Here is a 72089-nt window from a genome sequence, read left to right on the forward strand (position 1 = left end):
AAACCCAGTGCCTCACACATGCTAGGCAAGTACTCTACCACTGAGCTACAACTGCAGCCCTCACAAAGCATTTTGAAAACTATCAGATAAACCTTTTAAAATGTATATTTAAGTGATCAAAAAAATAATATATTTTTATCAAACAAGTTCATCAGTTCCAGTGATGGGTTCTTAGCCCATTGCAGATACTCAAAAATTGTCTGATATAAAATAAAATGATAATTATACAGTATAATTATTTCTATATGTGTCTACCATATTTTCTGCTTAGTAATTCCTTTTATTATATATATTTATAGAAATTTATTATATTGTTATATAATTTTAATTATTAGACATTTTATATTTCATAATTTGTGTATTTCAATGGCTCTGTTTCTTTTCATATTTGCATGTCCATACAAATATTCCATTCATGTCAATCAATATAACCTAGTTTGAACAGAATATTATTATAGGAATACATTTGATTATCTGTCTTTTCCTAACTATGAAAAGCCCTTGCTCTGTCTTTTAACCCAGCATTTTAAAAATGAAGAGCAAATAGACAAGTTTTCCGAAGTTTATATCTGCTCGTGCAGAAAGTAAGCTATTAATATTACACATATTTAAACTAATCACAATTTATGAAATTAACTGTAAATGAAACCATGTAGAATGACATTTCATGCCTTTGATTTCTTGTGATTTGAAAGGGAGATGCTTTTCTCCAAAAGATTACAGAGGATTTGGTAGCAACTTTCCATTCCTCCAGTTTAAGTTGAAATTTCTTTAAGTGATAAACAGAAGGAGACTGAACCTTGATTAAGTAACTTTTTATACCCAACAATCTGAAACCAGAGATTTGAAACAATTATTTAGGTAATTTAAATTCAAAGCAATAGCTCATTTTTATAGATAATTCTATCATTATGCTCACAAAGAGAACACTTTGAATGATATATACACATTTATATTCTGAAATGAACAATGTGCAAAACTTATCATACATGACTTTGCCTATCTTCCTGAAGCTTACTGTTTTGATATGCTTAACCACAACAAATTTTGTGATGGGTAGAGTAAATAGGAATCCATTGAAAACAAGAAACATATATTAACTCATAATTTGGTGAGTTAGGAATCTAGACAGGCTTTTGCAGGGACTTCCCACTCAGAGGCACTCACAGGCTGCTGGCAGGGTATGTGCTGGGGCTGCATCATCGCCATCAGCTACAAAAGGACCACTTTCCATGCTCACTCATGAGGCTCTTATCTACCATCAGGTTCTTGATGGCTAATGTCCAGAGAGAGCATCAGCATCTTTCCACCTGAGAGTCTGCCTGGTCAGCTCAACATGAGGCAGGCTCCAAGCTCCCTCAGAGACTAGAGAGACAAAGCCAGAGAAATAAATGCCAGGTCTAATTTTAGGAATGACATCACTTTTCTTTTGCTATATTCTGTTTTGAAACACATCCTTAAGTCCAGACTACAATCAAAATGAGGGGATTCCAAAAGGATATAAAAACTTTCGTACAAGAAAAACTGGGGATCATTTTAGAGGTTGCCTACAACCACCAGCTATTAATAATTCCTTTGTTCCTAAACATAGAATTTTTCTCTCCTTTTTGTGCTTATGTCTGTCTACCATGTAGTCCTATTTTTTTTCCTTTTGCCGCATCTCTTTTTCCATATTGTGAAAGTTTTATAATCATGTCTTCTCATTCATCTTAAAGTGAGACTTAGTAAATACATTCATTTGTTGAAATCCATTCTCTTGGCCATGTGCAAAGAAGTGTTGTATTATGAAATGTCATGGTTGTGTTGCGGTTGTACTTTAAATGAATTAAGGAAATTAATAAGTAAAATTCGCCCATGACATTATATTATTCCCCAAACTCACACAAAAGTAATGCCTGCTGAGATTTAAATGGAAGGTGATAATCTTGAGCAAGGCATTTTTAGAGATGGAAGGGAACAAGAAGTGATAGGAGAATATGGAGCAAATTAATGTATGTCAAACCCAAACCACTAAATGTAACAAGGGAGCATGTCCTCCTATGTGCTGCTGTCCTTGACTTGTAGAATGTAGTGATTATTATTTCTCACCACCTTCCATAAGTTTTAATTTCCCTTGATGAACCAGGATTTATTGTTCTCATAAAGTTTTCTTAATAAATGCAACGAGATTGGTAACTGCATCAATTAATTAGTCAAGTACATATATAAAATCCCTAGTGTTCATTTAATTTGATCTTTAAAAAAGAATCAAATACACATTTAAAGAGGGCTAATGTTCAGCAACTTTATTTGCTTTCAAATTCTTTTTTAAATGGAAATGGGTAAATGAGAATATTTTGTAATCAATACAAATGAGTGATATTCTATTAGCAAAACACTTAACAGAAGTAGAATAAATGTAGGCCAGGAGGCTACAAATTGTTTTTGTAAAAGTAATTTCTATATAAAGTTAGATCCTCCTAAAATTGCCTACTATTTATTTTAAAAATAACCTAAAGTTTCAATACATATTATGTTTTCTTTTAATCAAATGCCTTATTTTGATTAAACAGTAAGCAACTTACTTTTAAAATTAATACACACAGCTTGAAATACTTTTATATTAAATATAACCGTAGCAAACTTTTATTTAGTTTTAATTGTGGGTCAGAAAAAATTTAAGTGCTTTGCTAGTATTAATATGTATGTTCCTCAGTACAGTCTTTTGACATACTGTTATAATCCTCATTTTTCAGATATGAAAATTGAGATACACATGAGTTATATAATTTACCCAAAGCTAAGATTGTGATCCTGTAACATTTGTCCCAAGATTTGTTCTTGAAGTAGATGGCGATTTAATTAGAATAGTGCTGATGTTATCAACTCTGATTGAGAGCACCAGGAGAGGAGGAGCTTTGTCTGTGTTACCCTCGACTGTGCATTCACATATGGGCTGAATAAGCACACACACGCGACTGTGGATTAGTGTGCCATGAAACTCCCCAAACAACATGTCCTTATAGAATTCTGGAAGCCTAAAAGATGATCCAGTTTATTGAAATACCAGTCTTTACTGACATGGTTTTATTAGTTTGCAGGTACTTATTTTGAACTATTTTAAAACTTTTGATAGCTGGAAGACTTCACATGTAAAGTCACCACATTCATCTTATGGGAGAGCTACCTCTGAATACAGAGTAGTCAGATGGGGAAGATTTTTTTTTTTTTCTTAACCACATGAAGCTCAGTCTAATACTGTTGTCACCATGTCTCATGAACTCAGTTTTTCAGATAAAATGAAATTTTGCTTGTAAAATGATATATTTATTGACAATTTATAATAAATCATTCTCAGTAGGAAAAGGCATTACATTGTTTAGAAAGGAGGACAAAGATTAAAGGCCCATCAAATCAACTTTAGAATATACCAGAATGGTACAATTAGGAAAAACAGAATTTAATTTTCAAGTTCTGAAGTAATTCTTTGCTGGGAAATTCTAATGCTTCTTCCTCAACATTTAAATAAAAATCTTTTGTAATCCAATTACCTGGTAAGCACAGCACTCATCTACCTCTTTTGCTCAATAGTAGATTCCTATGCTTCATATTGATATTAATAAAAATGTTAGGCAAACACCACTTTTGTTTCTGTTTTTGTTTTTTCATTGCTGTTCTCGGGCATTCACAAGATCTCTCTGTCCCCTAGTCATCTCAAAGAGATCCTACCAAGTCCCTTGTATACACCTGTGCCTTGCAGCATGGCACCAAGGAGCCCAGAGAAGGGAGGAAATTTAGAGGTTTAAGTGTAAAAACATAGAGCAGAGGATTAAAATAAGTGTGTGAGTGTTATCAGAAGTAAAGATTACTGTGCAATATGAATAGTTGGAAGGATTTGTGAAGACATGACAATTTTGATTTTTATCATGCACTTAAAGAACCAAACTGACATGAAGCTGAAAATAGGTGTAACTGTAGAATTTAACTTACAATGGAGTTGATATTGGATAACAGAGAGATAAGACATGTATCTTATCTTTTTTTTTTATGAGGGTCTAAAAAGGATAAATTTATTTAGATGTGAGAGACAACAGAGAAACATTATAGGTTCTTTTAAGGTTGAAGCAGCATTTAAGGAGATTATTCTGGAAGGATAATACATGATGGATAATAGCAGGTTTAAAAATGCAGAGCAATCTAGACAGTGAGCTGCTTCAGCCATTCATGGTCAATGTAATGGGAGTTTGAGGTTCCAGAAGTCATGTTATGTCGCCCACGTCCTGCGCAGGTGATGTGATCAGGGTCACTCAGCATGAATTGGGCTGTCAACGAAAAGACCACACAAACACAAACTAACTTTTTGGGGGGGTCAGGGATGTCTCTGCAACCTCAGGGGTCAGCTCCTGTGCTGGAGGGCAAGAGGAGCAAGGGAGGCAAGAGAGCGAGCACACCAAAACTCCCCCTATTTATTGGGGAGAAGACATTATATTCCACCCAAATAAGGCAAGGGGTAGGGTTTCAAAGGGTGGAGTCTTGCTTGGTGATGTCATATGGTCAGTAGATTAATTGACATCTTGGCAAGTCACACCCATCTCAGGTGCTGTGTGGAATCACAGGCAGAGCAAGAGAAAAGGCACATTTGCATGGCACAGCCTAATCAGAGCGCATTGCCAGACCAGTGCCCTCATACACTCAAATGCACATAGCTCACACACACAGCCCATGGATGGCTCGTGACAATCTAAGTGTAAATAAAGAAGTGGAGCTGTATTTCCAAGGAATTCTGATATGGAAAAATAAGTCTTAAAATATAGGCTGTTCGTGGTTGATTTTTTTTATGGAATTCACTTGAATGAGTTATAGGACTCCATGTTCAATTTGCATAACTATAGGAAGAATGGCTGGGCATAGTAACACATGCCCACCTGCTTGGGAGGCTGAGGCTGGAGGGTCACAAGTTCAAGATCACTGTTGGCAAATTAGTGATACCCTGTCTCAAAATGGAAAGTTTAAAAAGGCTGGGGATATAGCTCAGTGGTACAGCGCCCCAGAGTTCAATCCATAATACTTAATTAAAAAAAACAAATAATAAAACTCCATATCTAGAAGAATGATATCAGGGGTATAATAGCTCATTGTTTTTATATTAAGTCTATCTTTAAACTACTGATGCTAGATTTTGAGCATCAGACCTGTCTAAAATTACAAAAGTTTCCCATGGGTGTCACTGTTTTCAACTATGAATTTATAATTTTCTCTAAAATCTGCTTCCTCTTAGATGACAGAAGTTACTTACGTATTTTTTTTCATTCCAGTATGTACATTAAATGATCAGATATTCCCATATTGCTACATTTTCCTTAAACACTCGAATCCTTGCTGCCTAACCCTCCATTTATAGCTGCTTTTCTTGTCTGGCCTCTCACTCTTACCTAGAATTACAGAGTTTTTCCTCACTCCAATGCATTTTCTAATTGCTATGAAGTTTCTTTCTACATCATAGATCTAATCACATTAGGTCCCAGTTTACAAATTTGTCACCCTGTTGTCCCCGGGGGGGGGGGGGGGGGGAGATTACCAATTCCCTTAAGACAGAAGGATCTTTCAATGCTTCCCACATTCAATATATTCCTGAAAATCTAAAATGTACCAAGTGCTGTCTTGGAGGGATCAAAGATAGCAAAATATTTGTTCTGGCCTTGTGGAATGTAAGGTCCAGTTGAGAAGACTGACACTATTCAAATAATTGCACCAAAAATGTTAAATTGCATCTGTGAAAGTGTTGCACCACAGTTTGTGAGATTGTACAGAGGGATTTGCAGAAAGAGGGGTTAGGGAAGACTCCCTAGTATAGTAGCTTATGAACTAGAGTCAGGAGGGTGAGTTGGTGAAAAAAGAGAAGAGTTATCATGAAGTAGAGTTCTAGGAGGAGGAAGTCCTTTTGCAAAGTCCTGTTGCATGGGCTAATATGCTTGGTAGGAGGAACCTAAATGTTTTCAATTGTTTTCCAATTCAAACATTTCTGATTGAAATGTTTCAACCAGAGCATGTGGGCTAGACCATCTCAAGACTCAAGAGAAGGAATACAACACACAGAGCATTTCAACTATTGTAGGCTAGTGAATACATTCTACAACCTTTGGAAATAAATGAGAAGTTTTATGTGGGAGGGTGGCATAATCAGAATGCATTTAGAAGAGAAGACAGATGGTAAATTGGCAGGGAATAAACAAGAAAATGAGATCTTGCTAGGATAGGTTTAACGATCATAGTAGTCTTAAAGATCTAAGAAGAGAGAAGTGCAGTTTAATGATTGAAAGCTATTAAATGTCTATATTTGACTATAAGGTCAATGAAGGAAGAATACAGATAAAGAATTGGAATGTATTCCTTCACATTACTACTACAAAATGCCTGGCACTGGCTACTCAAAAAGTAAAGAAAGATTTATGAGGCTCAAAGTTTGAGAGATTTAGAGTTTAAGATCAGGCCCCCTAGTAATCTGGTGAGGGCAGCAGATGGCAGCGCAAAGTGGAGAGAAGTCAAGTAGGAACAAATGATCACATCTCCAACGAGAGGAAGAGAAAGGATGATGGAGGCTACAGCATTTTAGAAGGCACATCCCAGTGACTTAAGGACCTCCTTCCTGTAAGATCCCACCTCTTAAATGTCCACAGCAACTTTCAGTAACACCACCCTGGGCCTTTATCAAAAGGGCATGAACAGTGAAACCATACTAAAACCACATAAGGAATAAAGATTTAAAAAATAAAGAGACAGAAGGTGAGTGGAAAGCTATGTCACCAAAAGAAAGGGGGCTATGTTGTTATGGGGAATTCTGAACGTTCACCCTTTAGAACCATCATGCTTGCTACCTAGGAAATGTTTTCTTAGTGGTTTTGTCAAGTAGCTCAAGAAGCTATGTGATCCTATTATTCCAGAAGATAGCACATCATATTTTCTATACCGGAATTGGATTTCTCAAATATAAGTGAAAATATCTTGGGAATTAGAGTTGGTTCTGCCTTTTTAACAAGTCCTACTTGAAGTCTTGATAGAATCGAAACATTGAGAAATAATGGGGGAAATTTTCAAATCACAGATTCATTGTCAAAGATGCTCAAATTACTGCACAAATAGAAATATCCTCATGCTTAAAACACATCAGGAGTCAACATGGAGTATTGAGAAAGCATTGCTTATACAAATAGACGTGGAATTCCAAATCAGAGTTGAACTACTTTTCTGGATGACATTCTATAAGTTCTTTAATTTCTGCAAATTCTAGTTAAAGACACTTATGTCTTGGGCTTTCTCAAGTCCCTTGCTTCTCGTTAGTCAAAATTGTGTCCTCTACACTACCTGCTGGGTTTTTATAACCCATCTGTGAGTAGTTGGGGGGGGAGGGGGATGGGGGATGTGGAATGAGAGGGAGATGCTCTCTGAATCACATCAGGTAAGGCCTAGTCACTCTGCAGCTTCTGTCTCAGCTACCTAAGCCATGGCCTTACCTAGGAGAGGCTGATACAGCTAGTGGCATTAGCTATCCTGCCTATTCTGGTAGCTTCTGTACTCAGAGAAAAATGTTGGTGCATGATCTGAGAAGTGCCTAGCAAGACGTAGTGCATAAAGCTTCATGAGCAAGGAAATTCTTTTGCTGTATTTTGCATGTATTTGTAAATTGTTAATTCCCACATAGGAATTCTTAGTCATTTTACAATAAGTGGCAGTACATATTTTACAATATTCATAAACCATCAAAACTAGCAATACACAATTTTGTTATTGGCTCAAAAAATGTCAGTAGAACTTAATTAAGACCATTTACTATAAAATTTTAGCTTGAGGTCAATAGTAGAGTTGGCTATCAATTTATATACATATTAAGGAAACTCACAAGTTATGTGCTTACTTACTTCTGGAGTCAGTTTTTTTTTTTTCTACTTGCAATAATAGATGTAGAGTTTTTTTTAAATGTATACAATAGGTAAAAGATAATTTCATCATCTATAATACTGTTCTATTTAATACTTGATAAAAAGTAATGAGTATGAAATAGTATCTTAATATAATGAAACAATTATCATTTTAAACATAGCCATTGCAATATTTGAAATGTAGTAAGGAATGTACCTGTTTTTATTTTTGAAATTAATAAAACACTTTCACCTAAGTCATCTTGAATACTATTCTCTGTATAAAAATTCAATCTGAAACTGACAGTTATGCACATGGCAAATCTTATGCTGGGTTAGAGTGTCCCCAGCAGGTGGTTTCTTATGATTAATGATTTACAATAGTTGAATATTAAGATTGGTAAATGTGCTGGATATTTTTAATTGCCAAACTCTTTTCTACCTCCAGCTTGCCTTATGACAGCTTGCCTTCATTTTAAACATGTTGTTATTGAATATGATTTAAAATGAGTGCCAAAAGTATGAGGTGGCTTCATGTGTTGACTGTTATGGGAAAACACCGCGTATGAGCTTTTCTTCTGTGCTAACAAAAATAAAAATAAATTATAGCTTTCTGGTAGCTTGCTCAATATATTCATATTTTAAAAAGGCAGTGACTGCTTGTTGCTTGGATCTGTTTCATCATAGTTTGACATGAGTTCTATCTCCAAGTATAATCAAATTCTTATCTTACAATCTATAAGAGGCTTATATTTTAAAGTTTAACTTCTCTGGAGAGTAATTCAATTTTAACAAATTTGGAAAAGCTAAGAGGATATAGGAGAGTTATAAAGAGGTTTTCAGATTTTTAATAATTGGTTTATTTATCCTAGGAAAGAAAAAGCAATGTGTTTCTATTTTGAAGTACAGGAAGGCTTGCTTTGGTTGAGGATGCACATAAAAATCTATAAGATAATGCAATTTGTGAGGATGCTATTTTTAGGAGACCTTGACACTATTAATTATCTTGTAGAAAAAAGTCATTTAAGTATCTCGAAGTTTTTGTTCATCAATCTGTACATTGCTGCTAAAAATGGCTGTCCTATATCACAAGGCTCTAGAATAATCAAATGACCCTATTTCTTACAAAGGGTAAGCAAGATGTAGCCAAGGACCATCCTGCTTTAATTCTCTTAGAGAAAATGGCACTTCCATATTTACTAATGAATGAATGACTCAAATTAGAATACTACAGTGAAATTTAAAAAATTTATATATATATATATATATTATATTATATATATAAAAAATATCTATATATAATATATATAGATATTTTTATATTTTATATTTATTAATATATAATATATATAGATATATAATATAGATAAATATTTTGTTAGTTTTAGTAAAGGAGGTTATTCTATTTGGCCTAGGAAAAACCCGTATATTTTAAGTTCACCATTGTCAATTGCCAATTATAGAAACTCTTACAAACTTAATTACCTAGCAACAATTTTGTTTTGTTTGTTTTTAATCTCAAAAAAGAAGGATCATATTATTAAGTGCCTATCATGTAGATGAAGCATTTATTTATTGAGTTACTGAAAAATGGACACAAATTTTATACTTACACAATTGTGTCTAGTTAAAAGTAAAGAAAAACAAGAACCCTGCTATGTAAATAGTTTTGTAATGACAGCTGTCAACTCACTGTGCAATGTCAGGTGGATGTGATAATCCAAATACACATCTTACAAAGTAGAAGAGGATGTAAGAAGAATTTGCATGTGTTTTTAAACAACACTTATTTAGTATATACTTTGTGTTACTTTGTATGACAGGAGGTTACACAAGTAGGCGAGGCTAGCATGGTGTTTGAGACAACACTTATATCTACATATTGTACGCCTTTTACAGATTAGCAATTGGAAGCTCAAGGAGGTTAGGTTTCATGTCCAAGGCCTTACAGGTAACTAGTTGGGATTCCATTCCAGGTAGGCTTGAGTTCACTATGCTATTTGTACTAGCTCACTTAGATACTGAAGTTGAACAAGTGTGTTTTAGAGACACTTGGATTCGGGGGATCCTGATATTCTTTATACACGATACAAGCCAGCTCAAGAGAATTACCTAATTCTGAGGTTTTAGTGTTCAACTGCATAATATCTGTTTATTTCAAATAGTGGTGCTGCTTTATTTTTTGTTCTAAGTGATGCCCCTACAAGTACATAGAATGTATTTTATGGTTAAATGTGTAATCTGATTTTGAGATTGTTTGCAGTGTGAAGAGCCAGTTGCTGCTCAAAATAGGTCTTAGATTCACCATCTGTGTGAAGTTTTTGTCTTCAAATCAGGTTTCATTGTTAATCACAAAGGTTTTCCCATAAATTCCTATCACTGCTTACCTCTGTAAATATTTCATGGTTTTCTTGGCTTGCTCTATTTAGTTACCCCAATGCAGCTAATGAGATGATTTATTTAACTCTGCTTCACTTTTATGTTTATTCTTTTTGGTATTGACATAGTGCTTTGAATGCAGTAGTCCTCAATACACATATATTAAAACAAATTGTTTCATTCACAGAACTTATGGTTTTATAATTATCATTCTCTTATTAGTGTTCATATTTAGAGAAGCAATGATATTCTAAAATACTCTAGCATTTTACATAAACATCTGTCATCTATCAGTTCATATTTTAAAATTATTGGTATAAAATTTTAGCAATATTAGAATGCTTTTTAGTAGTACTTTAAATGACATTTACTATTTTTAGTTACATTTGCTTGTATGAAAATATGTCTATCTGTGTCTGTTTACAACCCAATTTACCTTTCTTGTTTGCGCACCATAATTTGAGTAACATCGTTTTTATTTTTGAATTGAAATGATACTCCTTGATAAATATTATACTCTTGTTTAGTCATAAATCACACTATTAGTAACTTTTAGTTAACTTCATATGACACCATGTAGGAAATGTCATTTAATTTTCACAGGTGATTTTGCATTTTGGCTTTTAAAATAATTTAATATGATTCATATTTTAATTATACTCAAATAATAATAATATATATTTAATAAACATTTATACATGTTTAACTAAGAATAGTAAGCATTAATCACATCTATTATCTGTGAACCATGTAATTATCACTGTTAAATTTTCTTTCTACATTCTCTATGTTGTGATTGTTTTCTTTTCTGTTTCCTAGCCATGTACTTCTTGTTTATCATTGGCATTTTGTGTTTAAAATTGTACTTTTCTGTATCAAAGCATTTGAACATCAAATAATTTTAGGACATTCTAGCTTAAATATATTGATTTTCTTGTTCTTGACTGCATCGAGCCAAGTTCACATATTTTTCAACATTTGAGTTAAATGTTGTCTTCACCATTCTTTAATTGCTATGTGCTTAATTTTCCTTTACTGAAAGAAACCCAGCTATTTATAGGTTTAATTTCTATTAGACTTTTCCATCAGTTGATATTTACTGATCCATTACCATACATTGTCCTTTTATGACTCATGTTGTCTTACATTTGTTAGCACCAAGATACATTTGTTTTCTCCATGACTTTTTAAATAAAGACTTTAGTGTGCAAGAAATATCATAATATACATGAACAATTGATAGAAATAGCTACATATACTTATTATAATATATCTGGCTTATTATTTCTGTGATTTTTTTTCACAATGAATTATCAGTGTGGGAAGCAGGGTTCAGAACAGATATTCTGCATTAGTTCTCTTTCTCTCTCTCTCTCTGTCTCGTGTGTGTGTGTGCGTGTGTGTGTGTGTGTTTAAGAAAAAGAGAGAGAAAGAAAAAGGGAGGCATAAAAAAGGAATCAACAGAAATTAACAAAAATAATAATTTTCATTAGATATTTCAAGAGTTTATCTTGACTTATAAAGTTTATAAACTTTTAACACTAAATATAATTATACCCTTAAATTTACCTCAGTGTCTAAATTATGCATGTTCATGGCAAACATTTATTGAGTGCAGGTGAATTAAATTTACAAATATTTAGAAGATGTGATGGAAAAATTGAACCATAGCATGTTTTCTTATTAACATAGCACTACAGTTTTAATTGTTTTCATAAAATAAGAAGGTATATAAAATGTCTGATATCAAACTGATTATAATCAGGTAGGGGAACAAACTGGAGTCCAACAATTATAATTAATTTTGAGTCCAAGTTCATTCACACACACTCATACACACACACACAGAGACACACACATTGAAATTGTACTTTTGAAGATCATATGACTAATTCTGAAAGAATCAGTGAAATTGTGTAGAAGTCACCTTCAGCTGCTTCTTGAAAAATATATACCTATGATCTTGTATCTACCAAAAGTATAGGTGTCTTAGGCAGCTAAAATTGCATGATGCACATGTTCCTGTTGGATAAACTCTAAATAAATAACTGCAAGTAATACATGTTAAAATTAGAAGTATTTCTTTTTATGTCTTAAATGTTCTTTGGAGGATTAATTGAAAGCAAGAGCAGTGTAAAGATCAATGTGACTTTCTCTTCACTTTGAATTACATACAGTCTTAGGCAAATTTCTAATTTCTAGGAAAATGAGATTTTTCATAGCTAAAATAAATGTTAAAAAGACCCTCCTTGTAGTTTTATTGAGAAAAGCACATGAGATTATGGATATGAAAGAAGCATGGCTGGATTCATTAATATAAAGAACTATTATTTTCCCTTGGCCATTAAGTAAGTTTCTGGGAAAATATTCTCATTTATTCAGTTAGAAATAGTGTTTAATATTTACCAGAGACTGAAAACTACCAAGGGGTAGCTGGAGTGTACAATTTGGTGGGGAATGAAAGTCTACTCAGCAAAAAATACTTAGAAGTAAGGACAGATATGCAATTCATTCAGAATAGGTATGAGAGTACAGAGGTCATGAAAAGCCTTTTGGAAGTGATCAGTGGCCTTTATCCTATGTAATGAGATATGCAGTAACAATAAGCAGAACCCAGGTGATAAGCCAAATATGGAGATTGATGGAGTGAGGTCACATGAAACCTACACAATTAAAGAGGGTAAATGAGTGAGATTCAGATCAATTTTTCCATGGGGTGCAAACTTTTAAAATAAAATTTACAAACCCATGTTTAATGAACATGCAATTTTTTTTCTTACTTTTTTTTTAGGGGTGGGGGTGTTGGCACTGAAAATTCAATGCAGGTGCACTTTAACACAGAGCTATACCCGCAGCCCTTCTCACTTTTTTATTTTGAAACAATGTCTCATTAAGTTGCTGAAGTTTCCTCAGCCTCTCAAGTTGCTGATATCACAGGCACACACCACTATTCTTGACCCACAATGCAGATTCTTTAAATGTGAGGTCTTTTGGCAATTCTGGTAACTGAAATTTCTTAGCAAAAGAATATCTCTTTTAATGTTGAGTAATATTCCATTGTGTATATATATACCATAGTTTCTTTATCCATTCATCTATTGGAGAACATTGACATTGGTTCCAGAGTTTAGCTATTGTGAATTGTGCTGCTATAAACATTGATGTGGTTGTGTCACTGTAGTATGCTAATTTCAAGTCTTTTGGGGATAGTCTGAGTTGGATAGCTGGGTCAAATGGTGGTTCCATTCCAAGTTTTTAAAATAATCTTCATACTGATTTCCACAGTGGTTGCACCAATTTACAGTGCCACCAGCAATGTTTGAGTGTACTTTTCCCCCCACATCCTCATTAATACTTATTATTATTAATTATTATTATTGCTTGTATTCTTGATAATTGCATTCTGACTGGAGTGTGATAAAATCTTAAAGTAGTTTTGATTTGCATTTCTCTAATTTCTAGAGACTTTGAACATTTATTCATATATTTGTTGATCAATTCTATGTCTTCTTCTGAGAAATGTCTGTTCGGTTCCTTAGCCAATTTATTAATTGGGTTATTTATTTTTTTTTTTGGTGTTAAATTTTTTGCATTCTTTATATACCCTGTAAATACGTGCTCTATCTGATGTGTGTAGCAAAGTTGTTCTCCTACTCTATGGGCTCTCTCTTCACATTATGGATTGTTTCCTTTGCTGAGAAGAAGCCTTTTAGTTTGAATTTATCCCATTTATTAACTCTTGATTTTATTTCTTGTGCTTTAAGAGTCTCCTTAAGGAAGTCAGGACCTAACCCAACATGATAAAGATTTGGACCTACTTTTTCTTCTATTATGGCAGGTCTAATTCCTAGGTCCTTGATCCACTTTGAGTTTTGTACATGGTGAGAGATAGTGGTTTAATTTCATTTTGCTGCATTTGGATTTCCAGTTTTCCCAACACCATTTGTTGAAGATGCTATCTTTTCTCCAATGTATGTTTTTGGCTACTTTGTTTAGTATGAGATACCTGTACTTATGTGGGTTTGTGTCTGTGTCTTCTGCTCTGTACTATTGGTCTACATGTCTATTTCGGTGCCAATATCATGCCGTTTTGGAGTTGGAGAATATCATGTTAAGCAAAGTAAGCCAATCCCCAAAAACCAAAGCTGAATGTTTTCTCTGATAAGTGAATGCTGATTCATAATGGTAGATGAGGCATGGGAAGAATGGAGGAAGTTTGAGCAAAAGGAAGGAAGCCGAGGGGGAACTGGGGCAGGAAAGATGGTGGAATGAGATGGATATCATTATCCTAGGTACATGCATGACTGCACATATGGTGCTACTCTAAATCATGCACAGAGAAATGAAAAGTTGTGCTCTATTAGTGTACAATGAATTGAAATGCTTTCTGCTTCATATATACCTAATTAGAACAAATAAATAAAAAATCATTAACCATAAACAAAAATAATAACTCATTTATTTTAATTTATGCCTACTTTGAATCTAAGTATCTTGAAAAACTTATAAATTATTTAAATTATTATATATTTTCATTACTATAAGCACATATGCTCTAACTTACTTCACCTTAAATAATTAAATTGGATTTTTCTTATTAGTATCCCTGTGATGTTAATACATGCTTAGTTTTATTAGATATTAAATATTGTGAACATCATATGATTTTTTATTCTCCTGGTTGTTTTAAAAAATAATTTTGAAAGATTGTTCCAATCCAGCAAATGATTTACCCAAAATTCACATATTTTTCTAACATAGCACTTTTAAACTATAAATGTTTGACTATTAACATTAATTGTTGTTATTAGCTTTACCCAAGGAAATAGGTTCTAAGACATATTAAAATTAATATGAACTATTTACTCTTTTAAAAGGATACTATTCCTCTTTTTAATGGAAGGTTGTCAATAAAGTTTTTTATGATCCTTTGAAGACACGTTTTACCTATTTTTATTTAATAGCTGTCGTAATGGATAATCAGCAAAAGGATTGTCTTTGTGAAATTAAAATACTATAAGAAATTCCAAAACTCTCATTGAAATTCAACAATAAAATGTTTAAACAATTTGGTTTTGTAGAAATGAAAGTGATGGGTTCACTAGAATTGAAATGAACAAAAAGCTTTGTCTTGTGTGGTTAAATCATTATATGGTTAACAGCCATTTAAGTAAACCCTAAGTATTTTGCTTGTTTGTTTAAAACATTGTGTGCCTTATAAAATTTTGACCTTTTAAATCAGGTTTATGACATTCAATGTAAATGAGTTCACAAATATTTTAAGAAATTTTCCCAATGTGGTATCATCAAGACTTTTGTATTTTAAGTCAAACTGTTTTCCCCTGTCAAACTGTTTTATCTGTCACTCAGATTGGTTTTGTTTTGTTGTCGTAGATGATATTGCTTACTTTTTATTGATCTCACCTTCTTCAGCTGTCAAAGAAAACAAGGAAATATGCAATCGCTGAGTTCAAACATTGTATTATGAATGAAATATTAACTTGTCAAACACACCATAAAATCACAAAAGAAGAATTTACACTATTTTATAAACTGATGTATTTTTTTCTTCTACCTTTTCATGGTAAATTAGTAACTTTTTTTTTTAATTTCAGCTTTTCTTATTGTTCTTTTTATTTTAAAATTTCAATTTTATTTAATCTCATTCAAAAAATACTTTAATAGCATTTAAAATGCATTTTCTATTATTTGGCTTTAGTAATAGGGAAACTAAAAAGTTATCGAAATATTATATGATTAAAATAAAAATTTTATTAGAAATATTTTAAATAAATTTCATGATCATAATATTGGAAATGATTTGAGATTCAGTCACTCATTTTCTTGTCCTCCTTTAGGTAAACAATACTAAAAATCCTACAACAAAAAGATGTGAAAAAAGAGATTACAAGGCAGATTCAGTCACTTGTGAAAACAATACATTTACATATATGTGTATATACACATACAGATAGCAATAACAAATTATTTCAAAATTAGGAGGTTGTAGTCCATGTTTTAAAAATATTTTCATAAGCATATTTTAATTTAAAACATATAACTTTTCATCAGAATGATCTGTGATGGTTCATATTTCCTTTCTAAAAAGAAACAGTTTTTATATGAATGATAATAATCCAATCTGCTCCAAATATCTCAGGTATGGGTAAATAAATGAGCCATCCCTGATTATATTTCACCCCCTAAATATTTGTATTTATTTTTAGAGTTATTTCTGCTTTATATTTTTTGTAACCGACAATTCCTTTTCTGAGAGCTATAGTTTATTTAAGTGAAATATTATATTTTATTACAATTTTTATGACTGCTCAGAATTCTTGTCTTTCTATCAGCTGCCTTGGTTCTATGTTTCTTCCATGAAAAATCCTAAATCTTGTACTGATCTTTTAGCAGTGAACCCAAATTATAGAGGATACTCAAACATTCTTAGGAAAAGTAGTTTTATCTATTTGTTCAATGGCAAGACTGAAAAAAAAATAGTGAATATCGTTTTCAAAAGGTAAAAAGAAATAAAAACATTTAAGTTCAGTTAAGGGCATAAAACGAAGAAACTTTTTTCCAAGTTAGAAAATTACTTGTCATAACTATAATTTGAGTCTTATTCTATTTGACAGATATTTGGTCTATTATAGTTATTATAAGCACAGTTTGACAGGTTGACCAACTTTATCTCTGGGAAGGACTTTTTCTTTTTTTAATTAGGTCATAAGAAAATCCTCTTTTCTTCCTTTGTTTCCTCCCTCATGTTGTGTATTCCTGTTATATTAATAGTAATTATTGTCACCATCTATTACAGTTAGATACACATGTAATTCTTTAAGTAGACTATACGACCCTAGGAGGAGTAAAGACTATTTTTTCATCTTTGCCTCCTTGATAATACCAAGCACACAATGTATCACATATTGTGGATATTCAAACACTGAATAACAACTATACTGTCTTTCAAAGGCACTACATATTAGCATCTCAAAAAAAGAAAAGAGTGAATTGCCTTGTACCTTTTCTTCTAATGATTTTTTGCTTCTTTTGAACTTTTCTTCTATATATGACCTAAATTTTCCAGGGTCTATATCAATTCATGGATCTTACAAACCCAAATTTAATTTTATTATCCTTGGGATGCTTTGCACCCTTTATACTCTTTAATTCGAGGTTATTAGAAAAATTTGAGTGGACATTCAATGGTAAGTTTATACCAAAAGAATGACAATATTGGAACATGTGTGACTTAGTCAGATTTGTTGTAAGGAATAGCAGAGCAGTATTTAATAAATACCTACATAGAGAGGAAATGAAAGGAAATAGAAAAAATGCAAAGTTTTATTCACAAGGTGACCTGGGAAAAGAGAGTCAGTGAGGGTGAAGATTTTGCTGGTTTAGTAATAAGTAGATATACATAAATAATTAGTTTGTGACATTTTTAATGACAGCCCAGCCATGGGAGAAGATAAATCTACATATTGAAAGAAAGCAGTTAAAATGTTGACTTGCAGAATGACAGAGGTAAAGAGGATGCATTTAAGTGGAGACAGGCAGCTTGTCTAAATATGGCTAATATTAAATACAGGTGATTATAGCATTTGAAATTGAAATTAAAAATAATCTTGGATTCACTTATTTTAAAATTACCAAATCCCCTCAGCTGCATATTTCACCAGGTGCTGGTGCAGTTGGAACAACAAGCATATCCAATGATTTAAAAATAACATTCACGGGTGTCACCTGATGTCACTCCAGATAAGAAATGATGTTCCCAATCAGAGAGAACACTCTCTGGTATTCATCCTAACACCTCCAAACCTGTGCTACATATTTATATCATGAATTTTAAAATAATCTTTTGGAACTTGAACATATTAAATAGATTAGGCTTTCTGAAAGTCATAAACAGAAAAGGATCACTTTCATTTTGAAAATTGTATACAGAGTTCCTTTTAAATGATTGGGTTTAAAGAAAATAAAGATGCTTTGATTTTTTCTTATCCAAAATACTATAAACTGGGTCAAATATTTGAATAGTATTCATGACTTCTTGTTCTTCAAAAAGATATTTAATATCTACAATTTCAGGCTTCTCAAGTACATAGCTTCCTAAATATATTGGTTCAGAGTTAGGGAAAGAAAAAAACATTCATCAAGGCACTCAGGCAAGCATCGTACTGAGTGCTTTGTGTGCATTTACTTTTCCCAATTAAAGTTCTACAAGGAAAATATTTTATCTACTTCACAGAAAAGTAACTGAAATCTTAAAAGCTAAGTTGATTTCCCAAGATCTAGAAGAAACTCAAGTTCTCTAGTAGTTCAAGATTTTCTATTTACGTACCCAAATGTCTCTGTAAAGTTTATTTCTCAATCCTAATTTGGATAAAAGGAATGGAATAAATTTTAAAATGCATTGATATTACCCTCAATACCCTCCCCCACCATTTTACTGTATAATATGTAAATAAAGCATCAAGAATCATAGCTAGTTACTATGTATTACTACTGATAAATTTAAAGATGGGTTTTCTTCAGGCATCTCTACAAATAATAATGATAATAATAATAATAATAATAATAATAATAAAACTTCCTTGAAACATATTACACATTTTCTACTACATTCACCTCTCATTAATCTCTATATGAACTAATGACTTAATGTAGAGTTCTACTAACTTTGTATTACTCAAATCCTTTGAGTAGTTTATGTATAGGTACTCTAATGTTATTAGACAATTCTGGGTGAAAAAGATATAATTTATAGAATCATAACAGAGAAACATAAAACAGCAGGTAGTAGCTGAATAAACATGAGACATCCAGTAACATATCATATTTATTTTTATGATTTTAATAATTTTTTACCATCTCTTACTTTCAAAGTTCATGAAGTCTGGGAAGAAAAAAAAAGGAATTGAAATAAAATGGGTGATGGGAAAAGTCTATTATCTTATATTAGAGGAAAGTCTAGCATTCATAACATGATATTTGAGAAGATTTTGAAAAATGGGGAACTTTAGCTGTATTAAGTTACAAGAAGCACCCATAACTTCATTGCCATTTATGTGGATCATAATTTCAGTCTGTTGAATGCTGTGGACCTAGGCTTTGGTCTTGTGACATTTGGACCATCACCTCTGACATCATTTTTTTAATTGCTTTTATTTTTGAATACATGAGAGCAGAATGCATCATAATTCTTATTACACATATAGAACACAATTTTTCCTCTCTCTGTATATGAAGTATGTTCATACCAATTCATGTCTTCACACATGTACTTTGGATAATGATGTCCATCACATTCCATCCCTGCCCCCTGCCTTCCCCTCCCACCCCTCTGCCCTCTCTAGAGTTAGTCTATTCCTCCCATGCTCCCTCTCCCTACCCCACTAGGAGTCAGCCACCACATATCAGAGAAAACATTCAACATTTGTGTTTTGGGGGGACTGGCTAATTTCACTTAGCATTATCTTTTTCCAGCTGCATCAGTATACCTGCAAATGCCATGATTTTATTCTCTTTAATTGCTGAGTAATATTACATTATGTATATATGCCACATTTTTTAAATACATTCATCTAATGAAGGGCATCTAGTTTGGTTTCACAGTTTAGCTATTGTGAATTGTGCTGCTATAAACATTGATGTGGCTGAGTCCCTGTAGTATGCTGTTTTTAAATCCTTTAGGTATAGATGGAGGAGGAGGAGGGATAGCTGTGTCAAATGGTGGTTTGATTCCCAGTTTTCCAAAAAATCTCCATATTGCTTTCCATTTTGGCTGCACCAATTTGCAGTGCCACCAACAATATATGAGTGTGTCTTTTCCCCCACATCTTTGCCAACACTTATTATTGTTTGTCTTCATAATAGCTGCCATTCTGACTGGAGTGAGATGATATCATAGAGTAGATTTGATTTGCATTTCTCTGATTGCTAGAGATGATGAACATTTTTTCATATATTTGTTGATTGAATATTCTCTTTTAAGAAGTGTCTGTTCATGTCCTTGGCCCATTTATCGATTGGGTTATTTTTGGGTTTTTTTGGTATTTTGCTTTTTGAGTTCAGATAGAGCACTAATCTCCGTAGAGATTAGTGCTCTATCTGAAGTGTGAGGGGTAAAAATTTGCTTCTAAGATGTAGGCTCTCTATTCACCTTATAGATTGTTTCTTTTGCTGAGAAGAAATTTTTAGTTTGAGTCCATCCCATTTATTGATTCTTGGTTTTAATTCTTGTGCTATAGGAGTCTTATTAAGGAAGTTGGAGGCCTAACCCATATGAAGAAGATTAGGGCCTACTTTTTCTTCTATTAATCGTTTTTCATTAAATATCAAAATTAGATGTACTTTATCTCATTGATTAATAAATTAAGATAATAAACTACTAATGACTATATTAAAGGACACTTTTTTTTAGAATTTTTAAAACTGTCCTTCCTCAGTTTGACATTGGTCCTGTACCTTAATTTGTCTGTATTTTTGTTGTGTCTCTTATAATAGGTCGATCAGTCTGCTCAATTTTTCTCCCATTTAGGCTATATGTTGAAAATATGTTTTCACAAGAAATGTTGTAAGGCTCAACATTACTGAGTCCCTATGTACCAATGTGGCTAAATGTTCTTAGCCTATGTAAATAAAAGTATTAAAATATCAGACAAGGTACTGTGACATGATATAATAAAGTGAATTTATACTTCCTCTTTTTGATGAAACAAGTGAAAGATACAGAAAATCTTGCTTTCTTGCTACAAAAAATGAAAAAAAAAAGTTAACTGCTAAAAAAAGTGTAGAAAATTAGGGGAACTTACTTCAATTTATATTCTATTAAATAGAAGTGAGATTTTTATTTTGAATTTCCTTAGAACTAAGATGATCTCTTCTTTTTTTAATTCTATAACTCTTCAGACATGTAAGCTTTTCAGCAATTCATAAATTTATCATCTCTCCCATGGATATTGCTTTTATAGAGGGTCTAGAACCTTAAAGCAACAAAAGCTTGGTGTTTTGCTAACCTAAATTTTATTTGAGTAACTAGTAAGAGGAGATGATTATATTATTTCTGTCAACTGATAAAGTAGAAATCTGCAATTTATTTCTCATGAAATCAGACAGTATATTTATTGGTTGGGTTCTGTTTATACTAGCATTTATATGTAATTTTTTACCCCTTTGGTACCAAAGATTGAACCTAGGGGCACTTAACCACTGAGCCACAATGCCAGCCCTTTTTAATTTTTTTATTTTGAGACAGGGTCTCAGTGAGTTGCTTAGGGGATCACTAAGTTACTGAGGCTGGCTTTGAATTAGCACTCCTCCTGCCTCAGACTCCAGAGCTGCTGAGTACATGTGATTTTTAATGGAGTGTTCAAGCATAATTAATAAATTCTCTGTAAGAAAGAGTGAAAATAAAACAAAAAGGAAAATAGTGATGAGATGTTATAATTAGAACTTTTTTCTCAAAACTTACATAGATACATCTTCTACTTAATTTATATTATTCCATTTCCCTAAAATAAATATGTATAATTTAATTTAGAATTCATTATTTCTCAAGTAACATATAACATTGATGAATGAAATAAGATTAACACTGAAATATGTAAATTATTAAGTAAATTTTTATAGATGGTTATAGCACATCAAAACTATTAAACAAAATAGTTCATACAGAGAGGTGCATGTATACCTATCCATATATACCTTTACTTTAGACCCATAACATCAACAGAAAATCAAGGGAATTATTGAGCAAACATTTTTTCATGCTTATTTGAATAAAGTCATAAAATAAACCTAGCAAACTTCATTAATATGGTGACAGAAATAAAATTAATATAGAAAAGTATTAAAAAAATGTCATTATAAATTCATGTGAAACAGGTAGAGACAAAGTATGTGAGCACTTCACATCAAGCATATCTTAATCCATATACACATTAAGTTAAGTAGCATCCATTTAGACCTAAAAACAATTTTATTATAATTTGTAATTGAAAATGGAATTGTTTTAGAAATTGTTAATACCAATTCACCTACATTTATGTATTAAATCTGTGGGAATTTTCCTTTGAATAGAAACAAATAGTTTTTCACTGCATGAAAATATTATAATGTTTAATACCAACATGATTTGTTAGAAGCTATTTAAAACAGTAAAACAGAGAAATCACAAACATTTGAGGAATAAGTATTGGCCATGTAGTGTTATCTATGTCCCTAGAACTATAATACTTCCGAATTATAGAAGACTGTCTTATTGCCTCAATTTTCAGGAAAATAAAAAATGTTGCTTAAATACCATGACAATTATACCAGGGAATTGAAAAAAAAATTAATTAAATGTAATGATCATAAATTAGTATTCAATTTTAGATGATTGTGTTGAAATCAATGATAAGAAATTACACTTACTTAAGCCTTCATATGATTTTTAGTAATGATCAATTTTTTTATTCTTAAAGAAAGTATATTTGGAAATTAAGAATTCAGCTGTGCATCTACAAATCAAACATTCAAGAGTGTTTCAATCAAAACAAAAGCCTTTTTGTAGTTGATTACTGCTCATAAATTTGGTCACTTGATAATCAAATCAAATTTACTTTATTTGTAATATAAAATAGTTTATTAAATAAGGCAATAGATTATGCAAAATGCAATATATTATTTTCACAAATGATGTAAAAGTGGAAATTGTGCACCAGCTTATGTAGGTAAGATGCCACTTGAAAGTGAGTCACATTCCAGGCTTAGCTAAATCTGCTATTAGAACAATATAAAAAATAGCTTAGAAATGAAAAAGAACATCATCTGAAACTGCACAATTGTTTAAATGGTAATAAAAGATCTTAGAATACATAAGCAAGGCATCAAACTATAATGATGCAACATTTCTGGTGCAGCAGGCTCTTCTATTTCCAGGACTTCATTCCTAGTGCAGAGGGCATTAGCCTTGTATTTAAATTATGTCATCACATCTTAACCTCTGAATGCTGCAGGCAGCCCTTTGAGATGATCCAGAGCCATCATAGAGGAGGTAGCAGAGGGCATGGCAAGGTAAGGTATATATAATCAGCTGGATATTTTATACAAAAAGTGTGTGCATTTATACAGCGATGACAATTTTCCAAATCATAGGTATTCTGAATTACTACTGATAACAGAGGACTTTAACCTAGTTACCCTTACTGACTGTCTATGCAGCTTGTCTGTCTTACTTCATAGTTGAAACTTACAAAAAATATGCTTTTAAGCCTAAAAGCAATGATTGACTTGGCAGTGATTGTGTAAAATGTAAGATTATTTTTATAAACCTTGAAGATCTATTCTAACTGCAATTTGAAAATAAAGAACACAGAATGTGTGGAAGGTATAATATATTGAATTCCTAGTGATTATTTTGAATTATTAGTAAAAGGAATAATATGATATCCAAATACAAAAAGAACTAGTGTTGCCCAACACTCCAAACGCAAGAAACACATGTATTTGTATAACATAGAACCTTGTTTCCTAATCAGGGAGCCTTTATACTTTACTTTGTTTTGATTTTTATTTAGCTATTTACTTATTTATTAGTAAAATGTAATGTATTAAGAAACTCTTCCACTACTAAATGTAATGACCTAGGAAATAGCCTCCAAAAATACACTGACCTTGTCATAACCTAAAATGTTCACTTCAAAACTATTCAATTCAAAGCAGAACTGCACTTGCAATGTCACAGTTCTACCAATAGTAATTTTAGGTAACTGTCACTTTAAAAGTAGCCATCAACTCTGCCTAAATATACATTATTTTTATATGAAAACCCTGGTATCTTCTTTCAACATATATTTCGAAAAGAGCTAATATAGTGAATAAGCTTTAAAAGCAACTACATTTTCCTGTTATGCTATTGTGAAAGGAAATTGTAGTCATTAGTCAAAAAAATGAATAAAATTGGTTATATGCTAGAGTGACCTTGATACTGATTTTTTAAAAATATTCTTATAAACTGTGTGATACCAAAACAACTACTGTTTCACAACCTCACCTCCATAAAGAAACTATATTCCATTTGAAAAATATTATACACTTGACAGTAAGAGAAAGAGCATATTGGCCAAGAACACTTTAGTAACTGGGATTTTAATGGAGGTAGAAACATGATATTATAGTAATACAACTACTTAAAATTTGAGGCACATGGATTCTCTTAAATTCATCCTAAGCTTCATGGAATTTTGAATAAACAGGTGTGCTATGAAATAGTATCTCCATATTATGTTTGTTTAGTTACAGAGTTTGACTGTTTTTTTTAAATATATGCACTTGTTTTTCACTTCTGAAACCCACTGGAAACCTATGTTTTCTAACAAAATATTAGTATATTTTTAAGATGTTGTCTTTAAACCTGAGGCAATCTCAGGGTCGTTTTTAATTCCTGAGATTTTAACTGAGAAGAGTGCCAATTAGTTTCAATTTTGTCGATGGTATTCATGATGTAGTCTCTAAAGTAATATAATTTTTTGGAGGAAATTGGTGACATGTTTCCTCAGGATATAGACAAAGACCAATCTATGCAGTATTGTATACCACCATCTCAATGTGCCATGGTCTGTCAATGCTAACATATTTAAAACAGAAGACTCAATCCCTTTTTATGTTTGTCTCTGTAATGTCAAACACACAGTTCAAATCCTTCACAGTATCTTGGTGTCTGACTAGTATATGTTTATGATAACCTGTGACAACAGCTATGGGTCATGGTAAGGAAATTAATGGTTGTATTGAATTCAAATCTTCACAGGTAAAATCATATCTGGAATATTATGTTTAATCATTGTACCTACATTCGAACAGAAATTGGAGTATACCCATAGGACGATGACTGGGACAGTGAAAAAACATACAAAACACCTTAGAAGAAAATATCAGATTTAAATTTCCAATTTTAAAAGAGAATAGTTAGTTTAAGATATTGAACACATTATCCTCTGGTTGATACTTAAACTGAGTCTAGAAAGCACAAGAAACAACTAAGATCAGAGGATAATGTTACTAGGAAATTCAGTATGAGGTGGAATTCCCTGAAAACTATAGCTGCCTGAAATTAGAATGTTTTCCCATTGTTAGATGCCTTAAAGAAGGCGGGCGGGGGAGGTGAAATAACCTGCTTGAGAAATTGTTCAAGATTCATGACCAGAGTACAGAATTGGATGATGAAACCCTATAGATTCCCATCATTTTGATAGTCTGTGAATTTAAGATATTTCCTCATGATAAACTATTTTCAAAATGTTTCAATGTTCCAATGTTCAAGACAGGAATCCATTAAATTAAACTGTAAAAATTGCCAGTTTTGTAGGTCCAAAATTGTTGAGTCGCAGCAATTTCATGTGGTTATCTTAACATTCATAGCTCTCTAATGTCTGCAAGAGGATAGAAATGAGGAGGGGAAAATGCATCTTCTTAGTACTTGCTCTGCTAGTACTGTTGTTAATACAATTCAGGAGGTTATATTTATTTCATAATTAGTTAGATTAACCATAAAATATAAAAGTAAATAATGCTAATTGCCAGTACTCCAAATTCCCTATACTTTGTTTGATTTCCCATACCTTGTTGGTCCAATAGACAAACAAACAATAACCAAATCAAATATCAAACAAAATTCAGATAAGCTAATAATTGTCAAAGTTCTGAAAATTGGAGAATACTAAGGAAGTTATGCTGCATTTTTATGGCTACTAGTTTTATGTAATTACAACCAGAGTATTGCAAATGAATTTATACGAATGCTATGATATGGATAATTATGTATAAAGAAACTTGAAGCCAAATGAAAGGAAGAAATGGGAGGAAAAAAATGGGAGAAAACTGGTACTAGTTACGATAACCCTATAAACATGAGTTAGGACATGTACAGTCAATGCTTATTGTCACTAATTCTTTAAATAACCCTAAGCAAGTCATGAAATCTTTCATAACCTTGAATTAGTTCATCTGTACCATGAGTGGATTGGATTAATTGAACTGTAGATACATTTCAAAATCTTAAATTCTATTGCTGTTTGATAATATTTTAAATGCAAAATATAGAAGTGCCATGTAAGAAGAAATTTTAATAGGGTAATCAATATTTTATCATGATTAAGTTAATGGTGAAGAAAATACTTATGACCAAAACTATTATTAACATATGTAATCCGTGTGAGGAAAGTACTTACATAATGCTGTTTTTATTTTTATTTCTGTATTTTGGTTAAAGTCATTGCATAGACTTGGTTTGAAGATTAGACAGGTCACTTGTTGGGTTTCTTACTTTAGAGAGTTTGGGAATACTTCCGTCAGGGTTTTAAGGGAACTAACTGACTTTGATCCTAGCTGCTGTGCTCTAGAGACCCTTCCCTGTGGTTGGTGTGCTGGCCTGTTTCCCATTGGCTGCTCTCAGCCAGTAACTGAAAAAGATTGGGAAATTGAAGCAGGTCCATTGCTGGAAGACACGTGACTTCTCTGAGTGTGGCTCTGGCTTAAAAAATACCCCATGGTTTTGCCAAAGTTTCTCCAACTGCTCTGCATTTTGAAAGAGTTTCACCTGACTTTTCTTCCTTTAGTTTTCCCTTCACTCAGGGTAGAAACTGCCTTCAAATTTGACAGTCCCCCTCTATTGTCCCCCACCTCCTTAACTGACACATATTTCCACTGATATATATATATATTTTTAACTCATGTAATCCTTTCTTGATTCTTGCTTCTTGAAAAACCTGGAATAAGAGAGCACTTAAATCTTTCATATTTTATTTAGTTTACTTATCTGCAAGTTGAAGATAATACTTAACTAACCTGGTTATTATTAAGTTAAAGAATATCACATATGAAAATTGATCATACTGCTTACATAATGCTAGCATTTACTAGTATGGTGTAGCCAATCTAGGAAAGTTATTCACAATATTTTGGGGTCTCATTATCCTTGTTCAAATTGTTCCTGCAACCTAAATTGCCTTCTTATCTATATATATCAGTTTCTCACATTTCTTATTAGAATCCTCATTAAGCCACCTCTTTCACAGAACTTTGAAATAGTTGTAATTTTTCCCTCTTCAGGACTACTATTGCACTTAAAATATTTTGCCTTGCACAATCATCATGCCCCATTCTTAAGTATAAGTATTATGGGTCCAGGGTCACTTTTGTACCCATTTTTTATTTCTGAAATCTGGTACTCAGGATACTCAATAATTAACCGTAAATGAATAAAAATAAGAATACACAAAATAAAGTTGGTTTACAAATATTCAGGGGTCATATTAAATAGAAATTTGCCAAAGAAAAACTTCAATGTTATTTTTATTGTTTTTGTTGTTGTTAAGTGCAATGAAGTCATTCATAGGTTCAAAGAAGGGATTCACAAAATAGGTCATGTGTTTGATGTTTATTGCAATGGATACTCCATTGAGAAGATCTTGAGAGTGAGGTTTAAGATCAGTGCTGCAATTGAACCTTGGATTTGTTTTACCAAAAAATTACAGTTGCCCATACTTCTTACTGTAACTTACTAAACATGTATCCTGTTTCCCTGGAAGCAGTAACTTCATTATTTTCTAGCATTAATAACTAATGTGTACGCTAATTTGTGCTATGAAACTGGTGAGAAAGACATTTGAGTCTCAGGAAATAATGACCTTTCCTGTTTTTAACTAAGATCAGTAACTCTAATGCTGGGAAATCAACTCACTGGGACTAGCAACAATTAAGTAATGACTATCTAATGGAGCCCTGGGACCTGGAGTGGTGATAAATGACATATGTCATTTAAATAATACCAATATTACTAAAATTAAATTGATAAATATGCCAATTAAAATATATTGTATTATTCACTTCAAGGAGAATATTATGAAGACTCTTAGGCATAGAAATACAATGGTAGGATTCAGAGATTGGGTACTTGTTTTAAATATGATAATTTTATTATTTGAATTGATATGTATTCCTACACTATCAAACATAAAGGAATGCAAATACAAAACATATTCCATAGCTAATCCTAAATGACAGTGTCTCAGATTATCAGTTGTTCTTATCCCCTCCATTAGTGCAGGTAATCGAGTATTTGAATTTGAAACTGCAAGTTTATCTCATTGTTCCATTATAGGTAATAAAAGTGACCTATGTGAGGATATTAGATCAGTGATTTTACTTAGTATTCACCTTATGCTTAGAAGGTGTGAAATTGTTAACTCATTCAAATTAAGTCATTATCCAGTTATGTAACAAATAGACTTCTGCTTAAAAAGCTTAACTAAGCAGGTGCAGAGAGAAAGAAGCAGCTCCATCAAATGCTTCATGAGACCCTTTCTACTGCTGTTCTTTATTTTTACGTCTCATTAACAACAGAATTAACTATCACACACTGCACATAGAGGGCAAATTAGAAGAAATTAAGCGTTCTGCATAATCTTCTTTAAAATATCTTAAATACAAAAGGAGTTGGGGAGTTTTGCTGTTTTCTTTTTTTTTTTCTTTAATGAACAATAGCCTGGCATAAACTTGAACCTTCTCATCACTGATCGAAGGGTATAGGGCAAACACTAGATACTAGTTTATATATATTATTCATCTATAATATATTATATAAACATCTATACATACTAATACAGATATGCAGACCATGGCTCAAGCAACAGAAATTCATTTCCTCAAAATTTTGGGCTCTAGAAGTCCAAGATTACAGTGTCAGCAGATTCATTTCCTGAGATCTTGCCTTGCGGATGACTCTTGCTCACTGTGTCTTCACATGATTACTCTTTGTGCTAAGTGTGGTCTGTGTCCTATTCAAGGAGATTTTGTATTTGTTCTAATTATTAGCATGAATCATCCACTTATTTGTAGTCTTTTGTAATACATAGTCCTAAAAAAGAAAAAAAAAACAGAAGATCTATACTTAGATAAAATATTCACAAAATACATCCTTGACAATGGACTTGTATTTAAAACACAAAAATAATTTATATTCAACAAAAAAAATGACAGTTAAAAAATTGGAAAAAAATGGGCAAAAGATCTGAAATCTCACCAGAGAAGATATACAAATAGCAATAAAGCCTGTGAAAGGATGTTCCAGGCCTCATATCATCAGAAAGTTGCAAACTACAATGATGAAACACAAATACACACTTCTTAAAATGGCTAAAATCTGATGTAGATGAACAAGAATTCCCATTCACTGCTATTAGACATGCAAAATGGTTCAGCCATTTTGGAAGAGAGTTCAGCAGTGTCTTACAAAGCTAAACATAGATTTCCCATACAATTCAGTGATCACATTCCTAAATATTTATTCACATGAGTAGAAAAATGCATGTCCATGCAAAAACCTGCACACCGATATTTACAGCAGCTTTATTTTTAATTGTCAAAATAAGTAGAAACCAAAATGAACTTCAATAGTTGAATATATAAACAAGTGGTGGTGTATTCATATAGTGTAATATAATTTTGTGATAAAAAGAAATGTGCTATTATGATACAAAAAGACATGGTGCATATAGTGAAATGATAAAACTATTCTAAAGAAGGTGATTACTGTATAATTTCAATTATATGTCATTCTAGATAAGACAAAACTATAGAGACAGTAATGGGATTAGTGGTTCTCAGGGGCTTAAGGGGAATGAGGGTTTCATAAATAGTGCAGGGCATTTATAGGTCAGTGAAGCTATCCAGCATGACACTGTAATATGACTTCATGCACTTTTCAAAACCCCTTGACTTTACAAAATAAAGGGTTTACAAATACCTATATAAAATTAAACTATGGGCGTTAATTAATAATTTTAAATAAAATTTAGTCCAGCCGTTGAAACTAATGTGCCACACTAATGTTAATATTAAGGAATCTGTGTGAGAAGAGGTTATATGAGAATTTTTCATATTTTCTGTGTAAGTTTTCTAAAGAAAGTCTATTAAAATACTTGAGTAAAAACTACATTGATATAGTCTTTATTATTTATCCAATGATGAAATTTATCCATTGAATTATAGATATTATATAGACCTATAACTATATAGGTATTTATAATATTCATATATAATATATTTTATAAACATTTATACATATTAATACAAATTATTTATTGTACATGATATTCTTATAACTTATGAGTTGTAATAGAATAGAACATTGAAAAATCACCCACACAATATCCTCCTAAAATTTATTATAATTGTTCTTACTAGCAGAAGACTAATTAGAATCATTAATGCTAAGAATGATATATTACAAAATGCAAAAGTAATGTACTACTAAAAGAATTGCATTAAATTTTTTCATCTAATTTCTGAAATTGTCCAGGTATTTCTAAACATACTGTTGTTAATCTGGATTAAAATTTATATTTAATTTATATTAAAAGTTTAATTGTAGTACATCTTATTTTGGAGTTACATCTCATTTATGATAAGAAAGATCTATCTCTAAGTGTCTTCTTTGATGTCCTTTAATAGAACCCCACCCCATTTTTCCCCCCTTGTTATGGCTTCTTAGTTTTTATCCTCTATTATATTTTTTGGTTGATCATTAATAGTGTAAAAGACAAATTGTGCATTTTAAAGCTTCTTCCTTAGGCAATAATACTGGTGGCTCTTCTTCTCTGTAGATTATTCATATTTTGTTGGAGCATATGGTAGATACTCAGGGTATGTTGGCCTACACCTGTCATTATAAGCTAGCAATTTCAACTGAATCAGGTTTTGTTGCTATCCTCTTATTATGCAGTTGATACCTGTCTAGCACAGGGAGGATTCTGTTGTTTTGCTGTCTCACAATTTTTTCAAGATGGATGATGTTATTTCAATGCATTGTTGGCAAGACAAACATATACTTCTCATAAGTGCCCTAGCAATTTCTCTATCAGCGTTAGGTCTTTTCTGAGTCTCTGATTGGTCTACCCCACAAAAGATCAAACACCTCCCTCACCTCAGGTGTCCCTTGATATGTTCATATTAATTGATGAGATAGTTAATATTACTCAATTTTCTAGCAGTTCTTGGATTGTAATTGGAAGAGGGACAAATAAATTTATTCTAGGCCTACCTAATAAGAATAGAAAATGAGAATAATTGTGTGTATATAATCTATTTTTGCTGGACAGTTTATTTTGTCATTGAAGTAATTATATTTAAAATACTTTACTTGCATATTTTCTGTTGTTTATTTTGAAAGAACAGGTGGACTTGAAATTAATTGCAAAGGATGAAAATAGATGTTGTTATTTTCCATATAAGTATGCTTATAAATTACTTTTGAGTTAGGGGAAGGAACTATAGTTTGAGCATATTTTGGTAAAATCATTGCTGTACAGTTTACATAATGTGGGGAAATATGAATGTTAATAAAATATAGTAGAACTGGACCTTTCCTACCAAAGTTCTTTTTTGCCATTTTTCACATGCACATTAAATAATTTCAAATGTTGATAATCTGTATGAGAAAAGTTATTGATGGGGCTGATGTAACTACAAGCAGGAGCTTCAACTAGCAGAAGACTTCTTAACATGAAGAGCTATAGTAATACAAGACATAAATACCTTCTCTAAGGTAGTGAACTCATGGTATAATTAAGTGACCTAAACTGTATGCTAGAATCACACTGATTCCAGATGTAAACATAGAACCTGCTTTCTCAACTAGTTTCTCAAGCAGTGTTTAATTGTTATTAATAATTGCTAAGACTTATTAGGGTGTAATTGATAAGGGCTATTATTGTCATATTGATGATAAGGGCATTAAGACATAGATCTATTTTATGATTTACCCAAGTATACACAAATACCAAAAGTCAGAGACTAATATTCATACTTAAGTGAGTCAAATTCCAGAGTCAATGTTTTTGCTGTTAGAACCCTAAAGAGAGAGATAGAAGATGATCTTAGAAGATGGAAAAATGTACCCTGTTCATGGATAGGCAGAACCAACATCATCAAAATGGCTATATTACCCAAAGTTCTCTACAGGTTCAATGCAATGCCAATCAAAATCCCAACGGCATTTCTGGTAGAAATAGATAAAGCTATCATGAAATTCATATGGAAAAACAAAAGACCCAGAATAGCAAAAGCAATTCTAAGCAGGAAGTGTGAATCGGGAGGTATAGCGATACCAGATTTCAAACTGTACTACAGAGCAATAGTAACAAAAACAGCATGGTACTGGTACCAAAACAGGCAGGTGGACCAATGTTACAGAATAGAGGACACGGAGACCAATCCACAAAATTACAACTTTCTTATATTTGATAAAGGCGCTAAAAGCATGCAATGGAGAAAGGATAGCATCTTCAACAAATGGTGCTGGGAAAACTGGAAATCCATATGCAACAAAATGAAGCTGAACCCCTTTCTCTCACCATGCACAAAAGTTAATTCAAAATGGATCAAGGAGCTAGATATAAAATCAGAGACACGGCGTCTGATAGAAGAAAAAGTTGGCTCCGATCTACACATTGTGGGGTCGGGCTCCAAATTCCTTAATAGGACGCCCGTAGCCCAAGAGTTAAATACAAGAATAAACAAATGGGACTTACTTAAACTAAAAAGTTTTTTCTCAGCAAGAGAAACAATAAGAGAGGTAAATAGGGAACCTACATCCTGGGAACAAATTTTTACTCCTCACACTTCAGATAGAGCCCTAATATCCAGAATATACAAAGAACTCAAAAAATTAAACAATAAGATAACAAACAACCCTATCAACAAATGGGCCAAGGACCTGAATAGACACTTCTCAGAGGAGGACATACAATCAATCAATAAGTACATGAAAAAATGCTCACCATCTCTAGCAGTCAGAGAAATGCAAATCAAAACCACCCTAAGATACCATCTCACTCCAGTAAGATTGGCAGCCATTATGAAGTCAAGCAACAATAAGTGCTGGCGAGGATGTGGGGAAAAGGGTACACTTGTACATTGCTGGTGGAACTGCAAATTGGTGTGGCCAATATGGAAAGCAGTATGGAGATTCCTAGGAAAGCTGGGAATGGAACCACCATTTGACCCAGCTATCGCCCTTCTCGGTCTATTCCCTGAGGACTTTAAAAGAGCATACTATAGGGATACTGCCACATCAATGATCATAGTAGCACAATTCACAATAGCTAGACTTTGGAATCAACCTAGATGCCCTTCAATAGATGAATGGATTAAAAAACTGTGGCATTTATACACAATGGAGTATTATGCAGCACTAAAAAATGACAAAATCATGGATTTTGCAGGGAAATGGATGGCATTAGAGCAGATTATGCTAAGTGAAGCTAGCCAATCCTTAAAAAACAAATGCCAAATGTCTTCTTTGATATGAAGAGAGCAACTAAGATCAGAACAGGGAAGAAGAGCATGAGGAAAAGATTAACATTAAACAGAGATGAGTGGGGGGAGAGAAAGGGAAACTATGGAAATGGAAGGAGACCCTCATTGTTACACAAAATTACATATAAGAGTTTGTGAGGGGAAACGGGAAAAAAAAAACAAGGGAGAGAATTAAACAACAGCAGATGGGGTAGAGAGGGAAGATGAGAGGGAAGGGGAGGGGGCTAGTAGGGGATAGGAAAGGTAGCAGAATACAACAGTCATTAATATGGTATTATGTAAAAATGTGGATGTGTAACCTATGTGATTCTGCAACTTGTATTTGGGGTAAAAAATGGGAGTTCATAACCCACTTGAATCAAATGTATGGAAGATGATATGTCATGAGCTTTGTAATGTTTTAAACAACCAATAAAAAAAAAAGTTTTTGCTGTTAAACTAGGCAGAAAAAGAAAAAAGAAAGTAAAGGAGTTTTGCAAGTTTGAGATTAACTTTTAGTGATATTTACAAATATATATTAAGTTTGAAATTGCATTATGTGAGAGATATAATTAAATAACACCCTATTTCAGTGACTAGTAGATTAATAATGATGTTTTAAAAATTCACCTAATTTAGTTATGGTTATAATCCCAATTTTACAGATAAGGATATTGGTTTGCTTAGCTATGTTATCTCATAGTGATGACAACTTTATATACAATGAAATAATTTATCAGGCTTAAAAAGTACCTTATAACAAGATATCTAAAAAATTACTCTAGTGTGCTAAGTTGATATAGTAACTTATATATCAACCAATATAATAAAAAAGTAAATACTAAATGTTCTAATTCACAGTTCACTGTATATCACTTTAAGTCGTTCACTTTCAGCCTGCCTCCCTATTACCCTTTCTCTCTTGTTATTGGAGATTATGCTTCTTAAAAACTAAAGTTGTTTTCAAGTGTCAAGACACCAGATTTTATATTTCCAAGTGTTATAGTTTTTATATTGAAGACATACTCAAAAGGTGATACTTTAGAAAGCAAGATTTACATTATTAATTCTTGATAGTCCTCATGTTTGATGATCTTTATAGTATGGAAAATGATTAATGTTATATCACTTATTACCATTTTTTGTTTAGAAAAAACTTTCATTGTAATTTGGTTAAATTTGGGGAAGGGGTATCTTGGGTTCTAACACCAATTCCACTATAACTTATTTGTTGTTTAATTTTTTAATTTAAAAGATAGAATTTGAGTAATATATATTGGTATGGAATCATGACAGTCTTACAAAAATATTTTCACCAGGAATAGTACAAAAATATTTTCTTCTGGAATAGTACAATTTGAAGAATTGAAGCTATTTTTTATAATGGAAATTTTTATTAACAATGAAGCTACCTACTTTTATATTGTTTCAATTTCTAGTGTAGAGGAAAATGTCTTCTAATTCTCTAGACTTCTCCTTAAAAACATATGAGTTGGCCAACTGTATAGAGGATGGAATCCTTGTTTCATTTTGGTTTTAAATTTTATTTGTTTATATTTCTTGCAGTGCTGGGGACAAAACCCAAGGCCTCTTATATGCAAAGCAAGTGCTCTACCACTGAGCTATATCCCCACCTTATGGATCCTAATTTTATTTTATCTGTTTATTTATTGTACATGGGATTGAACCCAGCCATGCTTTACCACTGAACCACATCCCCAGCTCTTTTTATTTATTTTTTATTTTTTGAGACAGGGGCTCACTAAATTGCTTAGGGCCTCTCTAAATGCTTTGAACTTGTGATCCAGCTTCCTCAGCCTTCAGAGTCACTGGATTATAGGCATGTGCTACCACACCTGGTAGGGAATCATAATTCTAAAGTATATATTAAACTAAAAAATTCTGTACCTTCTTTTTCACTTATCATGTCAAATGTTTCTTTTTCATTCTAAATCATTCTCATCATGCTAGTGCTTGTTTATGGCAAAAAAAATTGTATAGAAAATATTCTTGAAAGAAAACACTGCAGTCTCAGACCACTGAAGGATAGCAACTTCTGCTGGTTCAGCTCCCAGAGGTTAGAGAAGTGAAGTTTGAGCTTCCCTTGAGGATAACCCTGTCTTTTCTCTGAGTTCTCTGCATGTGGGGAAGGGCCCAAAGGGAAAAGTCAACTAGCCAGACCAACAGCTTAAATGACAGTGAACAAATGCCTCACTAGAACATTTGTCTTAATGAAGTAATTTAATAAAATATTGTCCGGTTTAATGCACTTTGAATATTAAAATACTTTGTTCAGGGAGATATGTTGTTTGTTACCAGATTTTTTTTTCCTTTTTCAAAGTTATATAGAAAATAAAGACCTCCCTAAAAGTTTAGTAATATAGAAACCCTCAAATGCAATTTATTTTGCACAATTGTGATATAAATATCAGAGCACAAAACAACAGGAAATTTCCTTTAGATCTTGATGTTCCCTGTATATATAACATGAAACACTAAGGAATTTTTGATATAAACCATATCTTTCTTTTTTCTCTCTTATAGGTGAGTAACTGAAGGTTAAAACCAGAATTCATGGCTGTAAAGTATCATTTGCTTTTTATTAATGTGCTGAGGGTAAGTAAAGCAAGCAAACGTGGCTTGAGTACAGTACTGAATGATGCATCCTGCATAGGTATGTATCCGGGAGCTGTGGCACTCTGTCACTGAGCACCATAATCAAATATTCAAAATCTATTTAATGTTAGACACATGGATATTGAAGAAAGATTATTTGCTTCTCATTCTTTGGTGAGAATGGCATTCAGAACTAGCACATTAAGTAAATTCAGGTGCTTCATACTTGAATGTCAAGGCTTAATTTGACAGATCTCATGTCAGGGACCCATTTCAGATTGCAGGTTGTTTGCAAAACTTAAATGGAGATATGATTTTTGGCTATTTCAGCTATTTTACAAATGCTGAAGAAACTATAAAATCACAAACAACCAATTTATATTAAAGCATAAAAACAAACACAGTTGATCTGTCTTTAAAATTTAGATTTTTAAAGTTGGTCATATGAAGAACTTCATTTTTTAACCAGTTTGACATTATGTATTGATGAAATGAAGACATTTAATTGTAGCTTAATGTTTAAGAACAAGATATGAAGATAAAATATATGGATCATTCTATTCTTAAAACTTTATTATAAATATTTTATAGTTATATTAAAAGACCCTTTGTGAGGAAATAGTTTTATTTTGACAGACAATATTTTAACAAATACTGATTCGGTATAAGAAATTAAAATTATTTTAAGTAATTGACTCTTCAAATTCTTTTTTTTTTTTTTTGGTACCAGGAATTGAACCTAGGGGCATTTTACCCACATCCCAGTCCTTTTTTTTCTTCCTGAGACAGGGTCTTGCTAAATTGTTTAGGGCCTTGCTAAGTTTCTGAGGCTGGCTTTGAAATTGTAATCCTCCTGCCTCAGCTTCCAAGCTGCTAGAATTATAGGCATGCACCACTTCTCATTGCATTCTTAAAGAAAATTCAAAGTGTTGGAAAATCTTCTTTATTAAATATTAATTGTATTCAAGGAGGTTATCAATACACATAGAAACTTACAAACTGGGTATCTGCTGATAAAGTACAACATTAGTTCCCTTAAGATATGATTGTAGCATTAATAAATTATATTATTTAAATACACATTCCAGAGAATTATTTAAACATCTTAATAAATGAGATATCTGACATAATTGCATGATGGTATTTGACAGTAATTTTTTTCTTCTTTTTCTTTGGTTCCTTTTACTTTATTATTATTTATAATGTGTGAATGACATAAAGTATAGTATTGATTTTGCTATATAATTTATAATATAATGACAAATAACGTTGGTAAATTTTAATTATTTGTGTCATTTTATTTGAATTTTATTTGAATGTATTGTTATACATAGAAGTGGATGAATGGAAAATGGGTAATTTTCTCTAGGTTTACTCTTAAAATATGATGCTTTTTAGGCTTCACAAAGTGTTTTTTACATGAAAAATACCACTTCTTCAAATGATTCAGTTGTGATAGATCTATGTATTTACTTAAATTCATGGAAACTATTTGTAGAGGTCACAGATATTACTTTAACAAAATGTATATTAATCCTACCATATCTAAATTTCAGGCATAACTCTTATTGCTCATAAAATATTTAATTATGCCAACATCAATAACGTATTCAATCATATCAGACTAGGTTAATGGCTCCTACTTTGGAAATGATTAACATGAACAAATGAATGATTTGAGCAAAGGTTTAAATAGCAAACTCTTTTCTAATACAGTAATGAGACAAAGCCATCAGTTTATTTCCTCTAAAATTAATTTGTTTTCAAAATCCTGTTCATTTTCTCAATTTGCTATGATACATGATAAACAAAAGAAAGTGTTGGTCTGGGTGATGGATTTATCTATTATTTTGAAATTTGTCACCATCCTAATGTTATCATAGTGCTTATTCATAAATATTTGTGGCTAAAGAATGAAACATATATGACATAGCATAAATTTTGAGTATGCAGAAAAGTAAACTAGGTATTAGCATTGAACCCTCTTTGCTATTTGAGATTGAATTCCTGAGCAACGGTGTGTTTAATTATGAATGTAATAGACTTAACCTACTCTTGAGATTGACAGAAGAGCAGCAATAAAATTTTATTAAGCACTATAAACCTAAGAGTATGACCTCTGTGCAACATGAACAAACGTCCAGTGCATGAAAAACAAGACTATTGAAAAGTAAATTAGCTGAGTTGATGATAGCACATTCACTGTAGAGGAAATACAAGATAAGGTCCTGGTTTCAGAATGTATTCTAGCTTTATGAAAGAAAATACTCTGAGGCAAAGAATTGTGTAGTAGGTATATGTTTTTTTAAAAAAAGAAAGTGAAATTGTATATTCATGTGAAATGTAGAACTATCTAACAAAATACAGTTGGCTTATGAGATAAACTCAGGATAATACAGCCAACTTAATGTTATGTATTGTTTAAGATTGAGAAAAAGTCATAATCAATTTAGATGTTCAGTGGGTCAACATAACATGGTGATTAAATAACTAAGTAAATAATTAATGTTAATCATTTCATAAAATAGTATAACTAAAATTAGAAAATATATTCTTTGTTAGAAGTAAATTGTCAAAAAATCCATTTTTATTAATGTATGTTTTTAAAATATGAAATAAACCCAATAGTATTTGACTCCTTTCAGGCATTTTTGTTTATTTATTTTGCTTTTTAAGACAGGGTCTAAGTTGCTGAGGCTGTCTTTAAACTTGCAATCCTCCTACCTTAGACTCCCTGGTTCCTGGGATTCCAGGCTTGTACCACCATGCCTAGCAAGGGATATTTCTTAATTCATAAAATTTTTACAATGTTGGAGATTTTATTCCGTGAAAGAAAATGTAGAGGAAACCAATGTATCCACAGTTATCATAGAAGAGATTTTCTTAAGTATATTCACCATCAAATCTTCACCTCTTGGTCCTCTCTCTGAGTGTCCTGTGAAAGTCACTCAGCTGATATTGACATAGCAGCCATATTCCCACCTTGACATCCCTCAGTTGAAGAATCTCATTCCTTACATGATTATAGGAATCAGAAGCACAGTTTTAGTATTTCTTATTTAATATTCGGGAATCATAAGAGCTTTTACATATTTCATTTTGTAATCTATGGGAAAATTTGTGTTTTGTGATAGTAGAAAGAATAATACTATTGCCATATAATACCCTTTTTGTAAATAAGCTTAATTTTATTATGAAAATCTAGCATGCATTATTTAAAGAAATATCATAAAATTTACTTCTGAGGTTTAAAAATATTATGTTGTTATTGCTTCAAGCCTATTGCCCATGTTTTAAGACTTTCATGTATATTTTCAAGAAATTAATCTAAATAATCTAATTTTGAAAAATTGAGCAAAATTTTAAGTCTGAAATTCATTAAGGGATATTTTATGTTGATTTTTAATACTTTGAAGATTTAATTTAATTTTTACTTTATAAGATTTCGGTTCTAACAATTCAAACTCATGCTCTTCCATCATTAAAAAAAAGCTTTGTTAATTGATGCTTAAAATTATTCTAACGCCATATATTTAATTTATAGTTAATTCATGCTTTCTGTTTTAGTTATAGAATTGATTACTTATAACTCTTCAAGATGTCTAAAAGCATGTCACGTCAATGACATTGTATTTTAAAGAACAGAGCCATCATTTGTGCTCAAAAATTATATTTTAAATTCATGAAAATAGCTTACATTTAATTGAATTAAGACATCAATAAAATATATAAGATTAAAATCTCAGTAGTTTTTAGAATTTCTCATAGAAGAAAATTGATATATGTGCATATCCATGTTTATTGCAGTATGAATCAAAAGAGTCAATTTATGGAACCAAGCTAGGTATCTATCAATAGAAGAATGGAAAACAATAATGTTTCCCATACATATTCCATGAAGTTGTATTCAGCCATAAAGATTAATGACATGCCATTAACAGAAAAAAAAAATGGATGGAACTGGGAAAGCATCATGTTAAGTGAAATAAGCTGGCTCAGAAATGCAAGGATCACATATTTTCTCTCATATGTGGAAGCCAGATAGAAAAAAAAAATGTGTATGTGCAGGGGAACCAGTGGAGTAGAGGAATAGGATCAAAGGGTGGGGAGAGGGAAGATCATGGGGAAATAATAAGGAATTAAATTGGTCAAATTATGTTTTGTGCATGTACAAAATGCCAGAAGGAAACCCACTATTCTGTATATGGTTATACACCAATAAAAATATTTTAATAAAGAAATTTACCCATTCAGAAAGAGGAATAGACTTATACCACCCTGCAGGTAACACATGAATATGTAATCAGAGAGACATTTGGAGTTTTAAAAAGACAACAAATTAGATGAAGCAGGAAAATGTTCTCTCTCTCTCTCTCTCTTTACATAAAATGTGATTTTTAAAAATATTTCAATATCATTGTTCATATTTGATTTTAAATAACTTAAATATTTCTGGAGGTTTTATTTAATGAATAATCTTTTCTAGTATTCTAGATATTGTTCAGTGAAAAACAATAGTCACTGTATATCTTTTAGGCTTGATATATTTTGTTCTTAAAACATTTCTTGAATTCTCATCAGAAAAGTAAGATAAAGTGACTAAAGTTATACTACTTATCACTTAGGTATGAGCCCAACTGATTAGAGGGTCATTTCCAAAGAACTATCATTCATAAATTAGTTTTGTGAAGTGGTACTTCTTTATTACTAAAAGCACTAATTACTCATCTGAAAGTAATAATACTTTGCATTTGTGAAGTACTTTATGCTCTTCAAAGTGATTTTGCATGCATTATCTCATTTGGTCCTGAAGGAGGGAGTCTGTTCATTAAGCTGTCCAGATGGAGTGGGGAAATCAGAGTACTCAGCCATAACTAATGTCCCCTCAATCCAAGGTGAATATATAAGTGGTGGAGTTCTATCTATAATAAAGGAATAAAAAATCAACATCCTCTGTTTTATTAGAATAAAAGTTATGGGAATGGGCCCACTGCCCTCTCAATGGCCTTTTCATGATCCTTTCTTCCCATGTTAGTTACTGTCAGAACAAAACTCACATAATTTATTACAATAGATCAGATCCATTATTCTTCATTTTATTCTTATTTAAGTATTGAGAGGCAAACACACAACATAGTGAAATTGATTATTTAAATCTAAAGCCTTTACTGAAGCCTAATTCCCAACCTAGTAGAAAAAAAGGACTATAATTATTGAACATTTTCATAGATCATAAGCTAATTCTTGAAGTATTTTCTGTAATGCTAAGTAGTAATTTGAGTTTTTTTATGTTGCTAAGAAAAACTCTTCTACCCGAAATATGGATTTAATTTTAAGTATGCATCAAATTTACTTCCTTATGTAAAGATTTGGTACTTGGTTAATCATGCTGACCACTATTTCAATCTCTGGTTTATTGTAACAAATAGTGTGGCAAAATCTCAACAACATGTAAGGGCTCTGTACTTGACTGAAGGATAATGTGTCTCTTGGGTCCTTTTGAATAAAACGAAGTAAAATCTCAGACAAAAACCTTATGTGATTAAAGGTCTTAAAGTAAGTTATTGATTGAACTCCCTTAGGCTCAATTTATTCAAACCAAATATGCAAATCTTCTATTTTTGTATCTTTGACAGCTTCATATTAAATAACATTGGAAAACATTGTAGTTAGATTTTGTTTCAGTTTTCTTTATTGGCCTTGCAATAAAGCAATGTGAAGACCTAGTTTCTCCAGCAACACTTTTGATTGTTTGTAACAATTTAACTGTTATTTCTCATTAGCCATTATTTCTTATTTTCTAAGCTGTGATTTAGAGCAATACCATAAGTATTAATCTTCAGATACAATTCAATTCCTTTCCACTGCAAGCTGCCATCTGTAAGTACTCCTTTTACAGGCCCCCAGGGATGTCAGAGGTTTTGGAGGTCATTGATTCCATTATATCTATTTGTTGAATAAGTCTTTCACTCCTACCCTCACCTCCATCCTGCTACCAAAGCATTAATTTGCTATAATCTGGAAAATTATAGCAGAAAAATTATTAGGCTTTGATCATTCTTTGCAAAGTCTAGATTAGAATTAGAATTTGGGAGATGGTGCAAAATAATGAATAGTTTGATTTTTTTTCTCCACAAAGAAAAGGTATTGGCTAAATCCCTATTATTTTATCTATTTTACAAAGACAAAAATGATACCTGGAATGCAATATCACTCTCAAGTCATATAATAGCTGTTTCCGCACGATTGTTTCCAATCAAGAATCATGCCAGCAAAACCAGAAAATCCTCTACACAACTAGGGAAATCCAGGCAACAAAAATAAAGTTGCCATGTGAACCATCAAAAGAGAAAAGATCCCAGTGTGCTTTTCATAAGTCTGGATCAGTGCTTTGTAGATTCAGGAACATGCAATAAAACTAAAACAGTTGGAGTGAATAGAGTCCCCGCTAAACGGGAATGAATTCAGCCTGATGCTTTCCTCTCCTTCCTCTGCCCTCACATATGCCTGTGCCTCCATAGGTAGTCTTCCTTGGAATTGACCATATGATTGACACTCAAGGATATGACTCTTTGCTATCTCAGTCAGTTCTTACACTTCTACATGCCTTTCTCAAATTTGATGGCATATATATAATTGGCATTAAAAGACAACTATTTATAAATATATTAGCTACAGTACAATTACTACCATGTGCCAAGCAGTGTGGTATTCACTTTGACTGCATTATAGTCAATCCAAAGAGTCACACAAAAGAGATATTAATAATTTATCTTTAATAATGGTGGCTCACAGTAATTAATGAAAAGAAAGAAGTTAACTAGCTAGGAAACAGTGACAATAGAACTAAATTCCAGGTTTGTTTCATTCAATTGTGTGTGCTGTTTCCTACATTTGCACTATATAACCTAGAAGCTTAAAGATTTTTAATGTAAATAGATCTGGCCAATGTATGTGTTAAACAACCATTTTTTAAGGGGTTTGGATCTCTAAAAATATGACAGCATATATTTTGTCATTGATACTGAGATATTTAATAGAATCAACAATATTAAGTGACACTTAAGTTAAAATTAAGGGTCATTAAGCCCTTGCTATTTGTCATTAAAGGATTCTCCCACCAAGTTGACAAATATAAACTTGTCTAATTCTAGGAAATTCTCCTTAATAACTACTAATAAGTCCATTTATAATTGTGTAGCCAAGTTTTAGCAAATATACATTTAAAAACACACTTATACTTTCTGAACAGACTGTATTTTGTTCAAAATAATTTGTAAAATTTAATTTCAGTGGGTTAGAGATTCAGAAAAAAATAACTTCTGAGGCAGCAGAATACAACAGACACTAGTATGGCAATATGTAAATCAATGGATGTGTAACTGATGTGATTCTGCAATTTGTATACGGGGTAAAAATGGGAGTTCATAACCCACTTGAATCAAAGTGTGAAATATGATATATCAAGAACTATGTAATGTTTTGAACAACCAACAATAAAAATTAAAAAAAAATTACTTTAAAGTGTCTTTAAAGTTCTGTAGTACATTCACTGTGTGTTTGTGTGTGTGCTTGCATGTTTCTATGAGACAAAGAACTTACTGCTACAGTTTTGTTTGGGTTTTATTGATAATTTCTTATCTGTATTGATTTCTTATAGATCACTTTGTTATATTTAATCCGTTCATGCTATGTTGATCTTTAATGAGATCTGACTTTTTATTATCCAATATGAAGAAATTTTAAATGATTTAAATTTTAAATTTTAAATGAGTTGAAATGATCAAGATGTAATAACAATGAAGAGCCAATTATTACAATTATAGAACGTTTCACATAATTCTAAATATTACAGAATGAATTCCATATCTGAAAATGTGATTTACTTAAATCATATAGAAAAGTGCATGGTGAAGAGTTATAAAAGCTTTAACCTATGCTAACTTTAGTGTATAGTTTACACACACACATACACACACAAAAAAAACAATAAACCTATAATAGAACAAGTATGATATTACATTACTTTTTAAAAGAAAAACAAAATGTTTATTATAAAGTTAATGAGGTCATGATTTGTTCAAAATATGAAATAATGAAAGATATATGAATTTTTTTTGAAGTTCACTGAAAGGAACTGTGAATGTAGTTTAGGCAGTTTTAACTATAAGAAGAATTTTGCTATGATGTACAGAGTGTTTCAGAACTATTAGAATTTATTCTAAACTCAACAAATACTTAGAATTATAAACTACTTCAAAAACATTTTCTCTTCTAAAACTTTTAAATATACACAATAATATTCTTGTATGTAAGTTAGCCATATATTTCTAGGTCAGTAACTCTGACATTATAATACAATTTCTTAATTATTTAGGAATTGGCCATTAACTTTGAATAGTATGAATTTTGTTTTGTTCTTTACTCCCCTTTTGACATGCTAAAATTCAAAACAGATGCTAAAATTCAAAACACATAGGTCATTTGATGACTTTAATTACTATTACATCATTTGAATCAACATTTATACTATCCATAGTGATTTATTCATTATAATTATAAATCCATATTCTTTTTTAACCAAATTATTCTGCAAGGTTTGTTGATGCAGATTTAAACACTTTATTTTTTTCTTTATCATGAGAAGTAATTGAAAGTGAAGAGAAATTAATTTCTATTTAATTTTAATTCAATCAATAACTGCCAGACATGTGTTATAATATACAACTATAGTTGAGGCAATTTAGATGATAGTTTAGTATCTTATGTGAGACATATACGGTTGTTGAATAGAATGGATATTTAACTGTGGTTTTATAATTAGAATTACTAAATTCAACAAAAATGCATGTCTAAATAGTGTTAACACAATCTGTCCTCTTGTTTTAATATTTGGAAAAATTCTTATTCTGATAGTCATTGATTTTGTAAGTATTAACTTATTTATGGATTATTCTATTTTTCTCAGGAAAAATCTAAAGTATCATAGGATGATATTTATAATAATTCAGTATTAATTGCAGCTTTGTATTTAAACCAACTAAAGAGATCCTTCTTCACAATTACATTCTGTATTTTCTCTCATATATCCCTATGAACTCCTATGACATTCACATTCATATTTGTTCACTTAATAAGTATTTATTTATTACATAAATGTTTATTACCTGCCTCCAGTGAGAATGTCACTGTGATAGCCAATAGATGTGTGTTTGCACTGTCTTCAAATAAAGGTGAGAGTTAGGAAAACAAAATATTTAAATTAGAAATGGATCAATGATATAGTAAAAGTAACAGACTAAGCAAGATGACATATAGTCTATAATTTGGTGATAACTAAAAAGTTTTATAAAAATTCGTCCCCTGAGCTAAATAAAATCATCTAAGGTCATTTTTTTGTGTACTCAGCAAATCAACTTTCTTACCATGAGCATGTTAAGTCACAGAGAAGGCCAAATTTATTCTAGATGATTGACCAGTGAAAATTAGGTAACACAATTTTTGAAAAGGAAATATTGTAGAATTAATAAAATGCATAAGGAAAGTTTTTGTAAGAAGCATAATTATGTAGCTTCAAGAAAAGATCTTATGAATATTTATTCTTCGATACTGCTTAGTATATTTGAAAACTTCTTGCTATACTATATTGTGATAGTATAAACTGTTGCTAACAATTTCTCTGTGAATATAATTTGAGGTTTTTCTTGTCATTTATTTAATTTTATTAAGTTTATTGTTCATAAAGATATATCTTCTGCCATAAAACACAGCTATTGCTATGTTTTATATTTCTGAAGTTTTATCAATTTTTAAAACTTTGCTGATTCTAGGTGGCTATGATGTGGAATATTCAAAACAAAATAGATTAATATTATGAAGGTAGTTACTACCTACCCCCATCTAAACTTTTACTAACTTTTATTTATTCTTGTCCCAAAGTATGTATTTACTTAAAATAAGATATATTAAGCAATGTTCATCAATTAAAAATACCTGGAAAAAAACAGATGGTAAAATTCAAAACATATAGGACATTTGATGACTTTAATTACTATTATGTCATTTCAATCAAGATTTATATTATCCATAGTGATTTATTCATTATAATTATAAATCCATATTCTTTTTTTAACCAATATTATTTCACATTACCAGAATATCTTCCTTTTTTATGTGGAAAATTATGTGACAAATTTGAAAACAAGATAACTTATTTAAGTTCCATTTTTGCACAAAGTAAAATGTAGTGGGACCTCATAATACATTTTTAAAAATCTATATAACTTAAATTTAATATTGACACAATTTTTTTCTAATCTCATTTGTTCAGTCCATGTAGAAGTGTACAAAGAGATAATTGAAAATTAGTAATGGACTAAGTAGACATTCTTGATTAGTATATTCAGAGTTATTAACTCTAATTCTTACTCAGATTACTTAATAGTGGAATAAGTATGTTAACTTAAAATAAAGAAAAAAATGTACCTTTGTAAATTATCCTTATTAAATTTCTAAAAAAAAATCTCTAAAGACCATTTGACAATCACATAAAATGGCATCAATGAAATAAATTTATTACATGTATAAACATTACATAAAGTATATTATATATATAAACAATTTTTTGGGAGGTTGTACCAGGGATTGAACTCAGAGGCTCTCTGCCACTAAGCCACATCCCCAGCCTTATTTTTTCTATTTTACTTAGAGACAGGGTCGCACTAATTGCTTAGCGCCTTGTTTTTTCTTAGGCTGGCTTTGAAATCACTCTACTGCCTCAGCCTCCAGAGCTACTGGGATTACAGGTGGGCGTCACCGAGTCTGGCTATATAAACATTTTAAAATGATCAATATTTTACTAATAGTATGGGTCATTGTTTCAGTTATTCCCACACTGGTATTGCATAATTTAATATATGTTATGCCAACCATATTTGCTTCTTCCTTTTATTCCTTAATATTAAACAATGTTCAGGCTGTTCTTAAACAATCTGCTTACTAGGATTAGCTTCCAATAGTATGATCAAACTGCCTCCTGTCCTTAATAGTCAATATTTTGAGAAGAAAAATATTTTAACCTGATTTAAACACTGTACAATATATACATGTACCAACATATCACACAGTAACTCATTGTTTTGTACAGTTTTATGCTTTTATTTTTCACTTAAAATTTTAATTCAAATGAAATTGAATTCAAATAATTGACAAATAAAAATCAGTAGTAAATAGAATTTATATAAATTACCAGAAAATTTTTTTTAATGTATAAGTATGAAATTGCCATAAACTATCTAATGCTTATATTCAGCTTATTTAAACCATCACTTGATAAACAAATATAAAGACCTACTAGTATTTTATTGAGTATAGATAGAGAATTAAAGTATTGATGTTTTTCAAAGACACTTCAAAATAAATGTAAAAGCCTGTAAATGATAATTCATCATTTAGAAATACATAAGTACATACATTGAACAAATGTATAGTAAATATATTAGGTGGACACATTAGACATTGCTTATATTAAAGCCATTTGAATTACAAAAAATATATAATCAGGTGGTTCAATATAATAAATTCTTTGAATGAAAGGTGCTGCCCCCAAATACATTAATTGATAACGTAGAAGTTATATATATTATGTAATATAATTTAGAAGTTACATACATTAGGTAATATATAACAGTATATATATATATATATATATATATATATATATATATATATATATATATATATATATATATATATATATATATTTACGTATATACATATTTAGGTATATAATCAATATTTAAGAAATTTGTTAAAATACTAATCTAAATATAAGTGATCAAACTGAAATGATCTTACTGATAAAAATCTAAGGTGTCAAGTGTTTTGTACTGAATACAGATGGAATCTCAACAATTCTTGTTAATGAATATTCCCACTTTCAGTCATTATATGGGAAGAAGTTTACTAGGCATATTGTGCTCATCCAAAGAAATAAAAATAACTTGCTTAGAGATAATTTTTTTTATGTTATAGAGTCATCTAATTGGAGGGGGAACTTATGTTGTTATTTTTATTAGATACAGTTATGAAATTCCATTGTAATGGTATATGTAAAAAATGTTCCTTTTTTCTAGTTTTTTATGATCAGAGATTTGATGTTTCTTTCCTTCATTTTAGGAATTAATTTTTGTTCCGCAATATCAGTTTTTAAATTTTATTTTTATTTTTTCTAATTAGAATAACAACTGATTATTTAATTTAAAAAAAATTAAAGTATTTGCATCAGTTACTTTGTCCTTGTCTGATTTTCAGCAAATACAGCATATTAACCAATTTTATTTGGTAAATATGTCCAAAAATTTATATTTTTGAAGCCTCTTTTTGCTTTAAGACATTATCTTTTCACTGGTTGCTCCCCCTACCCCTTGCCAAAATGAAGGAAAATATTTTCTAGGTCTCCAGATGCCAGTGGGAAATCACAAAGTCAAAATTTTACAGAAAGAGACAGAAATGGAGCCTCAAATGTGTCACAGAGACAATAGACCATTTAGATTGAAAAGATATTTCAATCACTTATTTTGCCATTATGACTTGTTTTCTCTTTGGAGATAAGGTTATTCTTGAATCCCTAACCTGAACATAGAAATATAACAATAATGAAATTATTTGATATATTAATTAATCTCATAGACAAAACTCTAAGTTATCATAGATATTATATCATCTCAACTTCTATTGTCTGTTCTTTGGTCATGCTCAGTGCGGAAATGTGAAAACCATAGCAATTGCAGGGCTGGGAGAACACTTGCTTGGCCCTAAATTCAATCACCAGTACTACAAAAGCAAAATGTAGTCAGTTGCAGGATACTGTCATTCACAGGAGATGTAGGCAACTCTCATGACTGGCATACTTATCTACAAAGGCAAAGAAAATACAATTTGTTAACATCAGAGACTTTTGCTTGTCTAATGATTTAAATTCTCATTACTTTATTCAGCAAACTGTGTTTAAAAGAAATTGTGAAATATTTTAGGAGGCCCTTTAAAAACTTTAAAGTTAAAGGATTAGCTGGTTAAAATGTATAGAATTCTCCTTTCTTGGTAATTTATAGGTTTTTCTCACAGTGGTCCATATTTTCTACTACCATACCACGAATTCATTAAGAAAACACACTAGCCACAAAGTCAACAACATTACCCATCAACTGTCATAAAATTTGGGGAAGATGGTAATCAAAATCAGTCCATATGAGAACTGGACTAGTCAATCAAAGCATCTCAAGTTTAATTTTGTTCTTCTGACTCATAGGAGATTTTATTCAAACATTGAATGTTGTATTCTAGTGTTTGATTTTTACAATGTTTTGATTGTAAATAAAGACTTCAAAAGTAACAACTAATACCATGAAAAATACTATATGATAACAAATGCATGAGTGTCTTTAATCAAAGCATAAAACACATGAATGACACACCATGTATCAGATATTATTCTTAGGACTTTATGTGTAAAGCTTCATTTGATCCTCCTTTAGACATAAATAGGGAACAGGCAGAGAGATTAAGTAGTTATTCTATCTCAAGGAATCTGATTCCAGAATCTATTCTTCTCTGTGCCTATTATAGAAACTAATTTTAACTTATGTAAAGAACTCATTGGTTTTTTCTGTCACCTACCCTTTTCACGATGACCATGGTGCATGCAGTTTTCAAACCTGACTGGTAACAAAGACAGAACATCTCACCTAATTTAATGACCTTTTCATTATGTAAAACATCTAATGAGTATTAGAAGAAAAAAACTTTGCAAACTTTATGAGATTTTATGCAAGCCTATATGTTAAGAAAAAGAGTTTTATTTCTTTTTGTAATAAAGGCAAAAGTTTGATTTACACTAAAGAATATGGTGAATCTTCACAGTAAAAAGAAAAATCAAAACAAAACAAATATTTTCTAAAGAATATCAGTCTGAATTTAAAATTTTGCTTACTCACATTCAGGCTATATGGGTTTGAGATATTATTGCAGAATATCTAGTTTCTACTTAGCACAGAAATACCTGACTACCAGATTTCCTATCAATACATATACAATGGATACATGATTGCAGAGGAAATGTATGCAAATATGTGCATACATATTACTGTCTTTAAAATCAAAGTTATTGTGTGATTATGATCAGGCTTCGGAAAAAATCAAGTTAAATTTTCTACTCATTCAGGCTTCCTGGTAAAATCCTATAGCTTACTTGACCTCCTCCATTTTTCCCTGTCATATCTAGCTTCCTGGATGCCTTTCCAAGTTCTCTTTTCACCATTCTTGGGTCCCTTGGGGCAAGAGCAAGGATCTATTTGTAGTTTCCTCCACCTTTCTTTACCTTTTACTCTTCCCTCCTTTTCCACAGGATACAATTGTCTATCATGCTTTCCCTTTTGGTTGAACCAATGACATTCTAGAACTTTTAGGAATCCTCTGTAAAACTTATGTCCTCAAAGATTGCTGTCCTTCTTGTGGTTGCTTTGCAAGGAGTCCTTTTGAAACTGAACTGAATTTACTAGCTACATGTCCTATAGTTTCCTCAGAGGTAAACTGGAATAAAGGAGCTTCCTAGGTCAGATTTCTGACATGAAACAGAGTGGAAAATTTGGGCTAATCAAATTGTTTAATAATGAGACTGGTGTGAAGGACAGGAAGCGGATTATGAAAGAAAAGGAAATGGGTAGATAGCAGTTCTCCATCAACTGGTTGCTAATACCTCAGGGGAAGGGAAGGATTTCATTTTTCAATACAAGCAATTACCCCCTGGGCAGTTCTCTTCCTGTTTATGGTCAAGAAGGTAGGGAAAAAAAAGAGGGTGTGGTGTGTGTGTGTGTGTATGTGTGTGTGTGTGTTTGTGTGTATTGGGGGGTGTCTATAAAAATACAAGACACCCCCACTCCCATGGGCACCTACTCTGGTCTGTGGATCATCTCCAAAGGAGTCTACTATCTCTCTTTCTCTGTCTCTTAAATAAAATTTCCTTTCTATGCTTGCCTTGGCATTTCTCGGGTGTTTAATCTTTAACACCGTGGGAATGAGGACCTGATCCCAATTTCCAAGACCAGTATCCATAGGAGCAGAATTTAAAAAGGGTTCTTAATGATTTTTTGAAAAGTGTTTTTTCTATTCTCTCACACCACTCAACACACTTCTGACACCAAATTCTCCAGTGGACAATGCTGTGTGTCCTATAATTCAATTCAGACAGTATCCACTTGGAGATAGTGTCAGATCCCATAGGTTAAGGGCACAATCTCCCAAAACTGACCCTCTTCAGATGCTAATATGACCTCTAATTCTGAGTGACCAACTTTAAATTGGGTTTCCTACTATCCTCTCCTCATGTTCAATTCACGTGCAAGACTGACTCACAGAACTTAGGGAAGTATTTTACTTACACTTACTTATATGTTATAAATGTTATTATAAAAAATATAGATTAAAACCAGATGGAAGAAATACCAAGGGCCAGGCAGGTGGGAGTGGGTAGAGCTTTCATTCCCTCTGCAGCATGTTGCCCTCTAGGCACCACCACATGTTCAACTATTGGGAAGCTCTGGGAACTTTATCTTTGTGGTTTTTTGCAGAGGCTTCATTACATAGGTATGTTAAGTAAATAATCGTCCACCAATGATCACCTCAATTTCAACTTTTCTCCACTTCCAGGAGGATTAGGTTGATTGTCAGGCCTATGTAATCATGGCTTGGTTTTCCTGGTGACCAAGCCCCTGAACTGAGGTTATCTAAGGATCCCCAGCTACCAGTAATCTTATTAGCACACAAAAGCCATTCATAATTCTGAGATTCCAAAGATTTTAGGACATCTGAGCCAGAAAATAGGAACAAAGATCAAATATATATTTTGTAATATCACAAAGCCTTATTCATAAATGTGGAAATGGTATTGTGAGAACAAAATAATAGTGGGGACCTATGTTAGTAAAAACAGGGTGTCTCTTTCTACAATTGAAAGGAGCAAGGGAGGAGCAATGAGAGGAATAAAAAGAGAGGGAGTTGAGTGGGAAGGGCTGTCTAAACAGACCTCTGAATTTTATTTGAAGGGTGCAGCTAGCTGAAAAAATACTGCCTGACATTCCTCTCCTCCTTCCTTTCCCATTGACAGATCTCACCGAAGAGCCACAGTCACTCCTTGATTTGACCTGTGCATATTAGTTCCGGACCTAAAACAAGTTTATTCTCTTGGGTCTTTTTAGACATAATCTGAAATAATATTAAAGCTAATTTTCCATGTATTGTATTTAATTTGCATGATATAATTTGTTCAATAACCACAATAATATTTTACACTATAAATGTAAACAGTGGTAAGGTGTATCCAGTTGTTTAAAATGGAATCTTGGAAACCATGTTCGATTCCAGACACTCCTTTATCCCCACGTATATTGTATTAACATGAAATTTAAAATACAGAGTCTGGTATCAAACTGTTTATGTCCATGTCTTACAGGGTTGTCCTTATCCCAGTTGATAATTTTGAATTTTTCAGAAGAGCCTTCGTTCATTTAGGTGGTAAGTGCAGCACAACTTGGTTAGTAGACATGAACTGGATTTCAGCCCCACTGAAATTATTGCTAGCTTCCCTTGTTGACTGACATAGTCATGTAAGCCCCAAAATCCTGGCTCCAACATTTCACAGTAGGTAACTTAGTTTAATCCCTCTCCACACATCCCTTTTCTGTTAAACAGGAATAACAGAATATTTACCTTTCTGGATTCTTTAAATAATTAAATAAAGGAAAATATTTAAAACTTTTAGAAAAGTTCTGGCATATATTAAGCATGATATGTGTCATTTCATATTCAGAATATATCTCAAACCTTTGCCCATCTTTACTGCCAGCATTCATAACTGAATTTTTTGGTTGACAGTAAAGATGAATCTTTATATGTTTTCTTCTTTGACTCTTTCCCTACTTTTTATCCTACTTCCTTATCCAGAGAAATATTATACATACTGTTTTTATTTCACCACATACATAATAAGCATTTACTAAGGTTTACTATTATATATAACTTTCTAGGAAAAAATCTGCCTTCAATGTATTAGATATTTTGAAAATGCCCATCAGCAATTTTTTTTTTCTTGACTCACACTAGCTTAATGTGTGGAAGTACCTAGACTGTCCTGAAACCAATACACATTATCAAAAGGAAATCTAAATACAGGAGGCATGTGTAAGCCTGTTTCTTTTTCCACTTGATCTGAGATGCTATTTCCTGCTCTGTTTTCTCATGCCTCTGTGCTCACTCCTCTGAGTTCTCACTGTGAATCCCACCTCCCCCGCAGCTCCCAGTTAGCAGCTGCCTTTCTCCCTGTGGACTTCTGCTTCACAGTTCCTCTCCTGGCCCTTTTTTCATCTGGATCACTCTCTTGCGGTTTATACCATTGCTCTGCCATTCATGCTGGCATCTCCCAACAAGGAGGTGCCATTTCATCAGCCCAAAAGATAAAATAAAACTTTCAGATCAGCAGTACCTGTAGGATTGAAAGTCTGCATTTATGAGCTATATAAAGCTTTTATGAGGCATATAAATCTTCCAGAGGAAATGCACCTGTGGAAACTAAGAGCTCCTATTCAAAAAGAGCTGCAGCTCTCAGGCCAAAGGCCTAAGCTAAACAAATAGAAAATGAATTTTTGGATATTGACTTTCTCTAAAGTGCTATAAAATATATCTGCCTGCAAAAAGCAAATTGCTGAACTCCAGAGATTACCCAATTATTGTTGTCTTCACTTTTGGAAATTTCATTATTTACAAGTCCTTTTAATGCTCATAAAGTCTAATTTTGATTAACACCAAGATTTGTAGATTATAAAGCCTCATTACAAATATATTAAAAGCTTAACTGTGTGTTCAGTACACACCTTCCATTTTCTTAATTCTTTTGGTTTTTCTATTGTTTTCCTGCTATTGAACTGATATAAGTGGCATTTTACCACATTATAAAAAGCAGATTCATTTCTTTTCTGTGGTTTGACTTTGATTTCCTTCTGCCTCTTAGCTTCTGGGAAAAAGAGAAAAAGATACATTTGTGTCAGGCTTTATTAAAAAAATCATCATCTCAAAATGCATTTTATTTAATCAACAATTTTAGAAGATTTATTATTCTGACCATTTAAAACATATTAACTCATTTAATTTTCCTAAACATCTGTAAGTGTTGAATACAATTATCTAGTCCCATGTTACAAATAAAGAAATTGAAGAACAGGGAATTCAAGTAACTTGCCACAGGTAAAATAGCTGGTCAGTTGTAGAGCCAGGTTTTTAACCAAGGAACTATTCAGATACATGCTCTTAATCATTCTGTTATTTTATAATGTTAAGAAGTGTTTTCAAATCTGACCCCAAAGTATGTATACATTATTGAAAGAATGCTTTTACTGATTCATGGGGCTGGGTTGGGGTAGGGAGGAGTACTAACATCTAAAATCTGAGATTTCTTATTCATAAGATAAATTTTCTCTTTTATGTACATTAATAACTGTGCCTATTCATATATATATTCCACTTTAATAAGAAAACCACCTGCATTAACGCCGCTTAGTAAGACCAAACAAGTATAAACAACAGAACCAGTATTATAGCTAAAAAGGAAAAACAAAAATAGCAAATATTGGACATCAATTTATTCCTTTCAGTAGGGTCACTCTCTCAATCCCTTTTTTGCCTACTCTGTAATTTGAAGGTAGTTGAGAATATTATCCTAAGTATCTGAAAATAAAGTTTTGAGTTGTTTTTCCTCATTGTGAGAAGAGAAAATGGATACTTTGGGTTTTCTGTTGACTAGTCTAAGATTAGTATCCAGAGGACTGTGGTCATTGACTGGTGAAGTGATACCTGTGGCCAAATGTCCTCCACTGTATCTGGAAAATGTGAGCTTAAGTGTCTTCTGTCACAACTGTTTATTTTTGTAACTCTTTTTTTTCTCCCCAAGAGTTCCCCAACTGCCCCCCTCCTGCTTATTCCTCCTCTGTAAAATAGTTTTGTAGTGACACAAACCAAACACATTATTAATGAAATATTTCACAATATAATTCGGAGATTTTACTATTATTTGCTTATAATGTTCTTCTCTCTCAGACATGGGTAACTCCTTGCATTTTGAATGACTGTTCACAGATGCAGTATCAGAAATGTACATGGAAATGTACAAGGAATAGAAAAGATAGAAAAAGAAAGATTCGGTTTCCTTGTGGCAGTACTCCAGAGTCCCTAAAGGTCACTGCCCAGTGTGAGCAACACAACCAGCCTGAGTGGCCAAGCTCATGAACAGAACTGATAATCCAGGATATTCAGAGGCCAGAGCTTGTTTCTGCATAGCAGGAGTTCTATGTGCATGAGAAGGCTCTTCTTGCAGAATTAAGAAAAATTCTGGAGGAGAATAAACTATTGTAAGCAACTGCTTCTGGTAATTAATGCCCAGGCAATTTCCATGGGTTTCTCCATTTTTGTTCTAAAAAGTTTGTTTCTGACATCTTTTCCTGTTACCTTGGAGGCTTTTCTTCTCAAAAGCAGACTGACTGGCTGCCAGAAAAAGGCCAGTTCACACCTTGTCTTTTTTCCAGCATGTTCTTCTGCTCCATAGAGATAGACAAACTCACAAAAGGAGAGGAGAGGAAAAAAAACCTCTCACAGTCCCAATATGTGCATGTTGGGTGAGTTTCTAAGCTGCTAGTTGCCAGAACAAAGCTGTGGGAAGAAGCCAAGATGCCAAGATGGTATCTGGTCTTTGCAATGTAAGCAAATGTGCCACATCCACGATCAAAAAGCCACCCAAGATAGGACTTTCATTTTTTTCTGTTTTTTTTTTTCTTTCCAGCTGCTAAAACTTACCTTATTTTACCTAATGCCTTAGAATTTAAGCTCTACCTATGATCTTTTACTCTGCCACTTCCTTTTCAGTGATTATGTTCCAGGTAAGTTCAAACAACAATTAAAAGGAAAAATAAAAGCTGGCATTTATGTATGTGCAAACAAGAAGTTTTCTCCAGACTTTATTATTTTTCATTTTTCTTTCATATTAGAAACAGTTAGGTGAGTAGAATACTGTTCCAAAGTGAAAGCAGTCAAGTGTGGAACTGCCTGCCCCTGTCAAATTGATAGAGTGAAGATGTTGAAGGAGATAATGGAAACTTTCTCCTCAATGAGGACTGGAATAAAGAAGCCATTTCTAGTCATTCATCAGCATTGATTGCCTTGGTGCTTGTGGCATAGATCAGAACTTAGACTTCACAAAGGGAGATTCAAACAAGCACACTGATCCACTTTGGGAAATGCAGTTGGCTTCTGCTTACTATTTAGTATGAAGCAATAATAACAAATGGAAACAACATAGATAAGTCATGAACATGAAGGATGACAATGGTGTAGGCAGATATTTCTTCATATACTCTGGTCCTGCAATTTATGAATATATTACAATAGTAACTGGGGATGCTAAGTATTTAGTTGTTTTTTTTTTGTAAACTATGTTTAATTTAGAAGGTTTTTATTTGTTTCTTTCCTAATCATTTGTGATGATCAAATTTTTAAGAATTGTTTAATTTTCAGAATAGTTTAGTGATAAATAGCTATACAAAAATGCAATTTAGTGAACATGTGTGAGCTTGCATACTGTAATTTATTTTCTGTAAAGGAGGTATTGAAAATATGTAAATGATGCCTTCAGTAGTTTCCAGTTTTATTTTCCTTTAAACATTTACAAACTTTATATGCCACAGAATATGTACATATTTTCACCACACTGAATGAATATGGTAGCTCATACGTTTGCTTTTGGACAATTTATACTAGCAAAATGAAGTGGAGAACTGAAACAATTATCCAAATCATTCAAACCAAAGGAGCACTCTGGCCCCAATCATTTAGATACAGAATTTCAAATCAAAGTGTTTCTTTGGCTTGAATGATATTGCCAATTGTCTCAGTGCTCCATTATCACTGACTATAGATTTCCAATCTGATTATGGGTCTAACATAAGATGGAAAAAATAATAACATGTAATTGTGTTTTGAGAACTTGGCTCATTCCAAACTCATTGTGCCAGGGTGTCCTAGTGCAGACACAATCTGAAAGGTTAGTCATCTTTTGAAGATGAATGAACTCTTAAAGCCTCTTGAATACAGTTTAGAGCAGAAAAATACAAACTCCTTTCTTGGTTAGTTTGCCTCTCTAAAGGTCCTTCTTGCTTCAACAAATTTTAAATATTTTCTTTCTAAAGTGAGTAATGTTCCTGTGTTCAGTGGAACATGACAAGCTATGTAATCTTAATGTGATTTTTGCAATGAATATGTAAAAAATGACTTAAATTTGTCATAAGTATATATGATTACATCAGATCAGAGATTTTAGTTTGCCTTAATAATTTATAAATAATAATAAGCAAAGCCAAAGAATTAAGGCAATAATTTTATTATATTGAATATTGACATATATAGAAGAAATATACTCCAATCCAAATCCCTTTCAATTCCTTTTTTGATATACCATATCTATCTGTAGGGAATTTCCAGCAAAGGTCTGGATTTGGCTAGAAAAATTGTTGAAGTGCTGATGGTTTTCTCTGTGTACAACATTTCTTTCTTCTAGGAAAAGAAGGTAGATAAATTCACAACACAGTTAAATAAATTTCTGAAGTGCTAATGACTTTCTTTGCATTTGTAAGTAATTACAGGGTTTGTGGTGTCATGTCTAATATGCGCTTAACACATGAACATTCACAAGTAATGGGTGCTGTGTGCCAGGGGTTTCTCAGTTGGCTTTCCACCTCTGACACACATCATGTGCATTTACAACATATTACTAAGGACTGCCCCTAGTGAGGAAGATCTCAGGCTTAAGTGCAATTTTTAGTGCACTGTTTTTGGTTTACTATTTCCTCTGCCAAAAAACTCAGGGGCTATGTGTCGAGTATAATCTTAAATATATTGTAAGTTCTAACTTATTTAGAATGTAAACCATTCACAAATTATAGTTTTTCACGCAATCATAACAAAAACTTTGCTAAACATCCTAACTCAGGAATCATGGATCGAGGGTCCTAAATTCAATCCCAGAAAGTCACTAAACATTGGAGTTCACTATAGCTTCTCAGATGTCTAGCAAGTTAATGAGCTCCAGTTTGAATAACACTGGAAAAAATATTTGCTTTTTTTTCATTTCTGATAAAGAAAAAAGTGCATTCCTCTTTGTTTTCCTTTTCTATTACCCATTTCTCTGTAGAATTTTCTGATCAGTGTTTTTCATAGCTTTCCATTTTCTTCCCAAACATAACACTTTTGTAAATCATCATTCTGCTTTCTTTCTATATTTTTCTGTTTTCTATTAACAATTCTCTTATAAAATATTTTCTGTGGACTTTAGTGAAAATCAATTATTTTAAAAAACTCTTAGCTGTTAACATTTATATATAGTATTTCACTTCCTTAATTGTCCCAAATCTTTACAGTAATCCTGAGATGACATTTATAGTCCCATTTCAAAGAAAGAGTGTTTAAGGGTCAGATTAAATTATTTAACTTATAGAGAAGTGCATTTTTTGTCAGCTCAAGTATCTTTAAAACAAAACAAAAACAAAAAGTAAAAACTGAGCTTCTTTCATTAATACTGCAACCCTTTATTAAAAAGATGTAAAATGGGTGTTTCTGATCATTCACAGAGCAGTCATGGGCCTTAATTCTTCATGACAGCATTTGAGATATTGAACAACAAAAAAATCAAGTTACTCCCAAGAATTCTCTTCTTCAAGTAGCTACCTCTAAAATTTACAAAATAGAACAAAGTTTTCATCTTACCTCTATTTTCATCTTCATCGTGTATTTCAGTGCCTTTCTGAAATGTTTTGTTTGGATTGTCTGTAATCACATATATAAAACCTAACCGTATATTGCTTTTAGAACCCTGAAATTGAACCATGTTACATTTCAGTGAACTCAAACTGCATAGATGCAAACTAGGCCAAATTTCTTTCGACTGAAGTGACTTATTAGGCAATATAATCCTCTTTCTGAATTCTAATTTTATTTATGTTATATGTCATATTTTTCTATTAATAGCTGAGAAAGTTTTGAGTCTGAATTCTGGCATCAAGAAGTCTAGACTTTTAATGATGTTTTTTTTTTTTCTAACATCCATCAAATTATTGATTAAATATGCTGAAGAAAACAGACAGATCAAACCAAATTGATGTAGACTTCTTTATTTTATGATATTAGAGTTTGTTTACTCAATGAGGCTGAATTTATCATTTTCCTGAAAAATTCCTAAATAAATAAATAAATAAATTCCCTAATAAAGCCAAGGTTAATATCATGAACTTGAAAATTGCCAGAGTATACAACATATTTTTGTTTAAGGGCTCTAAATTTATTTTCACATAAATACCTATGTTTTAGGCTTTTTCTCCCTCTGGAGGTGGCCTGCATTCTCCCTTGAATGTGTATTTCTTACTTTTCCCTAAAAGAAGTCTCTTCCCTGAGATAATCTGCATTCTCTCTTGAAAATCATCTGCTTTTCTAAATAACTATGTCTCATAAAAAATAAAGACCTATCAATTAGGCAATAGCATTGCCCTTAGTGGTATGAAAAGTAAAATTTGGAGTTAAGCACCATATCAGGAAGGACAGTTTATACATGGTTGAGCTGAGAATGAGGCACCCTGATGTCCAAGGAAGTCTGCAACATACAACTTTGCCTCCCTTTTTATTGCTCTAAATTGGAATTGCTATATTCATTATTTTTATTGAGAAAATAAACTCTACACAGACATTTTTACAATGTGATAAAATAAAATTGCATACATATGTTAAATCATTTCAAATCTCATGTGTAAGTATGATATATTATGTGAGATCATTACTATTTATTCATTTTTATAATGATCTATACCATGTTCTATGTATATGAAGACACACAGGGTTACACAGTACAAATCTCAAGTCAGTAATGTAATGTAATCATTTTATGTATAATGATACCAAACCAGGGGTTTCACATTGAAGATTTTACTTGTTTTTCTCCCCTGTTATATTATTTAACTTATAACCATAATAATTAGTTTATAGTGCAGGATAGTATGACTTGGTGAGGTGATTTGTAATTACATAACTAATAAGTAGTGGTGCAGAATTTAAATGAGTCTCCCTTACCTTAGTGTCAATGCTCTTATAAACTAATATCTTATTGAAGTGAATTATTCTTGTCCTGAATACTTCCATGTAAAAACTGCAATCAGTTTTTTTTCCTAATAATGACATCAATACACAGTCTTCAATATATAATGAATATCATTGGTTCATTTGCAAACTAGAAATTTTAGCAACATTGTCTTCTAGAACTTTTTGTTTTTCTAAAATTTCCAAATAATTAAAAAGAAAATTCTCTCTGTTGTTCATCTCTGCAATTATCTTTTTAAAATAAATCTGGAATATAGCATTTGGAATGTTCAGATTCATTCAAAATGCCTATTTGTTTTATTTATCTTGCATATAATGTCCCTGGCTTACTGTTTTTCTCTCTCATTTCTAACTTTAAGTTTATTCTTGTGGAAGATATGGAAGGAAAATGGGATTTTAGTTTTGTAGTTTCTCTGTCATTCATTATCAAACATTCACCTATGGACCTAACTTTTTGTTGTTGTTGTTCCCTGCTACTATCCAGAGTTTGGATATGACAAGCTTTTGTTTGTGTTGCTTTAAAATCTCACCATGGACTTTTGTATTCATTCTCTAGAATCATCTTTTGAGCTCCAAACCTGTGTTCTGAGTGCTGTTCATTAACATCCAAACCAAAAACTGATATTGAAGCTACATATTAAAGCTCCCATTGGTGCTGCTGTTGATGTTCCCAGTGCAAATGTGCTTGATTATAGGGAAACCCTGTTGATAGAACTTTTCCTTATCTTAACTGTATTCCTTGCATAAGCCCTTGCCTTCTAAATACTTTATGCCATATAATGAATAAGATGCTACTCCCAAATGTTTATGCCACATGGCAAATGGTACTTCATAAACTAGACTCCATAGAGTCTAGCTCAACTAGATAATACAAATCCTATACTTATTATAACTTCCCTGAGAAAAAATAATCTATGTCCTTCATTGGCATATTATTCTTTCATGAATCGGTTTTCTGGCACTGTTTTTTTTTTCTTTATAACTCTTTCCCTAGATTATTCTTCTTTGGGCATCCTTGATAGAACTATTCATTGTCTGTGATTAATTTTTAAACAATTAATGTATTTAAATTTAGATCTGTGCTACATCTATAAATTCAGAATTGCCCATGAATGTGCATGTTGGTATTGATCAGATCACAATCTCTCAAATTTCTGAGAGACTGTAGTTGGTCCAGAATATGACAAACACTGGATTTCTACATGCAACTTCATAGCTTCACAACCATGTTGTGATTGGTAATGCCATGTAAGAATTAATAAACATTTGGTTTTTGTTTACCACGCCATTTTAAACTGCTAATCTATGTTCTTCAATACCTTTCATTTTGGGGAAACCTAGTTATATTTAGTTATTTTTAATTTATTTTGAAGCAGGACACCACAGCATTGTATAAACCTTTTTTTTTTTTGGGAAAAACAAGTGATATTTTTAACAACTAACTCTGGGAAAAATATCTATGTATATATACCTATGTAAGATTCTTACCCAATTTTACTGATGTGAAAATATGTTGCATACAAATTTCTAATAATAGAAATTCCATATAGCCAGCTCATTCTTACAGAATGATTTGTTGATTTTAACACAATTCTTGTGTCCATTTATATATGAATATCAGTGACAACTGACAAAATTGTCTACCTCCAATAAATGTTGAATAATTTATCTATATTTATATTAATAAATAATAAGACATAAGTAAAATAAGGAAGTTATTATTGAAACTTCATTCGTTACTCAGTAATTTATCATTGCTGAATCAGGCAATGTTTTCTGAATATTGTATGAACACATTCTCAATGATTTGTGTTGCTCATGACTTAAGAGCTAAAGACACTTTAAAACATTTTTTTGTAAAGATTTATTTTTTAGTTGTAGTTGGGCACATAACCTTTTATTTTATTTGTTTATTTTCATGTGGTGCTGAGAATCAAACCCAGGGTCTCGCACATTCTAGGCAAGCACTCTACCACTGAGCCACAACCGCAGACCAAGATACTTTAATATTCATTATTAAATCTTTTTCATTCCTTTCTTAAATCTTGTATTTTGACTATCCTTAAAACAATAAATCCAACTCTCATTAATTGCCAGTTTTTGTGTCTGTAAATACTATTTGGATAGCTGATTTCAATCACTAAGGGGCTGTCACTGAATGGTAAAGATAAAAAATAACACACTAATGTGCAGTATTTCCATGATAGGGCTATCATGGCCATAAACAACTTCAAGAGTACAGGTAATATTAGTAAAATAATTAGGAAGTTACATGTTTTGAATTGTGCATTACCTATCTTAAATAGCATTTCACATTTATGTGGAAAGTAATTAAATATTTAATAATTCCTGTGTTTGACATCAAATTAACCAAATTTCAGATATTTTAATACTTGGCTTTTGCAAGAATACACAGCTATTTCCAGCATCCCACTGGAATAGTATGAATTCTAATTTTGTTAAGGCATGTTATTTAACTTCTCTGAGCCATGACTTTCTTAATCAGTGAAAATTAGATAAAAGAACACATTTGACACCCTCAGAACAACATTCAGAACATGTTAAGTGCTAGCTGCTACATATTGCTCCAGTGGCATTTGGAGAACTGTATCTATCTGGTTAATAGCAAGAAACTTCAGAATCCACATCATCTTTAAATTTGCATATTATAATTACAGTGACAAAATTTCAGATTGTTTGCATTGTTTTAAAACATTACATTATAATAGTTATTTATTCATTTTAACTTCTCTGAGTTGTTTACATTTCTCCAGTTATGAGGTACTATCAAGGAATAATTTTCCTTCCAAATACTATTTATGGATTTTTTTTCCTATAGATGCATTTCAAACTATAATGTCTGAGAAGAAGATTCCAAATTACTGTGTATTATGTAGAACACTTTGAAACTTTAAATGGCAAGAATAATTCCTATTCATAGCTTTCAGTTTTGCCAAACTACTTTCTTTGTATCATATAATAAATATATGTTTTGCCAACCTCTTTTCTCTGCCCTCCAGTATTAAGTCTGAAGAGACTTTATTATTCATTCACATGTTCGCAGGTAGCTGTTTCTACCTTAATAGAGCCAAAATTGTCAACTTTTCAAACAGTAACTTGTTTTCTATGCCCTAAGGTTTGAAAGAAAATAGTCTCATAATGGAAAATAGTAAGCTGACTTTCTGAATGCATAAATGTCTCAATTCTTTCTCAGGCTGTGCTGTGCTACCTGTCTGTAGGTGGAGAGATGGTCTTCTAACAATAGGGAATGAAGTTTGTGGATAAACATGCCATAAATAACCACATTTGCTATTTCCCATTGGGTTTTTGCAGCCTCAAAATGAGCTCTTCAAACTCGAAGACATTCCTCTCACCTAGAATTGTTTTAAATTGTAAATAAAAATAAATGAATTTAAATGTAATGCAAGGAAGAGATGATGTAATGACTATCTGAATTTCAATATTTTGTTTCCTTTCCAACAAAATATATGATTTATAGTATAGGTAATAGAAAGATGCACATTATGAGAGAAGTCTGACAAGCAAATGGTTTGTGTTTAACAGTTAGCCTTAAACTTTTAATTACAAAGAAATTCTACAAATAAAAAAACAACACTGGGAATAATTGAGATTAAATAAATTCTCCATTTTTCAATGATTTTTCTAAACAATTCTTCTGTCAGATAAAGACAAGGAGAGGTGTAAGAATGTTTTCTGTAAAGACTAAGCAGAATCAGGACTGTAAGATTTTTACTGAATCGGCAAATGTCTTAAAAATACCTGGATATCATTTTGTTAAGGTAGAAATATAGGAACAGATATCAGGTGTTTCATATTGAACTGCTTAATGATCTATTTTCATGGCATTCCTTTGGGTAATCAGCAATTTTATTGCTTTAATATTGTAGAAGTGCTAGATTATTTTTGAAGGAGAAATAGAGGGGAAAACCAATATTGGATCAATGCCTTGACATTGCTAGTCAACTTAAAGCATGAAAACGTCCATTTAAAACTCTAACTAGTAGATCTTAATTAGTAATCAACAGCAGTACTCTAATTATGTTGAGAAATCTTCCAATGTATTAGAGAATTTCTCCTCATCAGGTAATGTGCATGGGGATTTAACATTACAACCTAGACAAAGACCAAATGAGAATAATACGTTTAAAGAAAGGTGTAAGCAGGTTTCTTTTCAAAAGTATTTTGAATAAGTAATAAATGCATCCCTTTACATTGAAAGTTCAGTCTATGATACATTTGAAATATTAGCAATACAAAATTTTAAGTAAAAACAAATTTCTCTACATAGTATGATTTTTAATTGTCTTCTCATCTCTCAGTACAACTTTCACAAGGAATGTCAGATATAATACAGAGACTTCTTTTTTTTTTTTTTTTACTTTTTGCAGTAGTGTCTGAAATGTGGTCTGGTCTTGTCACAATCGGAATGAGGGATCTCTCTTTACCACTACACTACACCCCTTTAGTTGTTTTCAAACATATGGCACAATCAGGCACAGTGTCACATGCCTATTGTCTAAGCTACACCGAAGACTGAGGCAGGAAGATCACAGTTTGAGGCCAGCCTGTGTAACATAGCAAGATCCTGTCTCAAAATTAAATGTATGAATGAATGAATGAATGAATAAACAAATAAGGTTTTGGATATAGCTCAATGGTAAAGTACCCCTGGATTCAATCCCCAGTATTGAGGGGAAAATAAGAATTCAAATACATAATATACAATCAATCTTAGTTTTTAATACTTGCTCTTTACCATGAGCATTCCTTCTATGCTTTGTTTTACTTCCTCACATATTTTAGATCATTACTAAAATGTCTCAATTTTTGAGAAGGCATCCTTGACTGCCATTGTTAAAATGACAATGTTTATTCATTTAGTTAATTTTTATCTGCTTATTTTCCATCATAAGATATGTTCTGCTTATTTCTTTTAGTAACTATATTCCTCTCCCCAAACCAACCAACAGAAAGTAAATTCCATGAAAGAAGGAATCTTTACTGTCTCCCCAGGGTCTTAAGAAGTATCTGGTAATAATACCTTAAAATATTAAATAAAATTATAATATTCAAGGTATAAACTGAGGAACTCAATACAGGGCATAGACAGTGAGCCCCCCACATCTGTAGCCTCTGCATCAGCAGTTTCAACCCATTACACTTGGAAAATACTAAAAAACAAAAACAACAACAAAACAAAAACAAAAACAACAACAAAAACAAAAACACAGCTATATGTACTTTTTGTCTTCTCATTATTCTATAAATAATAAAATATAACAATTTTCATAGCATTTATATAGTATTAGAAGTTATAAATAACATAAAGATGACACAGGAGTGTGTGTGTGAGTTCAGTGCAAATAGTACAAGTATTTTATATAACAGACATAAGCAAACATGGATCTTATTATCTGTGAAATTCCACAAATCAATATCCAATGAATACCAAGGAACAACTGTACTGATAGAATTAATTAGTCATAGCAATTACCAATTTGAATATTTTTAGATATCAAGAATCATGGTTTAAAATATTTTCTTGGAAATATGCAAAACATTTATCTCATAATTTAAGAGGTGTAATTGTTGTTAGTAATGCACTTTATGTTGGATCATTTCATTCATTTGTAGATTTTATTTATTGAAATGATAATGTAAAATCCTACAATGCATTATTAGTCGCCATTATTACTAGGCACAATTAAATGTCATAAATACACCGAAGTACATGAGCAATAAGCTATGTAGGTTTCACATAATCTTATAAAAAATAGAACTTAGATGTTATTGATAAGTTTTTTAGAATCATGTTATAGGTGATGTGATTTAGTCTGCTGCAATATCAGGAAAGAGTTCCCTGAAGAAGTGATAATTGATCTGATAACTGATGATGAATTGGTTACTAAATAAAGGAGATAGAGCAAATTAGGGTTTAACAGAGGGAAAAACATTTGCAATGCCTGTGGCAGTTTGGAACAATGTGATATACTGCATCCAGTCCCATGAAGACATAATTTTGTTTAATTTGAAACTACATTTAAATTCAATCAATTTTCAATGGAATTTACTTACTGTGGCACAGAGTGTATCCTTCTATCAAAAATTAAAAGTTGGAATACTAATCATTATTGGTAACGATTCACGATAACAAGAGAGAAATAGATTCTTTGCTAGTAAACATTTTTCATAAGTAAATTCTTCAATACAACTATTTTTTAAGGTTTTATCTACTTGCATAGATGTCCTTTTGAATATATACAATGCAAACATCCTACATAAACAAAGAACCCTTTACACATATAAGGTAAAAATTTAAAACACATGTACATGTATACACCAATTTGAAACTCTAACAAATATGAGCAACTGAAATAAATTTCTTATTAGTAGTTATAAACCAGAATACTTCTAGTATCATACTTTCAGATTTTATAGCTTCAATCCTAATGATTTATCTCTGCTATGTTTCTAGGATTTCTTGTCATTGTAAATAAAATTAAAATTAAGGCAAATAAATAAAAATACTAAGACTGTTGTCATATTGAATGGAATAAATGCAAAAGCACAAGAAAAACTTTTAAATAATATAATTAACAGTACAACTAGAAACATAATAATAAATAAATAAAATACTTATCTCTAAGATGATCTGACATAATAGCAAATTTCACAGAATTATTTATAATTATTTTGCAGTATAACTTTGATATAAAAGTAAGATTGCTCTGAGAATGTGCTTTTTTATTTTGAAGGAAAGAAAAGAATTAGGTAATATAAAAGTTTTGAAAATATCAACTTATACCAAAATACAGGTAATTAATCAATATTTGGGTGTTGAAGAATTAATGCCACAATGAAAATATTAACATAAATCTGGAGATATGTGAAAAATGTGTGTTTAAGAAATGATATGAAAATTCAAGATCCTACCTCTAGAATCCCTTGGATAATTTTATACCCTACGTTGTATAGCTATTTTATATTTCTCTATCTCTTGTGTACCAAGTGAGCTATCATTCCAATCATAGCTAGTGACCTTCCTCTCAGGATCACTAAGTTCCATGTGACAAAAACACAATAAAAAGACATATGGTTCTAACAACCCTCAATTTCACATTCTTTTTCTTTTGAGGCAAAATCAATGTAACCATCTGTCTCAAGCAGGAAATGAACATTTTTAATTTCTTTCTTTCTGATACTTCTTCAGTTTTTATTTCTGTTCTCTAAGTTTTATCCTTCTTTTTACTTTTTAAAGTATTTGAAGTCATACAAAAATATGTTATTTGCGAACATGTCCTTCCATCTTGTAATAATCAAAAATACCACTTACAGACAAAATAATGGTTTTTCATGAGGGACACTTAGGTTCCCCAGGGGAAGTGGGAAAGAGAAGTGGCATCATCTACACCTACCAATAATAAATGATTTTGTCAAGTACCATAAGGCTTGGGTTAATATATTGTTGGGTTAATAATATGTTGCAGAATTGCACTTTCTTTTTAAAATTATGTCAAAATTTTATTCCTAAATTATTCACTTTATTCCTGAGATGTAATATTTTAAAATGTGATCAGACATATTGACACATTCTGTAATGAAACTGGTTACTAAATACTTTGTTAAAAGGACCATGTTCAGGTAATTTCCAGAATATTAAGAATTGAGGAAAATCTAGATTTTTTTAAAACTCCCTAACATCTGATTTGTCATATAAAATATATAACTGCATGTGAATTTATACGTATGCTTTCCACATATATGTCATAAATTCTAAATATTTGTATCTGAGGTGCAAAAACAAGAATTAGTATTTTTTTATAAAGCCCACACCGACCCTGTCTAAAATAGTATATTTAAAAAATGATAGTTACTAGTTTTTTTGTTTGTTTTGTTTTTTTGATAGAAATGATAACAATTTTTTATGGTAAATTGACCTTTTTGGCTTCATGGTTAATATGGATGTGATCATTTTCTCTTGTTGTACATTGCATTTAGTCTTTAGCATCAAAGTAGCAAATCTATGAGGTTAGTAATCACATAGTAAGAAGGCTGAGTGATTTCTGGTCCTCAACCAATCTTCATGTAAACCCAGCAAACAGAACAAACTTAAATATCTGGCTCTCACTGTTTGTCTAGGGGCACAAAGGCTCACTGTTAATCAGAACCATTTAATTAATCTTCTGATTCCAACTCATTGAATACACGTCTAATAACATGGCTAAAGTGAGAGATAAGAAAACCTCATATTTAAGCACTATGTCCTGTATGCTTCTTCCCCAAATATGAATTTTATAAAAACATTTAAATAAAGCATAAGTTCCTTTGATGAATATGCACATGAAAAAAATTAATGAAAATGATTATTGGCATGTCTGACCTATGGATTCAAACTCTCGTTTATGTTTTTCAATTTTCCATTTTTAAACTGGGGAAGGTTAATTGCTGTTACCCTTTCATGTTTCTTGTTACACAATCACTCTGATTGAAACACCATATGAAGCTTTAGAACCTAGCAGTGTCTGGTCAAAAGTCAATGTCATCTAAAGAGATGAATGATTAGCAGTTGGTCTTGAGCAAAGTAGCTTTCTGAATGGAAAATAATTCAGAATGACTTCATGTCCAAATTTGAATATTGCTTGGTGGTAAAGCAATGTATGAGCTGTTTTGTTGTGTTATAGTCTTATATTTGCTTTTGTTTATTTAAAACATTTATTTCCAGAAAACAATATGAGCTTTACTGTGCTATTTAATGATGAAGTAAGAATTCATGAAAGCATTCATTATCCAACTGCTTAATAAATTTTTGAACACAGACGTATGACTCAATAATTTGTTGGAATTAGAAAACATCAAGTAGAAATTTATATCATGTGATTTAGCCATAAATTTTGAACCAGAAACCACTTCCAAAGTATTCTAATCTGTTTTCTTTATGTCATAGAACAGAATTAGAGATATAGAGAACATAAGTGAGTTACCCCAGGTCATAATCCCTTTTTAATGACAGAACCCAAATAATAACCATCTTTCTTTCTACTTCTAACTTGTCAGGTCTAGGTATCAAAATTCAAACCACAAATATATTAACTCAGTCATCCCCAGGTCATAATCCCTTTTTAATGACAGAACCCAAATAATAACCATCTTTCTTTCTACTTCTAACTTGTCAGGTCTAGGTATCAAAATTCAAGCCAATTAAATATATTAACTCAGTCATCCCCAGACCTTAACATATTTCTTAGATTAAAAATAAATAAGAGAATAAAAATCTGCTAAATTCACATATGGACTTTAGAGTTGTGTTTCACCAGAGATAAAACACACAAATAAAATTAAACAATTATAAATAAAAATTGAAAGAAAAAAACAACCATGTTTTTCTGATTATCCTATACCAGAAGATGTTTTACTACTACTGAAAGTTATAGACAGTACCTAACAGCAACTTGAAGAAAATCCTCTGGTATAGACTAAATTTTATTCTAAAATCCTCTGGTGTATACTAAATATTATTATAAACTTTTTAATTTTTTTCCTTATTTTTGTCATATCCTGAGCCCAAAAATATCCCAACACAGGTCAACATTCAACAAACCCTGTGTTAAGTCATCTGGTCTCATAATGACCCAGTAAGTAAGTCTGGACAAGTGTCCACATTTTGCAGTGAAGAAGAAAAGTTTGCTAGGAATGAACTAAGATAAGTGGGCTAGAAAATAGCAGTCAGGCATAGAAATGATGAATTCCAAAACAAAAACCCAGTGTTCCTCCCATTGTACAAACAGTCCCCCAAAAAGGAATAAAGAAAATACGCTTTTCACTTTAAAAGTAAAATTTTATAAATGAATAGAAAATATGAGAGAGCAAACATGGATAAATTAATCTTGGTAGCAAAGAGCTTATACAACTTGTGCACAGTTTTCTTGATGAAAAAGAAATATGTTATTATATATTATTTAAATCACATTTACTTCTTTTATGTCCAAAAAAGAAAAAAAATAAAATCATGTTATTGTTAAGAAAAGAGGCAGCTGTTTATATGGTCCTATTGAAACAACTTTCTATAAAAATGCTTCTTTTTCTCCAACTACAGAAGAGAAGAGAAGGATGGTATTAAATACAGAAATTTAAGTTTATTTCAGATTCGTAATTATGTGGTGATACAAATGACATTTTATCTCTTCAGTTTCTCAGCACTATAGTGAAGCAGCTAAAAAAATTAATAATTGTCATTCATTTCTTTATTTATGTTTAGAATTGTAGATTTATATCACCTTACTAGTTGAGAAAAGTTTCCTACTGATTAAGCCAAAATTTCTCTTTAGTTAAGAAACACTTATCAATCCAAAATTGCCCTGACAGTGCATACACCCATGAGTAAACCAGACAAAAATTCCTGCCTTACTTTCTTGTAAGGGATATAGACTTTAAATAAAGTTAATTTTTTTTTCTGGTACCTTGTATGACAAAAACAATTAAAACAAGAAAAAAAATTAGAAAGGTGTAACTGGGGTGCCAAGATTACAATAGGGGGGACTGGAGTCAAAGAGAACCGGGGGAAAAAAAAGTCAAAGAAGGCCTAATCTAATAAATTCTTCAGAGGCCATAGAATGGTTATTCTAAATGAGGTAAGAAGACATGGAAAAAAAATTGAGAAGGGGAGAATAATCTCACTAATAATTTGACAAAATCACTTGGGCAGCTGTACTGAGTATAAATTAAAAGATGAGTTAGAGCAATGAAGAGGCCATTGTGATAACGTAATGTGTGGCTTTCTTGGGTATGGTTGCAATGCAGGTGGTGAAAACTATCAGGATTCCAGACATCATTCCAAGATGCTGAAAAGAGATTTGCTGAATGATTGAAAAAAAATGATATGAGAAAAAATCTAAGGATAACCCCAAGATTTTGATGTCACTTCCACATATGAAACTATCCTGTGTTAAGATGGGGAAAACTGCAGGTGGAATTGTTTGGGGAAAAAGAATTTTGACTTCAGAAGACATATTGAGTTGGATATTGCTAGTCATCATTTCAAAGGACTTGTTGAATAAGCCCTCAGAGGGTGACCTCAGGAAAGGAGCTCACGTCATTATCAAATAAGTGATAGTCAAAGTCACAGTATCAGATGAAATCACCAAGAGGGAAATGTACATCAGAAGGGACTACATAGAGCAGCTGCCCCATCCAAGGCAGGTTAACTCAAGATTTGCACAGCCTGAAGAAGATAACACAGAGCCTTAGGGAGATCTGACATTATTTATCTGATGGGCTGGCAATCTGCACAGCAGAAAATTCTGTTCAGTTTATGTACAAGATTACAACAAAGTTGGCACTGTGCCAAGTATGATGTCATGGGTTATATATACTATGCATGTGCTCTTGTTTCTGACTTAAGACCTCTTACTCATGGCTTCCCGGACATCTGGGTAGGGTATTTATTGACTCCGTTTTCCGTATAGCTACCTTCAAAGTGTGGGCTCTGGGCCACTCTGATATCCTCAGGAAAGTAAGAAAAACATGGAGCATCAGGTCTGGGGGTGTAGCCTAAAACTAGAGTGCTAGCTTAGCACAGGTAAAACACAGCTTCTACCC

The sequence above is a fragment of the Marmota monax genome, unplaced genomic scaffold, assembly GCF_021218885.2.
Source record: "Marmota monax isolate L192 unplaced genomic scaffold, Marmota_monax_Labrador192_F-V1.1 WCK01_AAM20220418_F8-fsc00016, whole genome shotgun sequence".
NCBI classification, from domain to species: domain Eukaryota; kingdom Metazoa; phylum Chordata; class Mammalia; order Rodentia; family Sciuridae; genus Marmota; species Marmota monax.